The sequence below is a fragment of the Lithobates pipiens genome, unplaced genomic scaffold, assembly GCF_037356315.1.
Source record: "Lithobates pipiens isolate NorthernLeopardFrog02 unplaced genomic scaffold, aLitPip1_a1.2 Scaffold_3, whole genome shotgun sequence".
Classification (NCBI taxonomy): domain Eukaryota; kingdom Metazoa; phylum Chordata; class Amphibia; order Anura; family Ranidae; genus Lithobates; species Lithobates pipiens.
Window position 1 is genome coordinate 14791086 of NW_027507790.1, and position 72089 is coordinate 14863174.

The 72089-nt window shown below is 43.8% G+C and overlaps 3 protein-coding genes across 6 annotated transcripts in view; 2 read left to right on the forward strand and 1 right to left on the reverse strand.

The window, feature by feature from the left end:
• Window positions 1-426: 426 nt before the first annotated feature.
• On the reverse strand, window positions 427-28047 carry ALKBH2 (alkB homolog 2, alpha-ketoglutarate dependent dioxygenase). 2 transcript variants are annotated; one of them, XM_077461306.1, is made up of 4 exons: window positions 27923-28047; window positions 21538-21863; window positions 3387-3585; window positions 427-877 (listed from the first exon to the last, which is right to left on the reverse strand). In XM_077461306.1, the coding sequence occupies exons 2-4, from the start codon at window positions 21794-21796 to the stop codon at window positions 568-570; spliced, it is 768 nt and encodes a 255-aa protein (XP_077317432.1). In that variant the 5' UTR covers window positions 21797-21863; window positions 27923-28047; the 3' UTR covers window positions 427-567. The 2 variants fall into 2 exon arrangements, with proteins under 2 accessions (XP_077317432.1, XP_077317433.1); XM_077461307.1 differs by having other exon boundaries at window positions 27916-28014.
• On the forward strand, window positions 27576-46397 carry UNG (uracil DNA glycosylase). The gene is made up of 7 exons (XM_077461309.1): window positions 27576-27775; window positions 28311-28520; window positions 31010-31105; window positions 31762-31859; window positions 32809-32897; window positions 34827-35005; window positions 43563-46397. The coding sequence occupies exons 1-7, from the start codon at window positions 27653-27655 to the stop codon at window positions 43701-43703; spliced, it is 936 nt and encodes a 311-aa protein (XP_077317435.1). The 5' UTR covers window positions 27576-27652; the 3' UTR covers window positions 43704-46397.
• An 18657-nt stretch (window positions 46398-65054) lies between these two features.
• The window catches only part of ACACB (acetyl-CoA carboxylase beta), a 165551-nt gene continuing 158516 nt past the window's right edge, over window positions 65055-72089 (forward strand). For 2 of the 3 annotated variants that reach the window (XM_077461310.1, XM_077461312.1), the window contains exon 1: window positions 65055-65204. The gene's annotated coding sequence lies outside the window, so the exon portion shown is untranslated. The remainder of the gene's footprint in view (window positions 65205-72089) is intronic. The other variant, XM_077461311.1, reaches the window with a different exon arrangement.

Below are 72089 nucleotides of genomic sequence, written 5' to 3' on the forward strand. Positions count from 1 at the left end.
TGTATTCATTTTTTTAATTATTTTCACCACTCTGATCATGCTTATGGTACTGCTTGCTACAATTGGAGGCATATTGAGTAGAGGAGGTGTTATACTCTGCTGGCTTACAGATTGTTTTATTTGGTCAGCATCCAGTCCTCCTGTAGGCAGCAGTATAACCTGATAGTATATGAATTGCTGTGTTCCACAATGGACTCCAAAAAAATAAAAAAGTAAATAAGGATCTCAGCAAGTACAAAAATGCTTTTTAGTAACCAAGCTCTGGGGGGGGGGGGGGGGGGCAACCGAATACCTGCCAAAAAAAGGGTATCAATTGTGGCACCAAATGGGGGGGGGGGGGGGGAATCGACAAATGAGCAGAAGTTCCACTTTTGGGTGGAACTCTGCTTTAAGTTTGGCAGAAATCCACTGGAATCATTTACTACATGCAGTCAAAACTGATATTTATTTTGAGGTCATCTGTTGCAGCTTTGAATCCCATAAAAAGCCTGTTTGTTTTGATGATATGCATCACAGAGAAAAACATTACAGTACGATCTAAATGATCTCCAATTTTCCAATTTCTGTTTATTTCTGGCTCTGCGACATAAGTTGACGGAAAGTTAAATTAACTCTAGGAGTGATCACCCTCTTCCTTACAGGAAGGCTGTGATACCAATAAACATTGGTTGGAAAATTCATCATAAGCAAGCTTCCATGTTCTAGTTCTAGCTTCACAGGCTGAATTTGACATATAGAATTTTTGCTGCGGGAATCTCTGTGGCGGAAGACAAAATCCCTGCATGCTCCAAAAGACACAGAAGCAATAGGACTCTGTGGGACAAGCTCCTTCTCATCATCTCTGTGGTCACCTATGTGATCGTTCCCATCTTTATACCTTCCGAAAATGAAAAGAAAAAAAATTATTACCCTCCTAGATAAAGATACTTTTCTATGCATTTTAATCCATTCTCTTAAAAAAAAAAAAAAAAAAAAATAAATATGTGACAAGCTGAACTTACAGTTTTAGGTTATTTGACAATGAGTATTAGTATAATGGTAGGAGTGATTTACAAAATATATTAAAGTCTATACAACATCTCTTTAGCAATCTTCTTTTGCTTATACAACCGATCCAAAGGGAATGAACATTAACTTTGCAAAAAGTAATACTCTAGAAAGTTGCACAAAGGGCTGTCCCCCACCTTACTGATTCCCCTATTTAAATTAACATCCATCTGGGCAGTTTCCGAAGCACTTTAAAGTGATTGTAAATATGTTAGGCCACCCTGGGGTCCTCCTCTTCACTGTGTGCCACCATAGGAAGCTGCTTCCTATGGTAGCATGCATGTGGTCTCAATTCTGAGCCGGGCTCTGGGCTGTGTGTGCCTATTGACACACATAGCATGGCTCGGCCCCACCCCCTAGTTACTAGATTTGATTGACAACCAATGGCTCCTGTTGCTCTCACTGAGTCAAGTCGGGACTTTAAAATCTTTCTCCTGCACATCAGCACCCACTGAAGAACTTGCTGATCTCCAGGGTTACACGGTGCTCTGGGGGAACCCAGAGACTTTATCCATAATCCATTCTGGATTGTTTATATCAGACAGCGCAGTGCTATAGAATAGAACACCAGTTCAGGGGAGCGATGTTTAAAAACTGCCTCTTTCTCCCACTGGGCCATAAACGGGAGCAAAACGGGCCCCCATCGCAACATAAACATATGAAATGTTTTTTTGAGTATATGTGGTGTTACATATTTAACATGGTTTTTTGCCTATGGGATGTCTTTATATTCCAGTTAAGTGCTGTGTGTATTGATTCATGGTATTTGATTATATGGCACTGCGTGTACTAGCGTAAGATGACACGCTGTTACCATGGCAAGCTTTGTAAACATGGTGGGGTGGTTATCAGCGTCATTTACGCCTCCTGGCGTAATTGTGTCATGCTGAGCGGCATGATTGGATGAGCCGTCGCCATGACAATCATTTACTTCTTACTTATATAGAGGGTGCTGCATAATTTCCGTGTCTGCTGATGACGTCACCACTGCTGATTTTACTCAATGCTTGTAAGAAGCTTCGTTATTGTAAGTGTTCATTTATGTGTATATATCATTAAATATTTTCTATGGAGAGCACTATGGCTTGTCTTTCTGCTTATATGACATAGGATATGTGACCATTGCCATACACTGTCCATTGGGAGTATGCTCCGCAGATTTGCCAGCCATTAGACTATGAATAGGAGGAGGTACGGTCATCTTTTGCGAACCAGTTGGATATGTGCTGTGAGGAGGAATCCATTGATTGATCAGCTGATAAGCATCTTTGGTAACAAAGCGTGTTTGACCCTCTGTAATCCAAGGGTCCACTCAGTGAGGCGAGCAGCCATTCTTACCATTGGTGGAGGTTCTATCCAGCACTAAGTCACTTTATGCATGGTCTGATTGTTCATCACTGAAGATTTTCACGCGGATCACTCCACACAAAATTTATTTGGACTTTTATATTTATGATATAATATCTCTTAATAATAAATAAAAAATTTAAATCATTTTAAAATTATCTATAGCCCTGTACTGTCTGATATACTCTGATTTTGGGGATTTGGTTATTGACCCTTGGTGTTCAGCAGCTCTTTCTTTAAAAGGGGTTTGTTTAACTGTGGTGATTTTTTTGTTTTTTATTGATTCTGGATTGTTACTGATCAAATTATCAGAATTTTTAAACATTTCAAGGCTTCCACTATAACTCTTTCTGAATATTTATTTTAGCTGTAATCAAAAAGACACTTCATTTCCACAAGACATGCATAAATGAGCAAAACTGTTAAAAATCATTGACCTACATTGGTGAGTGGCATACTCTGCTTTCATGAGGTTCATGAAGTATAGGGATCATGAAGGGATCCCTACAATGTTTTTTTTCCCCTTAATGCACAGAATGTATTAAGGTAAAAAAACTCTCAGCTTTTATAACCACTTTAAATGTTGTGGGTGCATAGAGTTTTGAGACCTGACACATTTGGCATCTATTTCCACAAGGCAACCCCCCTTTTTTTTTTCTTCTTTTTTTTTTTTTTAAACACAAAAATTGGGAATTCAATTTTGTTTGTGTTCACTAAAACTACTGTACAACAAAAAAAGTTCTGAACGCCGTGTTTTTATCCTACAGGTAATGTGCTTTTAGAAAATATAAATGCGTTCTAGGGGTTTTAAGTAATTTTCAAGGCAAAAATGCAGATCTTAACATGTGTGTTAAAATGAATACATTGCTCTAGGCAAGTATTATCCATAGCCCTAAAAGACTTTGAATAATATGAAGGTCCTATATTTTGCTCATGTGAACTGATAATGTAATACAAGGAGAAGTGTCCATGCCTTTATCCACTTATAATACCTGTTAATAAGAACAAAGTTGAAGGAGTGTCCTGTAGCCAATTTCACCCTGTCTCTTATACGGTTCAGGACAGGAATCCAAGGCTTTGGAGACAACGTGATCCCAGAAAATGTATAGGTTAATCCCTCATCTCCATAAGTTACTTGTTTTCTGGGTACAGTATGCCATTTTCCAAATACATGAACTTTACTAAGAGTCCCTGTGAATTAAAAAAAAAATATATATATTATATATATAATCAAATTTATTGTAATATTATTCTATTTGTGCTTTTTATAGTTTATATAGTATAAATGCTGCCTAAACCCAAAGTGATTGTAATTGACCCCCTTGTAAAACAAGCCATTCAGTTTAATATAGAAATAAAAAGGCAAAACATTTTTGTATAGATATAAAAAAAAGAAAAGCCATTAGAAATACCCCCCCCCCCCCCTTCTTTTTTTTTTTTCCCCTTCTTTTTTTTTTATAAGTGATCACATTCCCTCTGTTCTCAGCTGCATTAGAGCTGGGGGGGTGGTGTGAAGCAGCAGACTGAGCTTCCCAGTGAATGGTTGGGGGCGCGACCACGGTGTGTTTTCTTGCTTAGTGTGGTCAGCTTTTGATACGAAACCAGAGGGACTGGCAGGAACACCAGGGATTTCACACAAAGGAAGCAATACAAGGAGAAGAGGACCCTTTTCATACAAGTACATGGTACAGCAGACACATATCAGGAATATAAAATGCTGGGGTAACACTTTAAACTTGCTGCAAGCCATCAAAACAGCACTCTCTACATTAGTGTTTTTTCAACTGCTGGGTCATGACCCAACTCCTGTTCCTGTCACTTCTGTGGAGTGATCATGTACTGTATAGACACTGTACACACTGGCCACCACAGGCCCATGTCCACATTCCCTGTCTGGCCACCAAGTGTGCTTTTTGGAGGAAACGAGTAAATACTGCCCCTTGCCTTCAATGCAGAGGGGTTAAATGGCACTGCCACTAGTGCAAAAGGGAGTTAACAGCACTAAGGCCTGGTTCACACTAGTGCCATTTCTGAACCAACTTGAGTCACACAGGATCAAATGACAAGGGAAATCACATTGTTTTCAATGGTGCTCATTCACATCAATGTGACTCAGCATGGACCCATTTTGGAAAAGGTTCCAGCACTACTTTGGTGCTATTCCATTGCAAATTTGGCCCCACGCTTTTTTCAATCCAAACTCACCTTCTAGGAAAGTCCCTGGTCCCTTAATGAGTACTAGCAGCAGCAGTAGACAGCACCCAAACCATAAAAATTTTATGAAAAAAATGCACAGGTGCAAAATCACAAACAACTTTAAAGAGGAAGTAAACTCTCCCACTCTGATGCTTCTTTTCATTTAGTCCATTATAATAAGTAATTATCAGACTATAGCCACTGTAATCCAGCCCAAATCGCATATTACTTACTGTTTAAAGAAACTTTGTTTCCAGGGGTTAGGCAGCACCATGTTAAGTATTGTTTTCTGAGTCCACAGTGGAGTGTATTTCTGCCCTTACATTGAGCACTTGCTGTACTGTTAACCAAGCCTCCTTCTCAATCCAACGTTTCTATGGCAACCCTGCTTCCCCGTTCATAGCTTACTTGTTTATTTCATAGTATTTATTTGTGCCGATGTCTAATGTTTGCCTTTGTCAGACTTATCAGCTTCAGCTGATAAGACTGCAGTAATGGCCAAGTTTAGACTGTATGTGAGGTCACATGGTGTGTAGGAGGAAGCTCTGAGTGATTAGCAGAGTTCAGTGTTGTGCCGTAGGAAGTCCTGATAACAGATAGATAAGCACATAGAGAGTGTGCCGTAAATCAGGGGAGATCTGGGCATGCTCAGTGACTTCATTCTACAGAACAACAAGGATTACAACAATACTAAGCAAGTAAGGAGATATTTACAAGCAGTGTTCATTAGGGTTTTTTATGCTGATTTACATGGGACAAAGTTGTGGAGACCTTTCATTTATGTCTTCTGGCAGATTTTTACGATGGACATCAGTCTATCAGGCTGGGGAGGAGTCCTAGCACTTTGTTAGTGCAGTGCGCTTAGTCATTGGAGAAATCTAGTCTCCCAATAAACAGCTTCGAGCTTCAAGCCGTTTACCTGTCAATTCAGTATTGGACAATAATCCTGCTGCAAGGCGGTTCAATGGAGCGCATCATCCATGTGCAGTAATTGGTAATCCTGCTGCAGCAAGAGATGTATATTGGATCCTTTCCTGAACAGAACCTCTTATTCTAACCTTGTCAGCCATGTACATTCCAGGTGTGGAAAATTTGCAGAATTTCCTTAGCTGAAAGCACCTAGACCCAGGGGAGTGGTCTTTCTAACCAGAGGTGTTCAAGGACATGTATTGTAGGTGGAGAACACCGCATGTGGCCCTCCCAGTTTTAAAAGGTGTATCATCAGACATAGAAGGAATACTTCACTTGGTGTGAGTCTTGGGGCTTCCACCCCATGAGCTGCTCCATGGGACAAATCCTCTCATTCCTGCTAGCTGGGCTTGGACCAACATTTGTCTCTCTGATCTATCAAGGGTCTGCCATTTCCAATCTGTTTCAGAGACCATTGGCACTTTTTCATCAAGACCTTTTTGCTTCAGAAACCACTGTTTAAACCCATTAGAGACATTCCTCTCTGTACAATACAACACAGGTCAGTAGGATTGCTTTCCTTATCCATCTGGATTTGAAACCTTGGAGATGTTGAGTCCCTTATTCGGCCACCAAAGAGAATTAGAAGATGACTATATCTTTTTAACCCTTTAATGAGTTCCTAATCTGTCAAAAGACACCTTTTCGATCTAAAAAACAAAACAAAAGGATAATACGGCGCACTCTGAATATAACTAGTAAACAAACTCAATGTTGAATGGGAATAAACAGAGTATAAATAGTATTAATGACCACAATGGGCTGTTACAGTCAGTAATGTCCATGAAGTATAAGGTAAAATAATTAAAAAGAAACTGTCCATAGGGGGCTGCCAGTTCCGAGTAGAAATGTAAAGGTGCTCTGAAAAAGACAAATGGAAGAGGAGCACCGCCTAAAACTGTAAATTTTAATAAAATTTTAAAAATCAATACACTCACAAAAGTGGTTCATAGATGGGCATTGTAATAATTTCAGCATCCGCTAGTCATTGTCAGAGAGGCCATCAGCTGTAGATCTGGCAGAGGGATAGATGATGTGGATGGTCCCAGGCCCGGAAACACCACTGGATACAATGTTTCTGGTGGTCGGGGAGTGCAACCACTAGGCACCAGCACTGGTGGTGATCGGTGTTACTTCCGGGCAACACTTCAAGGTTAGCGGGGAGGAGCTCGACTTTGGGACATGCATGTCCCCTCTTCAGGCTTTATGGCGGCCATTTTAGATAAGATCCTCTTATAGCCCCTAGGTCACGTGATTGTTACCATAGCAGCATAAGAAACAGGAAGTAACAGGAAGGGTTCTATGTAAAAAATAAAAAATAAATGACAACGCTAATGGTAATGATGAGTATAGAGCAATGGGGGAAAGAGTATACATACATGGGAATAAACTTAGCTAAGATATGGATTGTTGGAATGGTAAAGCAGAGGGGAATAGCAAGTGAGATAAAAGTAATAATGATAATAAATGAAAATAAATGTAAAAATGAGAATAAATGAGAAAACCATAAGAGAAATGTGCATGTGATGGAATATAGATATTACTTATGTTTAATGCAAATGATGACTAAGACACATCTAGTTTAATTTTAATTTGATTGTGAGGAAATTTTTATGGGGAAGTTTTTGAATATGGATATAATTATAAGGGATAAATTATATAAATAAATGGTTGTATTTCAAAACAGTTGAACACAACAAAAAAAGAAAAGAAAAGGAAACTATAAATAATTGGCGCATGGAATATGAATTATATTAGTATTCTGAATGTGTATACTTTAGCATTTATAATTTATAACAGAGTATTTATTTCAATAGTTTCATTCAACCCTCCAGGGGATAAAGTGTCCAAAAAATAAATCCAATAATTATCCCTCTCACAGAGTTTTTTGTAGCGTTCAGATGGAGGGAGGGTTTTGGGTATGGATTCCAACACCCACACTCGAAGACCTGTAGTGGATTGTTCATGAACACTGAGGAAATGTCGGGGCACACTGTGTTTGTCCCTGCCTAATTCAATCAAGTTTCGGTGTTCCCCCAAAACTCTTGCGTAAAGTCCGGATAGTGCAGCCGACATATAGAAGGCCACAAGGACAAGTGAGGCAATAAATCTCAAATTCGGAGGAACAGGTAAAAAAAATAAAAATAAAATTCAGGTATTTGATGTAGTTTGCCGTTGTGCAAGAAGTCTGTCTGTGCGTTACGCAAGGACATGTAAGGCATAGAGGCTTCTTACACTGGTACATTCCTCTAATATTGAAAAAGGATGTGAGAGCAGTACCAGCGGTAGAACAAGGGGGTTTCAGCTTGCTGGGTGCTAGTTGAGCCTTAACCACTTAAGGACCGCTGCATGCCACTGTACGTCATCAGAATGGCATGTACAGGCACAAGCACGTACATGTACGTGCTTGCCTTCCAGCTGGTGGGGGTCCGATCGGACCCCCTCCCGCTGGATGCGATGGTCCGTTTCGCTTCAGGAGTGATCCGGGATGAGGGGATGGCCGTTGGTTTCTGGCCATCCCCTCTCGATCGCTCCTGGCGAATGAGAAGCTTCCTCACGCTGTGTATAGTAAACACAGGCAGGGAGGAAGTGATGTCATTCTCCTCGGGGCAGTCTTTTTGACCGGACTACGAGGAGAAGAGTGAAAGTAAGTGTGCACCAACACTACATTCAGTGTCAGTTGTAAAAGTAAAAACTGTCAGGGCAGTTAGTGTTAGGTCCAGAGTAGCCCCCTACCACCCCCCATTAAAGGTTTAACCCCCTGATTGCCCCTAGAGTTAACCCTTTCACCCCCTTTTGCCAGTGTCACTAAGCGATCATTTTTCTGATCGCTGCATTAGTGTCACTGGTGTCGCTAGGTAGCTAGTTATTTTTTTAGGTTCACCGCCAGGTTTTTATAGCGCTAGGTACCCCGATATACTACCCAATAATGGTTTTAACCCCCTGATTGCCCCTAGTTAACCCTTTCACCCCCTTTTGCCAGTGTCACTAAGCGATAATTTTTCTGATCGCTGCATTAGTGTCACTAGTGCTGCTAGGTAGCTAGTTATTTTCTTAGGTTCACCGCCTGGTTTTTTATAGCGCTAGGTACCCCCATATACTACCCAATAATGGTTTTAACTCCTCCCCGATTGCCCCTTGTTAACCCTTTCACCAGCGATCACCGTATAAGTGCCACTGGTGACGCTGGTTAGCCAGTTAGTTATTTAGGTTCCCCGTCAGGTTTTTATATAGCGCCAGGGACCCCCATTCACTATCTAATAAAGATTGTAACCCCCTGATTGCCCCTAGTTAACCCTTTCACCAGTGATCACCGTATAAGTGTTACGGGTGACTCTGGTTAGTTTGCTTTTTATAGCATCAGGGCACCCACCATTTATTACCCAATAAAGGTTTAACCCCCTGATCACCCGGCGGGTGATATCAATTAGGTTTTAGGGTCAGGGTCTGCGTCGCCCCAGGCAGCGCTAGGTTAGTGCCAGTACCGCTAACATCCACGCGCAAAGCATACACCTCCCGTAGTGGTATAGAATCTGAACAGATCAATATCTGATCTGATCAGATCTATACTAGCGTCCCCAGCAGTTTAGGGTTCCAAAAAAACGCATTGTTAGCGGGATCAGCCCAGATACCTGCTGGCACCTGCGTTTTGCCCCTCCGCCCAGCCCACCCAAGTGCAGTATCGATCGATCACCGTCACTTACAAAACACTAAACACATAACTGCAGCGTTCGCAGAGTCAGGCCTGATCCCTGCGATCGCTAACAGTTTTTTTTGGTAGCGTTTTATATTTAAATCCGGAGGGCAGTGCTTGGTTTTCGGGGTCCCGTACGTGGCTAGACTCCCAAAAAGTCCCCCACATGTGGTATCCCCGTACTCGGGAGAAGCAGCAGAATTTATTTTGGGGTGTAATTTCACTTATGCCCTTAGCATGTGTGAGCAATATATCATTTAGTGACAACTTTGTGCAAAAAATAAAAAACATTTTAATATTCCTGCAACTTGTGGCAAAATATAAAATATTTCATGGACTCAACATGCCTCTCAGTAAATAGCTTGTGGTGTTTACTTTCCAAAATGGGGTCATTTGGGGGGGGGTTTGTGTTATTTTGGCATTTTATGGCCTTCGAAACTGTGATAGGTAGTGAGGAGTGAAATCAAAAATTTGCACCCTTAGAAATCCTGAAGGCAGTGATTGGTTTTCGGGGGGGCTGTACGCGGCTAGACTCCCAAAAAGTCCCACATATGTGGTATCCCCGTACTCAGGAGAAGCAGAATATATTTTGGAGTGCAATTCCACATATAACTATGGCATGCGTGAGCAATATATCATTTAGTGACAACTTTTTGTAAACTTTTTTTTTTTGTGTCATTATTCAATCACTTGGGACAAAAAAAAAATATTCAATGGGCTCAATATGCCCCTCAGCAATTTCCTTGGGGTGTCTACTTTCCAAAATGGGGTCATTTGGGGGTGGGGGGGGTTTGTACTGCCCTGCCATTTTAGCACCTCAAGAAATGAGATAGGCAGTCATAAATTAAAAGCTCTGTAAATTCCAGAAAATGTACTCTAGTTTGTAGACGATATAACTTTTGCGCAAACCAATAAATATACGCTTGTTGACATTTTTTTTTACTAAAGACATGTGGCTGAATAAATTTTGCCCTAAATGTATGACTAAAATTGAGTTTATTGGATTTTTCTTATAACAAAAAGTAGAAAATATTTTTTCCTCTAAATTTTCGATCTTTTTCCATTTATATCGCAAAAAGTAAAAATCGCAGAGGCAATCAAATACCATCAAAAGACAGCTCTATTTGTGGGAATAAAAGGACGCAAATTTTGTTTGGATCCAACATTGCATGACCGCTCAATTACCAGTTAAAGCAGTGCAGTGCGAAATTGTAAAACGACCTCTGGTCCTTAGGCTGTTAATTGGTCCGAGGCTGAAGTGGTTAATGTAGGTGATAAGGGGGCGATCAGTAACAACAGTTTAGAGATAAGCATCTTCTTTCAAAATTGGCCAGTGTCTGTGAAAGATACTTTCCATGTTTTTGAATTTACTGTGGAACTGTGTGATAAACCTAATGGAACGGGGATTGTCGGAGGTTGGTGGCTCTTAATTGACGCTATTATCTTTGTGGAGATGGTGCTTAAAGGCTTCATCTATGGTGTCTTCTGGGTATCCCTTTTCTTTAAACTTAGTTTTGAGTAGCTGACTGTGGGTGATGTAGTCTTGTTCGCGGGTGCAATTATGTTTCAATCTACAGAACTGGCTTTTAGGGATGTTGATCCAACGGGGGTGGTGACAACTCGTGAAATGTAAATAGGAATTTACAGCAGAAGGATTGATATAATTCTGCGCACAGATGGTAGTGCCCTGATGGAACAGTTCAAGATCTAGAAAGGAGAGCTTGTCGCTATCGGTAACTAAGGTGAAGGACAATACCATGGTATTGCAGGAACTCTGGGATGAGGGTGTCAGGGCCATCCCAGATGATCACCACGTCATCAATATAATGGAAAAAAAGACCACATGGGAAGCATAGGGGTTGTTGGAATGGATGAATTTATCCTCCCACAACCCCATCATTAGGTTGGCATAACTAGGGGCAAAATTTGCCCCCATCGCCATGCCTTTGGTTTGGATATAGAACTGGCCGTTAAACTCAAAATAGTTGTGTGTAAGACAGAATTCCAGTATCTCTAATAGGAATTCTGCCTGACGTGGATTTAGCTGGGGATCAGAGTCAAGGTAATGTTTTATTGCGTATAAACCCACTGTTTGGGGGATGGAGGTATAAAGCGATACCACATCAAGTGATAGCTGGTTCCCAAGTATAATGTTGTAGCATCTCAAGTAGATGTATGCTGTCTTTGATATATGAGGAAAGATTCCCAACGAGGGGTTAAAGAAAATGATCCAAGTAGATGGAGAAATAACTGGCGATACTCTCCATGGCAGTCACAATTGGTCTGCCTGGGGGGTTGAGGGGATCCTTGTGCACCTTGGGTAGGTGATAAAAGTAGAGTCTCTTATAAAAGTCATGTATTAAAAAGGATGCCTCGGATTTGGTGATGATGCCTTCTTTAGAGGCCCTATTAACCAAATCATGCGCTTCTGATAGAAAATTAGACAAGGGATCCGAGGAGAGTTTAGTGTATGTAGAGGTGTCAGACAGTAATCTATTCGTTTCCATAAGGTAATCATCACGATTTAAAACAACTATGCCTCCTTTGTCGGCTGGCCTGATGACTACCTATCGGTTGTCAGAGATCTTTAACCACTTCCCACCCAAGGTACGTCCAGGGACGTCCTTGACTTTCCGGGGGTATATCTGAATGATGCCTGAGGCCACAGACATCATTCAGATATCGGCGTTTTCAGCTGGCGATTCCCTGCACCATAAGAACGATCATAGCGGCTGTTCCGCCTCTTGATCGTGCTTACGGGAGGCGGGAGGGGACGTCCCGCCCTCCGGTGCTTCTACAGACTCACCGCTTCCATCAGTGAGTTGGTCACAGGATCCGCCAGCCCCCGGATAATACCATAGAGATTTCCGGCGGACCAGATCATCCCCGGAGTCTCTATGATCGTTCGGAGGCCGGGCGAGATGTTACGACGTCACGCCCGGCCTCTGCATTCAAAATAACGGCGCCGCTTTGGCTAGGAAGCCAGGATCGGTTTTGTTTGTTTTTTTATTTTAGGCTTTCCAGCCTAGGGGTGAGATATGGGATAAGTGTTGCCTATGGGGATTTTTAAATACCAAAGTTTGGCGCCATTCCACGAGCGCGTGCAATTTTGAAGCGTGACATGTTGGCTATCTACTCGGCGTATCTTCATCTATCACATTATGCAAAAAAAATTGGGCTAACTTTACTGTTTTTTTTTAAGCATGAAAGTTTTTTTTCTGTGCAAATACCGTGGGAGATAAAAAGTTGCAACAATCGCCATTGTATTCTCTAGGGTCTTTGCTAAAACATATATAATGTTTGGGGGTTCTATGTAATTTTCTAGCAAAAAAATTATGAATTTTACATGTAGGAGAGAAATGTCAGAATTGGCCTGGATGCGAAGTGGTTAAAAGCTTTACGTTCCGACATAGATAAATTGGAGAAAGTATTGGTGGTAGGTTGTTCACACGAGCGTAATATATCCGCATATACTACCTGATAGAAACTGAGGATGTAGGGGCCTTTAGCAAAGGTGGGATTGAAAATGTATTTGGGCTTAAAAGCAGTATGTTGGATGGGATGAAGAGTTGAAGAATATTGAGCTAGTGTTTCAACAAAATTGTCCAGATCCCCTGTGTAGAGATCTTCCAGATCCGCTAGTGCATTCAACTCCAACGGTTTCATCATTGATGAACTGGATGTAGTAGTGTTATTGGGGGGGTCTGTGTCTTCAAAACTTGTATTATTATTGTCGCTGCAGTTCTTACTAGGGTTATTCTTAGCAGATTGGATTTGAAAGTAACGTGTCACAGTAAGATTTCTGACAAACCTGTGAAGAGGTTTAGAGCTGCAGTGGGTGCAAAAGCGAGACCCCTCGCTAAAAGGGACTGTTCAGCTGAAGATGGTAGATGAGAAAATAAATTAAAGATCTTCACAGTCTGCGTATTTTCCCCTTTCTTGGTCTTATTTTATTAGTCTTCCCCCTCTTCTGCCTCTGGTGTGAGCTTTCTTTTTGGGCAGGAGTGGGGGGTTGACCCCCAAAAAAGGAGAAGACAAGTTGTATGTGGCAGAAGAAGATGCCTCAATGTGAGGGATCAGGGACGTGGGGAATATAGTAATGGATCTAATACCAATAGGCAGTGGGGGTATGGAATCCTGGCTGATCTTAAGACATTTAGTAGAGGGTATAGGGGTGTGTGTACCTGGAGGTGATCCTATACCTGCCTGAACAGGGTTGTGTGAGAGAGAGGGAGATAGGTCAGGTACACGATGTACTGTGTTATCAGTTAATGTCTGATTTAGATGGTTAACTGAGGTCACATGTACCTTATGGTGCTTGCGGTGGTTCTGACAGAACCTAGAGGGCACCAAATTGGGATGGAGACTATGTTTAGGATTATGTTGTGTAGTAAGAGGTGGATATACAGGCATAAACATCGTAGGTCTGGGTTTGCATTCCATGAGAGGAATAGGAATGGGGTCTGTGTGGGTGGAGAGGTCCTGACCCCAAGTATGGTTCTGTCTGGGTTTCTTCCAGCAGAAAACTTAGTTGGTATTATAGTCCTGAAAATCCCTATGTATTTTATGTATTTTTTTCTTTAGAAGGCAATCTTCGTGATATTTGGTGTTTAGTTTGATCTTCCTCAACCATGAAGGAAGAGAGGGGATGTCACATTTGAGGGCATCAATTAGTTGTGATATTTTTGGGATAAGACTATGATATTGGATATTGCGTTGTTTTTTCTTTCAATAGTTTTTTTGATTTTGAATAAAAGGAAATACAGACATTGTATACAATGTACATCGATAGAACTTCAATGTAAATGCTGAAACATGTTGACCTTAACGTAGATTAAAGTACTAACAGAAAATATAACATATTCATTTTTGACTATAGCTATGAGCCATTAAGTAGTATTAATGGCCTTCTCCCCAGGCAACCCCAGTGGGATCTCTTTTGTTGACCAGGGGAGGCCCGTGACGTGTCATCTTGAGATAGCTCAGACTCTCTTACGGAGTAAATAATGATCTAACCTGTTGCTGACTCACGACTGGACTATTATTACAATTTATGCAAGAAACTTCGTAGCTCCTGACCATAGTTCCCATAGTGACCACCTCTTCTTGATTTTTTTCAAGGGAACCATCGCTGGATGCCATTATTAGTTCATAACTACTATGTAGGCCCACTAATTCGAGTGTTTGTTCAATGGTTGGCATCTTGGTTGTTTTCCACAGCCTTGTAATTGACAGTCTAGCTGCCAACAAAATGTGTGTTGTTACAAACCTTAAATGATACGGCAAATGGTCTAAGATTTAGAAGTGCCAGTTCAGGTGTCAGGGTAACTGGCTGAGAGGTTATATCTGAAAATATTCGAGATATGTGGCGCCAGTATGCATGAACAGGTGGGCAGTTCCCAAAGTGCGGAACATTTGGTGGGCGTGTAGACTGATTGCAGAGCCTTTTGCCATTGGTGCTCAGTGTAGGTGCATCCAAGGTCCCTTTCCCAGTGCAAGTGTGATGATACTTTACTAAAGATGCCCTTTTGATGGAGAGTATTGTACATAAGGGAGATCCCTTTTTTTAATCGGGGTCGTGGAGTTGAGATAATCCCAAATTTGGGTGTGTACTGTGTATAGAGGAAGTTTGAATTTAGTAATGCAATGACACACTCTGGAGTAGGAGAAGAGATCAGTGGGTTTGAGGTGGTACTCTTTGGAGGGAGAGGAAGGATTTTATTTTACTATTCTGAAATAAGTCTTGGATATAGTGCAAACCTTTATTAGCCCAAGCTTGTAGATCTAGATCAGGGGACAAGTGATGGAGGAATTTGATCGGTAGTGGTACCAAAGGCACGTCAGAACGTTTTTCAGTTTCTCTGGCCAATCTTTTCCGAGCATTGACCGACGCTATCATAGTAGGAGACAGGGTCACCTGTGGTTTGGAGCCTAACGGAATGCTCAGTAACCATTCCTTCAAGTTAGGGAGTATTAAACAGTGGTTTTCAATAATGCTCCATAACTTGGTTAAGTGAGGTTGGAACCACTCACGCAGTTGGTCCACTATTGCTGCTGTATAGTAATCTTCAAAATCTATGGATCCTGAACCACACGCGAGTTTGTGTTTTATGAGTTTTTTGTGTGTACTTCTAGGTTTAGTTCCTTTCCATACGCATTGGTTGAGTAAGGTCTGAAGGGACTTGAGAAAATATTTGGGTATGGGAACAGGGAGAGATCTAAACATATATAGAATTTGCGGCAGGTGTAACATTTTAAAGGCTGCTAGCCTCCCTAACCAGGAAAGTTCCTGTTTGGTTAGCTTTTGAATATCAATGCGTAGTTAGGCAAGGAGTGGTAATTAGCTGAAAAAAGGTGCTTTACCGATCTTGTGCGATGAATGCCCAGGTATGGAATAATTTTGTCTGCCCATGTGAAGGGATATTGGAGTTGAAGTAGGAGTTTACTAGTGGTGTCTAATTTCAGGTCAAGGATTTCAGATTTAGAAATATTCAATTTGTAATATGAGACTTTGCCAAACCATTCTAATAATTTTTGGGCTTCGGCTAAGGAGGAAGTAGGGTTTATCAGAATCACGTCATCCTTGAAGAGGCTTATCTTATGGTTAATGTTACCTATTTGCAGGCCAGTAATCTGGGGATTGAAGTGTACGTGTGCTGCCAAATGTTCCATCAGGAGATTGAAGATGACCGGTGACAGAGGACAACCTTGGCGTGTGCCATTTGTTATGGGAAATGGTTGAGATAGCATGTCTGCTGAGTATACTCGAGCAGAAGGTGTGGAATACAATGCCATTATGGCCCTATCTATAACGTTTTTGAAGCCAAATTTCGTTAACACTTTCTGAAGATATAACCAGTGGCCCCTATCGAACGCCTTCTCTGCATCTAATGAAAGCAGCAGAGAAGGCATTCCACTGGCTCCGGCCTGATAAATAACATTCACCTGTCTCCCTCTGGTGAAACCAGATTGATCTGGCTGTATGAGATCAGGCATACAATCTATCAAGCGCATCTGGCGATGGTTTTAGCATCGATTTTCACGTCTAAATTAGAAGGTATATAGGACGGAAATTTTTAGGGGATGTGGTTTCTTTTCCTGGTTTTGGGAGTGTAATAATAAGAGCCCCTAACGATTCAGTTTCAAATTTAGAAGAAGAAACAGCATTATTAAAGATTTGGGTGAAATGTGGTGCCAGTATACTGGAAAATTGCCTATAATATTCCCCAGATGGGATGGTAAAGTTAATACTGTTTTAAGGATTTCTTGTTCTGTGAAGGGTTCATTTAGGGACTGAAGTTGAACATCAGAAAGCGGAGGTAGAGATACTTTTTGTAAGAATTTGTCAATCTCTTCAATAGTGGCGTGGTGTGTAGTCATGTCTTGGTCAATGCTATAGAGGGAACTGTAATAATCACCAAATGTGTTAGCAATATCTTGTGGATTAGTTCATTTTTGGTTGGTGTCAGCATGATATAGATGTGTTGTTCTGTTTTTTTTTGTCGGTAGCCTTTTATACGTTGCGCCAATTTCTTCCCTGGCTTATTAGATGTGGAATATGATTTGGCTTTGAACTTAGGTTGCATGCGTTCGAATGAATGTAGGAGCAGTTTTTAGTTCCTGTCTCAGTGATAATAATTTTGCCAAGTGTGTTGGATTGGGTTTGGATTTGTGAATGCTCTCCCGAGGAAAGGAGAGAATCTCTTGAAAGCTTGTCCTCCTGTGCAAGCTGAAAGAGGAGTAAAGCCGCGTACACACGTAGCGGTATGTCCGACGTACTTAGTCTGGCGGACTTCCCGCCAGACTGTCCGTCGGACTTTCCGAACGGGCTACTTGCCCACACACGGCACTTTTTGAGTGGACTAATACGGCGTACTAAGTCCGCCGTACTATCCCCCCTACTTTTGAAATGAACGGACTCGCCCACACACGCAGAGAAAAGTCCGCTCATTTCGAGCGTGTCTCCAGGTAGGCGGGGCCCGCGAAGGAGACGTCGCTGGCCCCGCCGCCTGGTATAGACTTAAAGGGGAACCCCAACACCGAAAAAAAATCGGCGTGGGGGTCCCCCCCCCCCCCAAGTCCACAACAGACCCTTGTCCGAGCACGCTACCCGGCCGGCCAGGAAAGGTGGGGCGAGCGAGCGCCCCCACCTCCTGAGCCGTACCAGGCCGCGTGCCCTCAACATGGGGGGTGCCTTGGGGAAGGGGGGGCCTCGTGGCCCCCCCACCCCAAAGCACCTTGTCCCCATGTTGATGAGGACAAGGGCCTCTTCCCGACAACCCTGGCCGTTGGTTGTCGGGGTCTGCGGGCGGGGGGCTTATCGGAATCCGGGAGCCCCCTTTAATAAGGGGGCCCCCGGATACCGCCCCCCCACCCTATGTGAATGAGTATGGGGTACAATGTACCCCTACCCATTCACCTGTAAAATAAAAGTACAAAAAAACACAACACACAAGATAAAATACTTTATTGCACAGCTCCGGGGGTCTTCCGTCTTCGGGGGTCTTCTCGCCGGACTCCTCCGCTATATTCTTGTAGCTCTTTTGCTAGCGGAGGAGTCCGGCTTTCTTCCTCGCCGCCGGCCTCTTCTTCCGACTTCCGGGGTCTTGTCCCCCTCTTCGGTTCTTCTGCCGGGCCACCGCGCCTTCTTATAGCTCTTTTACAGGCGGTGGCCCGGTCTTCTGTCGCCGCCGCCGCCTTCCGTTCTTCTTCTTCGTGTTGAGGGCACGCGGCCTGGTACGGCTCAGGAGGTGGGGGCGCTCGCTCCCCCTTTCCTGGCTGGCCGGGTAGCATGCTCGGACAAGGGTCTGTTGTGGACTTGGGGGGGGGACCCCCACGCCGATTTTTTTCGGCGTTGGGGTTCCCCTTTAAGTCCAGACCAGGCGGCGGGGCCAGCGACGTCTCCTTCGCGGGCCCCGCCTACCTGGAGACCCGCTCAAAATGAGCGGACTTTTCTCCGCACGGGAAAAGTCCGCTCATTTCAAAAGTACGGCGGACTGGCATACACACGGCCGGATTGTCCGCCGAAATGCGAGTCCGGCGGGAAGATTGGAGTGCAACACGCCATTCTAAGTCCGCCGTACTTTCGGGTCAAAAAAGTATGCCGGAGGCTACACACGGGGGGATTGTTTGGCGGACTTGAGTTTGCCGGACTTTTCCACCGGATTGTTTGATCGTGTGTACGCGGCATAACATCCAGGATTTACATCACATACAGATAGGTGCTGGATGTTACTCCTTTTTCAGCTTGCACAGGAGGACAAGCTTTCAAGAGATTCTCTACTTTCCTCGGGTACAAGTAGCGTACAAGTACGGGTACAAGTAGCGCTGTTAAATCTACCAAACAATTTGAAGAAAGAGAATCAATTTTGCACTACTGCAATCAGCCATCGAAAGCATGATTTGGGAGTTCCAGTGAGCCAGCCAAATCAAACGGAGCAGGAGAGGAGGTCACTGTGGAGCTATACATGTGTGATACCATTGGATGGCAGTGAGTGCAACCTTTGTATGGTATATATTTGAACTTTTAATTAAACAATAACACATTGTAATTAACGGCAGTCTGAAAATGTGGACCTGGAACTACGTCAGCAGTGGAAAACAACAACAAGTCAAATCAATTATAAAAGACAATTATCCTATATAGAATTTCCTGTTAGAAACTTAAGGTAAGGTAAATTCAGGTATGGCAGCGGGCTGTACCAAACAAAGCTACAACAATTAAACCGCTATGGGGGAAAACAGTTAATAGTAGAGTGACAGAACTTAGTTATGATCAAAGACCATATAACAGCGTGGGAGAGAAATGAGACATTGATATGCCCATATCTTCATGTATTGGGGACAGATTGGCGTTTCTTAGCCTCTTGGTTTCTACGGTGCTGCATATTTCTCTGTTGGGTGGAAGGAGATGTCATCTCTTTAGCGGTCTCTACAATGATGCCCCATTCTTGTAAGAGACGTATGCCTTTCTTCAGATCTGCGACACCTTGCGTGGTGCAATTTTTAGATATGAGAAGGGTTGCAGGGTAACGCCATTTATATTAAATTTGTGGTTGTGAAGGCTATTCGTTACCGTGCGCAGATTTCTCCTAAGTTGAAGCGTATATTTGGACAGATTCTGGTAAAGCTGCAGCCCCTCCTATGGATGAGGTAATGGCATTTTGGCCCTGGCTTCTGTCATCAGTCTTTCCTTGATGTGAAAATAGTGTATCCGCATTAGGACATCTCTGGGAACAGATGCACATTTAGGAAGGTCCGCTGGTGGAATATTTTCAGGGACCCCCTTAAGGTTAACGTTATTCCGTCGAGAGCAGTCCTCCAAATCTGATAACTTGTCTCTGACCCATTCCTGTTCAGTCTTGACATCCTCATATGCATCAATCAGCTCATTCACCGTGCCAGTGCATTCTGTCATGTCTTGCTCAATATAAGTGACCCTATGGTTTAGAGATTGCATGTCTGAGGTGAATTGATTAAACAATGAGGATAGATCTGTAACCAGGGATGTCTGCAGAGAGGAGCATTTCTTTTAAAGTAGTGTCCATGACTGGCTGTCATGTAGTGGGAAAGGATGCCATTGATGAATGCAGGGTCTGGTTTGATTGCAGCGGATTAAAGGTCTGGGACTCAATTAATTGCTGAGGCGGAGCATCCATCCGCATTTTATCTTTGGAGGGGCTGTTAGTAAGGGGGTCATCACCTGGATCTTGTGTGGTGGATGTGGGATGAGCAGTGGTGTCCATTGTCCCCTGGTTCTCACCTGGTGGATCTGAGGTAATTGAGCAGTGTATCGCAGTACCGCCACCGCCGCCATCTTGGAATCCCCTCAGCTCTGTCTCCGGAGGAAACATGAAAGAAATCAGCTTCTTCGGGTTATATTAATTCAGCCATTTGCGGGACATGTTCGGCAGATGTTCTGCTTGTCCCCGGTGGTATGTGGAAGTTAATGTACCATCTGTGGCAGGCTATAATCATTTATAATGTCTCTCTCACGGCGGAGCTGCCTCACTAAGCGTCCATCACTCTTGGCGGTTAGCCACACCCCCGATATTGCGTTGTTTTTTGACGATTTCAATCCATTTTTGGGTGCAGAACTCAGAAATAGATGACCATTCTTTGGTCAGTTCTGGACCCAAAAAGGAGCAGGTTTTGGAGGTTTCTCAGACCTCTAAGGGTGATTTTATAGGCAAGATAAATGTCAAGAATAAATAAATAAATAAATAAAAAAAAAAACTTATCCCACCATTGTTCATTGGCTGCATTAACAATATCTTCAATCTGCCTAAATTTAGCACATATGAGTTTATATGTGGCTCTAGGAACAGAAGGATGAAAGAATTTGTCAAAAAAGAGTGTATATAATTCATCCAATATGGTATATTTAGCTGATTTGATCTTATGTATAATATCCATGATGGGGAGAAAAAAAAAGGAAATATTATGGGAACAAGTCATACAATAATTAGTTCAATATTCAATGGCTGCACGTATAAGGTACATTTCAAGCAGACATAAAAAAAACCAAAAAAAACAAAGGCTAATTACGGCGTACTCTGAATATAGTAAACTCAAATAATGTTGAATGGGAATAAACAGAGTATAAATAGTATTAATGACCACAATGAGGCCTGGGACCATCCACATCATCTATCCCTCTGCCGGATCTACAGCCGATGGCCTATCCTCTCTGACGGCGACTAGCGGATGCTGAAATTACTACAATGCCCATCTATGAACCCCTTTTGTGAGTGTATTGATTTTTTTAAAAAATTTAAAATTTACCATCTTACTGCACTTAGAAGGCGTCGTTCCTCTTCCATTTACTTTTTCAATCTAAAACTGAACTGCTCTACCTTCTGATTCATACTGCAGAAAGTCAGGACAACTACTACTTGTACTCTACAAAAAGACCAAGATACCTTGGGGAGATGCCTAGGGATTGGTTTAAGGATTACCCCATCTTTTACACTGATCAAGTAGGGGTACTGAGTGACAGGGTTTGCATGTCCCCTATCTCCTTAACACATGCAATAGCTAAAAAGAACATCTTTTAACATTGAGAATTTTAGCAAAAAACATGGATTAACTGCTTGTTTTGCCCCCCATATGAGCCTAGCCTTGTAACACTCAGTTCTGAATACAAAATGGAAAACAAAGCCTTCCCAAACCAAGTAGAGGTGTAACAACGAAGTATATTTTAAATCTTTACAAAGAATGCATTTTACACATTCACAAGTTTGGTTTTAGATGTGCCCATAGAAATATTCACTGTAAGTACGTACCTGAAAAATATACTATTTCTTGTTCCAGCTGCTGAAAGATCTCATTTGCTTCCATCTTAGTGAAGAAAATAGTATAATCACAGCTCAGGTTAGCTGCTCTTATCCTTTTCCAAACATAGCATTGCTCCAGTAAAGAATCAGACACTTCATTTTTATTCTTCTTTACCAGGCCTTTCTCAGAAGAACCAGGATCTGAAGATTCTTCCATATGATCCCTTTTTCTAGAAGATGGATATTTTTTAACTACGAATTTATCCATAAAAAAAAAAGTCACAAAGCATCCACTTAAAAGAACAACGGCATTTTGTGTTTCAGTTTAGATAGGCCTAAAATAAAAAACGAAAATCTGATAAATCACTGTTTATAAATACAAAAGGAAATAATCTTATACTACACAGAGGAAAAATAATAATTTTGCCATATAGAAATTCTTTACATTGGGTTTATAAAATTAATAAAGATTGACAGATAGTCAAAAAACATGGTTTACTGGAACTGTGTTACTGGGAATCATCCAGGACAACTACCTGAGAGGCGAGCGGCTCCACCTTTTAAAGGTCTATGCACATTGGGCTAAAAAAACAAAACAAAACAAAAAACACCAGTTCTTTTAGCAGAATTTGAACACTCATATAAGGCATTTTCGTACAGGCGTTTAGCATTTTTCTGCATGAGAAAACTCATCTCAAAAAAGCAAGCCATAAGGATTTTTTTTCTGCATCTAAACATCCTATGCGCATGAACACACAGGATAAAATTGAGCTGCTTCGACAGGCAAACAAAAATGTAACGTACCTGGAGATGGAGCCTAAAATGTAGAGATAGGACTCTTACAGCTCTGGCTCAGAAGTCCTGGTAAGGCAACAGGGGATTGCCAAAGTGCAGAGTAACACGAGTGCCCGTAAAGTCTTCTGCTAGCAGATGCATAAGTGCATTGTAACGTGCAGAGGAGACTGGTGAGAAGCACACAGGTGGAGGGACCAGGCCGGAAGCAGGCATGGATCAGTGGGTGCAGATGCAGGCCAAGACAAGGTCATATAGTCCAGGTTGGCAATGTTCAAGCAGATCAAGACACAGATGGCAGGCAGCGGAATAGTCAGGTGGCTAGCCAGGGTTGGTAAGATCCAGGCGATAAGGCAGAATATAAGAATAGTCCAAAGGCAAGCCAGGGGTCAGTGTGGGCAGCGTTTAGGCAGAGTCAGGTTCAGCAAAGTCAGTAACAGGATCAGATGCAGGAACAGATGTGCAGATGAGACCAAATGGCACTGACACAATGCAGTTTAAATTGTGCGCCTGGCGCCAATGTTCCAGAGTGAGCACCAGGGAGGAGTACTGCGCACACGAGAATGCCAACATCTTTCCTGACCACAAAAGCCTGTAGAAACCCCATGTGCATGGACCTTTACAAAAAATATGATACCAAAAGCAGTTAAAAGACTTCTCTCACCCCCTTGACCTCAGTCATCAAAAAAGAAAGAATGCTACCTCGCCGCTGACCCCTGTAATTGGAAATCCGGATTTCTCCTGGGGCTCCGTGACCCCAGATTCCAAGAACTTAAAGGCAGTGAAAGAAGCCAACTCTGCCATTTCGTCAGAGGGGGACAATGGATGTCCTGGGAAAACCATCATGGAAGATCAGCTCCTAGCACATCTCTCCTTTTGGCAAAAACTCTAACTAGCCCATTTTATTAAAGCACAGTCTTCCCCGGAGCCCTTCGCGAAGGACCTGACACCATTTGAGCTCCTCTGCCAGGAAGGGGAACCAGTACGACACACAATTTCAATAGCATATCAAATCCTTGTCACACCCCCAAGGGGATACAGACCTCCCTACATTGCCAAGTGGGAACGTGACCTGGGAGTACAATTTTCCAATAGACAGGTGGAGAGTTATTCTCTTCCTGTACAAAGCCTCAGTGAGCGCCAACCAACATGAGACAGGGTTCAAAGTTTTATCGCAGTGGTACTACACCCCAGTTCGGCTACACAGGACGTTCCCCCAGAGCTCTGACTTATGCTGGAGATGTGGAGAGGAGGTGGGCACCCTCCTGCACATATTTTGGTCGTGCAGGAGTCTGACCCCCTTCTGGACAGAGGTTCATCGTATCATGCAAAGGTTCACGGATCGGGAGTTGCCCAGGACCCCCCAGTTCTTTCTACTACATCATCACGACCTTTTATGTAGAGCGTATAGGAAATCAATCCTGCCCCTACTGGTCACGGTCGCAAAGAGTTGCATACCACTGTTTTGGAAGCGGAGGGAGCCTCCGGGGGTGGCGGTTTGGTTGAGGAAAGTGGCTGAGATCAACAAAATGGAGGACCCGATTGCATCAGACAGGGGACTCGGCGAAGAGTTCCGTAAGAGGTGGTTCTATTGGCTCGAATTCTACAATTCGGAATACTATGCTAGATTGACGGTCTGAGTGCCAGGTGACCGGAGATTCCTGGGTTGACTGCTGTGATGCCGGGGGGAGAGGAGGAGTACCCTCCTACTTATGGTGACCCACCTTCCCCCACCCCCCCTTTTTTTTTCTCTCTCTTACTTTCCTCTTTCCCTTGCGTCTTCTTCCAACCAGTCTTTCTCACTACTATTCTATCATTCAGCTGAATGTTTTTTTCCAATTATTCTGCAGGGTTCTTGACCCACGAGTAATACCCTTAATACACTTTGTTCAATGAAAAATAAATTTTCCTTTCACGAGACACAGCGGGCTTCTCAACTACAAGACTACCCAACCAGATTGCACGTTAGGGGGTATATGCAAAGGTCGTTACATAGAGAGGACAGTAGTGTCCAGTTATTTTGTACTTATCACATACGCAAAATCTAATTGGTTCCTTGTACTCAGAGATAAGTGTATGCCTATCAGTTGCAATGTACCTATCACATATGTTTGGCTAATGTGATCCCTGTACGTGTATATATTTGCTGTTTCATCTTGTACTTTTGAAAATAAAGAATAAAAAAAAAGAAAAAAAGAAAGAATGACCACCAATGTGCAAAGGGAAACCCTATAAAAATCCCCCAAAACACACTCCAAACAGACTAAACCCTGGGTGGGAATATAGACAATGTCCTTGAAGATTTGTGGAAACAATGTTACTGGTAAGGCAACATTGAGAGTAGAGCTGCACAATTAATTAATCGTTAAAAAATCATGATCTCAATTCAACCCCCTGCCGATTCTTTCATATAAATAGTGGACAGACTTATCTGCTCACTCAGCTGTCAAAAGAAAACATCCGGGCGGTCTCCCAAGTTTTTAACATGAAACATTGTAACTAATTCTTCCTTATTAGATCAAAGGGAAACTTCTGTGTGTAAAGAAAAAAATCCAGGCAGTCTGCCAAGTTTTTAACATGTAAATGCAGGAAATTTAACCACTTAAAGTCTAAATCGTTTTCTGACACTTGTTTCTTAAGTTAAAAGTATGGGGGGGGCAACAGCCTTTTTGGCAAATTTGGCTGGAAAGAAGTTCCACGCAGTATGCCCTTGTACACACGGTCGGAGATTCTGTCGGAATGTGTCCGATCGGAGCGTTTTGTCGGATATATTCCGACTGTGTGTGGTATGCATCGGACTATTTATCCGTCTGAATATCCGTCGGACCAAATTTTCCAACTTGCTGGAAATATTTTCCGACAAACTGCTCCGATCAGACATACTCTGATCATGTGTAGAGAATTCCGATCGGACAAAGTGCCACGCATGCTCAGATCAAATTCCAACATCAAAGCTATTGGCTACTAGCCTGAACGTAGTCCCATCGTAACGAAATTACGTCATCACGTTCTGAAAGATCGGATTTTCCGACAACTTTGTCCGACCGTGTGTATGCAACAGTTTCGGACAAGATCCGTTGGACAAAATCCGACGGATTTGGTTGTCGGAATGTCCGACCGTGTGTACAAGGGCTAATGCTTCACAGCGAGGTGAAAATTGGGTCCGGTTATATTTTATATGCTTGCTTGTAAACCACATTCTAATGTGAAAATAACAAAATGTTTAAGGATTTGGTATCCATGCTCTAATTTATATGCATTTAGCTGAATCAATGACTAGGCCCACCCTGCATGGCTCACTCTTTGAATTGTGACAGCGAGAGCAGGGAAAAAATCCCAGACTCACAGCCACAAGGAGGCAGGGGAATGGGGTCTGAGGAGGGGGTCTAAATATTGGTGAAACATGTAACACTTTCAGAAAGGGGAACTTATTCTTTAAAGCAGGGATATACAATTAGTGGACCTCCAGCTGTTGCAGAACTACAAATCCCATGAGGCATAGCAAGACTGACAGCCACAAGCATGACACCCAAAGGCAGAGGCATGATGGGACCTGTAGTTTTGCAACAGCTGGAGGTCTGCTAATTGCAGATCCCTGCTTTAAAGCCTAACTCAGGGCAAATCTGTTACTGTTCTCCTGAGCATAAATGAGCAATTGACCCTTGCAATGTGAGCACAGCCCCACTGCAAGGGATGATTTTTATTTTTTTTTGCCTGGAGTTGGTCATTAACTACTTCCTGCCCAAAATATAGCCAAAAGACGGCTACAGTGCGGGCTTAGTTTTCCAGGAGGGCGTCCATGGACATCTTCCGTGATCACACTGCCTGCACGCTTTGAGATCACAGACCCCTTCAGACTCAGCTGATCACAGATTGAGGTAAAAGGTGAATCACAGTGGCCCTTTACCACGTGATCTGCTGTCAGCCAATGACAGTCGATCAAAGGATGAAAACTTAAGCTGGCTATCTGCTTTTCTTTCCTCGCACTGACAGCTGACATGTTTAAATTATTATTTTTTTGGGGGGGAGCGGATACCGTTTTTATGGGCACCCAACTCCCACTTCTTGTGTGGTCTCTGCAGTGTCATAAGGAAGTTCACCTCTCCCATCCTCCCTGCAGTCTTCTGGGACTTGTCACAGGTCCCAGAAAAATTGCCCAACCAGTCACAGCATGCAGGGCGGCTCAAGTATACACAGTGCGCGCCCGGCTGTGAAGCCACAGCTGGGTGCCCCCAGTTAGAATGTCGGCACCTCAGAGAGGACCAGGGCTTTGTTCTCACCCATCGCTGGACTGTGGGACAGGTGAGTGTCTGATTATTAAAAGCCAGCAGCTACACTTTTTGTAGCTGCTGACTTTTAAATGGGTGGAACTCCGCTTTAAGTTAAAGGGATATTGGCACTGATAATCAGGGCATGGATTATCAGTGCAGTACCACCAGTGCTGCCAACCAGTGCTCATTGGTGCCATCTCATCAGCAAAGGAGAAAAAATACCCGTTTCCAAAAAAATTTTTTAAAAAAGTTATTTTTGTTTTTGTAGCAAAATATAGGAAACCCAGTGGTGATTAAATGCCACCAAAAGAAAGGTCTATTTGTGTAAAAAAAAAAAAAAAAACCCCAAAAAAAACGTAATAAGTACAATGTTGCATTGCCATGCAATTATCATTCAAAGTGTGAGAGCGTTGAAAATTGGCCTGGGCAGAAAGGGGGTAAAAGTGCCCAGCAGGCAAGTGATTAAATCAGATAAGTATATTCCAAGTGCAAAAAAAGGGACCAATCCCAACTTGTATGCAGAGCCACTGGCAGACACATGTGCTTCCATCTTGGATCTGTGAGCAGGCAGCCTATAGAAGCGGATGCGGTGGCTGCATGGACACAAAATGTGACGTGTGTGGAGTGGGTGTATGGATCCCAACATAGGCACTGTCATGTGCAGCTCCAAAGTGGATGCAGACCTAGCAAAAAAAAAAAGACAGGGCTCAGCGCCTGTGTGAACAAGCCCCTAGCGCAGTACACTTCCCTTCAATGCCCTTACATAAACTGGAGCAGTACAGGTAACCTTATTGCTACCAAAGATAAAAGCTGTTGCCATGGGCAATACTTTAAATCCAGAGAGCTGTGTCCCAGGTTCCATGGTCCACTCACTTTGGGTCTCCCCCCTCTTAGGATTGCACAGTGCTGTCTGTCAGCGACTGGGGAAGGTTAGATTAGGCGGTAACTATGGTAACCCGTCCAGGCGGATCCTCCTCTTAGAAGGCAGGTCAGAGGCAGCGAATTTTGGCGCCAAATCCCCGAGCCTGCGAGGAGCACACCGAATCCCGGCAGGAGCGGCAATGCCCGGGCAGAAAACCATCAACTCCTTCTTCACCCCGGTGTCTAAGAAGCGCTCTTCCTCCGAGGCCTGGCCAGGAGAGGATGCTGACCGGGTAGACATCAAAGAACTACAGAGCGGCGAGGTATGGTACTGTAGACTACGTCCTGCTTTGCAGGGGTGACTAGACCCCACACAGACGTTCATAGTATACGTAGGAGCTGTATGAGGAGAGGAAGCGGTATGCCTCATAATAGTAGTTAGGTTGAATGTAGAGAATTAGACCTCTTACTACTACTGGAAGACCTCAGCGTGCTCTCCTCACAGGTCTTCTGTGCGCCTCACGCCTCGTTCCAGTGGCTAAGCAGCCAATTGGGATGCAGGAGTCTGAGAGGGGCGAGGCCAGTGCAGATCTTGTTTAGCGCGAAAATCCAGCATGTAACTCTGAGACCCGGAACTGAGAGACCACGTGACGTAGGGGGGCGTAGCTTGCTACAGTCTGAGTTACGTCTACTAATGCTAACATGAGATAGCAGTGTAGGCAGCTGAGTTGTATGAATCCTGTTAAAGCTACATTTGATTTAAGCACGATGATTTTATGTGGTTCTAGGGGAGTCAGACATCATCTGTATAAATTCAAGTTCTGCATTGCTCAACCGTTTTCTGATTATTCTCCTCAGACCACTCCTGTTAAAAAGACAAGGCAAGAAGATGAGGAAAACCAGCCAAAAGTAACCTCTCCTCCCTTGAGCCCTGAACAGCTAGACAGAATTCAGAAGAATAAAGCGGCCGCGCTCCAGAAACTCGCAGCCCGCCATGTGCCGGAAGGATTCGGGGAGAGCTGGAAGCAAGAGCTGCTTTTAGAGTTCTCCAAACCTTACTTTATAAAGGTAAAAGTCGTCACTCGCATCTGACAGAAGTGAGTAGAGGAGAGCTGGTCAACGGCTCCCCTGATGGGGGGAGGAGAGCTCTGTGCTGATTATCAGGCGCAGCCCCCTGTGGATGGCCACCATGACCTCCAGGCATGCTGATCATAGATGACCACCAGGTATGCCACCCTGTACCACTAGGGATGCAAGTCAGTGCCACCTATGAGTGCCCATTAGTGAAGAAGAAAACGTACTTCTTTACAAAATTTTATAACAATTTTTTAATTTTTTTTGAGAGTTTTCGGTATCTTTTTGTTTATCAAAAAAAAAAATGCAGAGGTGATCAAATGCCACCAAAAAGATTGATTTGTGGGAACAAAATTCCCCAAAAAATGTTTCGGTACAGTGTAGCATGACCACACAATTGTCATTTAAAAAGTGACAGCATTGAAAATTGGCTTGGGCAAGAATGGTGGAAAGTGCCTGGTATTGACGTGGTTAATTCAGTCAAGTAATTGCCAGACCATTGTTCCTAATTTTTACAAACAGTCTCACTGGAATGGTACCAGCAGATTTGTGAAAAGCCAATGTAGCACCAATTATTTAAAAAAGGGCCAAGATACATTCCTGGGAATTACAGACCAGTTAGCCTAACATCAATAGTATGCAAGCACTTGGAGGGGGTGATAAGGGGCTATATACAAGATTTTAGTAGTGAAAACTGTATCATTAGCAGTGATCGGCATGGATTCATGAAGAATCCTACTTGCCAAACCATTCTATTAACCTTCTATGAGGAGGTGAGCTGCCATCTAGATAAAGGAAGGCCCGTAGACACTGTGTATCTGGATTTTGCAAAGCCATTTGATACAGTTCCCCATAAACTTTTTTACTATACAAACTAAGGCTTGTTAGCATGCCCAAAGGATGAGTACATGGATTGAAAACTGGCTACAGGGGCGAGTTCAGAGGGTAGTTTATATATGGGGAGCACTCAGAATGGTCCGGCATGGAAAGCGGGATCCCCCAGGGTTCTTTCCTGGGACCAATCCTATTTAATTTTATTTATAACCTGGAGGATGGGATAAATAGCTCAATCTCAGTATTTGCGGACAATGCTAAGCTGGGCAATAAATTCTCAGCAGGATGTGGAAACCTTTCAAGATCTGAACAAATTAATGTGGGCAACTACATGGCAAATGAGGTTCAAAGTAGAAAAACGTAAAATGATGCAATCTACTCAATAGGGGGAGAACCTCTGGGGGGGAATCTAGGATGGAAAAGGACCTGGGGGTCCTAGTGGATCATGGGCTCAGCAGCGGCATGCAATGCCAAGCTGCTGCAAGCAAAGCCAACAGATAATTGGCATGCATTAAAAAGGGGATTAACTCCAGAGATGAAACAATAATTCTCCCGCTCTACAAGACTCTGGTCCAGCCGTATCTGTAGTATGCTATCCAGTTCTGAGCACCAGTCTTCAGGACAGATGTGCTGGGACGAAAGAGTCTAGAGAAGGGCAACAAAGCTAATAAGGGTACTGGAGGGCCTTAGTTAGGAGGAAAGGTTACGAGCATTGAACTTATTCTCTCTAGCGAAGACGCTTGAGAGGGGATATAATTTCAATGTACAAATACCATACTGGTGACCACACAATAGAGAGAGAACTTTTCCACGAATGGGGATTTAAAAAGACACAGCGATTCACTAAAATTAGAAGAGAAGCAGTTTAACCTTAAACTGTGTAGAGCGTTCTTTACTATAAGAGAGGTAAGGGTGTGCAATTCTCTTCCACAGGCAGTGGTTTCAGCAGGGAGTATTGATAATTTCAAAAACTATTAGATAAGCACCTGACCGACCACAACATACAAGGATATACAATGTAATACACATACACACACACACACACGTTGGACTTTATGGACTTTATGGACTTGTCTTTTTTTTCAACCTCACCAACTATGTAACATACATGTCCTACGTGCTCCACTCTGAGTACTAGCATGCCTCTATACATCAGGTCAGAGCTGGTCTTAATTATCACCAGTTTCCTAATTTACGAATTGGCAGTAGTTCTTTAAGAATCTGTTGCTGCCTTAGTGACAGGCTCTTAATGTTGCAGTAGTAAGACCTTTGGAATTTAAATTTTAAAATTTCACTGTTCTTTTGTTATTGAAACTGGCACAAATGCTTGCCTGAATTGGGTGCAGGTAGTTCCAAAGAAAACTACCACCAGAAAAGTACATGTCTTATTAAATTCACATGGTTGTCCCTTTTTATAGCGAATTATGATTTGGCTGTAACATCTCTTAAAGAGATGCACATGCAAACCACATAGTGCCATTACCAATGATGTACAGCTCCTTAAAGTGGAAGTAACTTGCCTTTATTGTTCCCTCTTACATGGAAGCTAAAAAAACTATGGAATTATTCTATTTGCAAACTACTTCTAGTTGTTTGTTAGGAGCTGTACATGCAATATATTTAATATAATACCCTTTCTTCTTTTTTAGTTGACAAATTTTATCTCAGGAGAACGTAAGCGATACACCGTGTATCCCCCTCCGCACCAAGTCTTTACCTGGACTCAGATGTGTGACATTAGAGATGTAAGTATATATTGTGAGCCAAATTAACCATTTCAGCTCTGGAAGGTTTTACCCCCTTCATGGTCAGGCCATTTTTTCTGTTCGGCACCACACTACTTTAACTGGCAATTGCACAATCTAGCTGCTGTATTTCTTTGAGAAAATTGATTGAGCTTTCCACACCTGTAGTTTTCACAAACTTGCCAGTAGTAATTGTATCCTTTTGTGTTGATCCCCACATCTGTCACCACCCATACATGCCCATTTACTCTTTTCTGGGCAGCACATGCAAATCAGTCAGAATAAGCCCAAACATATCAGGGGGAATTTAACAGATTGCATAAAAAATGCATGAAATGTGATCTTCCCAGCGGTCACCTTCAGGGAAGAGGAGAGAGCACTGACAACAGGTGGAATGCCCCATAGGCTTACTATGGGGCACACGTTGTCAGCTGCCCGATTCGCAGTTGTCAGCTGCCCGATGCGCATGGGTAAGTGAAAGTAGCTTCCTAACTAAGGGTAGTTAGTATAAGTGTTAGAAGCAAGGTGGGAGCAGTTCTATCCTTAGTTGTAACCTGGACTCCTACATTAACTCGTATATTAATGGTTTTTTGAATGCCTATCACATACTGTTAACAATTCTTTTTTTTTTTTTTTTCTTTTTTTTTTTCCTCTAGGTGAAGGTTGTCATTTTGGGACAGGATCCTTACCATGGACCCAACCAGGCTCATGGATTGTGCTTTAGCGTTCAGAAGCCTGTACCCCCTCCACCAAGGTTTCCAGATTTAGTTTTATACGAGTGTCTGCCCTGCATTTGTGGTTCAAACCAATGTAGTGGATCCATATTATATATATATATTTTTTTTTTCTTGGCTAGTCTGCAGAAGTTAGATCAGGTTTTCATTGCTATCTGTTCTCCTTAGTACTTTTTGTGTCACCAGGATAAGAAGGAAAACCAGCAATGATGTGTATTGTGCAGGGTTTTCTTTTAATTATAGTGGGGAAAGGTTTCCATCTGTCAAGGTTTTTTGCTTTATAGCGTACCCAGCTACATTTATAATGGGGACAAGAAGTGAGGGGATAGCTACACAACAGGGATATAGATAGGATCTCTAGAATGGTTTTACCTCTGAACACTTCGTTCAAACTGATGTTCTAAACGACTATCAAATAAAAAAAGCTCAATTTGTGCAGCTATCTTTCCTGAGGGTTAAGGGGCTCTAGGAGGTTGGAGGGCATATGGGACACTACTGGAGGCAGTACGCGGGAGTGGAGCCTCTGCAGCAAGGGCTACAGTGGGAGGTTAGCAAGCACTGTGGGGACTGAGGGTCCTGGGGAATCATGAGGGGCACTTCTGGGCACTATGGGAGTGTGGAGGCACTGTGGGAAGTTGGGGAATTTTCAGCTAGCTCGAGGCCTGAGATGAGTGAGGCTGTGGTCCAGAGGTTGAGAGTTGTAACAGTAGTTCACACTTGGGTTTATTTAGTATGCCAGCAGTACTGCAAAATGTTACATATTCTTTCCATTCCCACCAGAACTTGACCTAGATTCATTTTTGAAACCGGAAATCTTTTTGCAATTTTTTCCTGTGCAAGTTTGCATCTCTGATCTCTTTTGGCAGCTTGTTGCATTTTGTGAAGTCTTCGTTGCAGGCAGGCGTGTTTAGAATCAGCTTTTTTTCCTAGGTGTAATATACAGTTAAACTTAATATGTTTTCTTTTTAGTTTGGAAAACATGTACAAGGAGCTTCAAGTCGATATTGACGGTTTTGAGCACCCTGGACATGGTGATCTATCTGGGTGGGCCAAACAAGGTAAAGACGACTAAAGTTTAGTTTTGATAGTTATCCATTACATAAGACTACTTTCCGACCAGCCGCCGCAGTTTTACTGTGGCAGAATGGAACGGCTGGGCGAAATAACGTTACCTTAAGTCGCTTTGCCTTTTGGCCACTAGGGGTAAGTGCGTGCCCAGAGCTGATGCGAGTGCCTCGACGGGTGCGATGACAGATGGGCACCCGTGAATGCTCGTGACAGAGTGAGAAGTGAGATCTGTGTCTGTGTAAACACACAAATCCTGGGTTCTTTCAGGGGAGTAGAGACAGACCAGTGTTCATAATTAGTATGAACACACAATCTCCCTCACTCGCACAGTTAGAACACACCTTGAGAACACAATTAACCCCTTCCCTGCCAGTGATATTTATACAGTAATCAGTGCATTTTTTTTAAAGCACTGATCACTGTATAATTGTCAGTGGTCCCAACAATGTGTCAAGTGTCCAATTTGTCCGCTGCAATATCGCAGTACTACTAAAAATAACATAAATCCATCCCCTGTTTTGTAGACAACTTGCACAAACCCATCAATATACGCTTATTGTGATTTTACTTTTTAGACGAATACACATTTGGCCTAAACTGGGGAAAAAAATTGTTTAAAAAAAAAAAAAAAAGTGGGATACTTATTATAGCAAAAAGTAAAAGCTATCAAATATATCATTAAAAATAATATAATTTTTTTATTTTTTTTTAATTGTCACTCTTCTTTTGTTTATAGCGCAAAAAATAAAAACCTGAGGTGACCAGATTCCACCAAAAGAAAGTGATATTTGTGGTTAAAAAAAGGACGTAAATTTTGTTTGGGTACAGCATGGCAGGACCATGCAATTGTCAAGTAAAGCAACGCGGTGCCGTATCTCAAAAAATGGCCTGGTCATTGAGCAGCCAAATGTTTCGGGGCTTAGAAGTAATATATATATTTAAGTCCAGTTGTCACATTGTGATTGCACATATGTATTGCCTTATTATCATAGGAATTGTGTGTATGTAGTGTTTATAATGCTGACAATGATTCAAATGTTTTTATTTTTCATTTGCAGAAATCTAAAATAACTATCAGAGCTATTTCACTGTACACAGCAGCATAATTTGCTACTGTGCACTCGTCAACATATACAAAATAGTATACCATTTGCACATCTAGATCTTTGATCTAGCACACATACAAAGAACAGAAAGTGAGAATTTCCTTAGGCAAAACAGTCCTCGCAGGTTGGAAATGAGTCTTCAATTTGACTATCTATAAAGGATTGAAGATGCCAAACTGATTTCATTTCAGTAAAATGGCTAAACAAACAGCTTCTCTGTCACATTGAAGAAGACAGAAGTGTGTCTAGGTATCAGCCAATGGCCATGGGATGTATATCTTCCCAAGCCTCCCCTCACATGTCTGAGTTGAGGAGGAGCTTAGAGAAAGGCTTACCCCAGGTTTGACTTTTAAGAGGCAGCCAGCAAGAGAGATGTCAGTTGCTGCAGCAGGGTCATAGGACCGAGGTATCAGTAACACCACTGGCTGTCAGATTGGGGCTTTGTAGGGTTTGCTTACCCTCCCCCCTACCCACATACTTTGCTCCCGGGACAAGAGCGAGGAGATACGGCAAGGGGCAGGTAAGCAAACGCATCCGTTTTAATCCAGGAAAGCTGAAATGGCAGAAGGGAGGAGCTGGGGGGCAGGGCACAGCTAAAAATGGCTCACACAGAAGCTGGTGTAGCTGTGCATAGTAATCAAATTGGCTTCTTAATTCAGTTTGTTGAATTTAGCTTTGACAACAAAACCTAGAAGCTGACTGGTTACTACTCACAGCTGCACCAGATTCTGCCTCATTGCATTAAATATGTAAAATTGTAACTTACGGTATTACATTTTTTTTTTTTTTTTTTTTTTTTTTTTTTTATGTCAGGAGTTCTCCTTTTAAATGCTGTGCTGACTGTGAAAGCGCACAATGCTAATTCACATAAAGACAGAGGCTGGGAGCAGTTTACAGACTCAGTGGTTTCTTGGCTGAACAAGAACCTTAGTGGCTTGGTCTTCATGCTTTGGGGAGCTTATGCCCAGAAGAAAGGAATCGGTATTGACAGAGTAAGTGTCCGTGAAGCAAGTAGCATATTTCGGATGGTTTTGAATTTAAATATGAAAAAGGCTGGACATTCAACAAGTTTTGATATATTGCAGTGGTTAGAATCTTTAAAGAAAAAGTTCATTCTGTGCATCTTAATTGTGCTAGAAACCACAAAGAAATCCTAGTGGGAGGGAATGGTGAGTGACACCATGGGGGCTTAGTGTTGCTGGGCACAAGTGTTGGGCTTAGGGCTTAGTGTTGCTGGCAACTTCAAAGGCTGATAGCACAGGAAGAGTAACTTGGACAGCATTCAAATTTGCTGGGATGCATTTGGGACAGTATTAGGATTTCTTTGCTGTTTTCAACTTGATTAACCACTTGCCGACCGCCTCACGCCGATGTACGTCGGCAGAATGGCACGGGCAGGCATAAGCACGTACATGTACGTGATTTGCCTCCCGCGGGTCGGGGGCCCGATCGGGCCCCCGCCCGGTGCCTGCGGCGGTCGGTTTTCGTTCGGGAGCGATCCCGGACGAGGGGACGGCCATTCATTCATGGCCACCCCCTCGCGATCGCTCCCGACGAATGGAAATCCCCGGTGACATCACTTCCTCTCCTGTAATGTAAACACAGGAGAGGAAGTGATGTATTCTCTCCTCCGTGTCGGTATTTTTCGTTCCGACACGGAGGAGAGCGGATCAGTGAGTTGCACCAACACATCCCACACACAGTAGAACATGCCAGGCACACTCACACCCCCCCTTTACCCCCCGATCACCCCCCCAATTACCCCTGCCCCCCCAGTCACAGTGACACCAATGTCATTTTTTTTTTTTTTTTTTTTTTTTTTTGCATTGGTGTCATTTGTGACTGTAATAACTGTTAGGGCAGTTAGGGTTAGCCCCCTTTAGTTCTAATGTACCCCCCTAACCCCCCCAATAAAGGTTTAACCCCGTGATCACCCCCCGTCGCCAGTGTCACTAAGGCTGGGTTCACATTGCAGCGGTTTATGAGAACGAATGTGATTCGCACCGCACTGCAGTGCAAATCACATCCGATCTCTGTGCGATTCGAGTTCAGCCATTCGCCGCACCCGCCGCACCCGCCGCACCCGCCGCAAATTCGCACGGGACCCTTTTTTTGGCCCGCAGCAGAATCGGATCGCATGGGTGTTCACACCATGCGATCCGAGTTTGCAGATCGCACTGCGATATGCGAACTGATCTGGGGGTGTCAGTAACATTTCACTGACACTCCCAGCAGTTCGCATAGGGCAGTGTGAACTGCCGCCGGGAGGCATGCGATGCGGGAACCCGCCGCGGATTCGCGGCGTTTCCGCATCGCTCCAGTGTGAACCCAGCCTAATAAGCGATCATTTTTCTGATCGCCGTATTAGTGTCACAGGTGACGCTAGTTAGGCAGGTAGGTATTTAGGTTCGCCGCAGCTTTTTATAGCGCTAGGGACCCCCATATACTACCGCATAAAGCCCCCTGATTGCCCCCTAGTTAACCCTTTCACCAGTGATCACCATATAACTGTTACAGGTGACGCTGGTTGGTTAGTTATTTTTTTATAGTTTCAGGGCACCCGCCATTTATTACCTAATAAAGGTTTAACCCCCTGATCACCCGGCAGGTGTCATTTGTGACTAATAACTGTTAGGGCAGTTAGGGTTAGCCCCCTTTAGTTCTAAGGTACCCCCCTAACCCCCCCAATAAAGGTTTAACCCCGTGATCACCCCCCGTCGCCAGTGTCACTAAGGCTGGGTTCACATTGCAGCGGTTTATGAGAACGGATGTGATTCGCACCGCACTGCAGTGCAAATCACATCCGATCTCTGTGCGATTCGAGTTCAGCTATACAGATAGTATGGCTGAATTCGTGTCGCACCCGCCGCACCCGCCGCAAACTCGCACGGGACCCTTTTTTTGGTCCGCAGCAGAATCGGATCGCATGGGTGTTCACACCATGCGATCCAAGTTTGCAGATCGCACTGCGATATGCGAACTGATCTGGGGGTGTCATTAACATTTCACTGACACTCCCAGCAGTTCGCATAGGGCAGTGTGAACTGCCGCCGGGAGGCATGCGATGCGGGAACCCGCCGCGCATTCGTGGCGTTCCCGCATCGCTCCAGTGTGAACCCAGCCTAATAAGCGATCGTTTTTCTGATCGCTGTATTAGTGTCACAGGTGACGCTAGTTAGGCAGGTAGGTATTTAGGTTCGCCGCAGCTTTTTATAGCGCCAGGGACCCCCATATACTACCGCATAAAGCCCCCTGATTGCCCCCTAGTTAACCCTTTCACCAGTGATCACCATATAACTGTTACAGGTGACGCTGGTTGGTTAGTTATTTTTTTATAGTTTCAGGGCACCCGCCATTTATTACCTAGTCTCACTAGTGTACCCCTAAATTTAGGGGTGTCTACTTTCTAAAATGGGGTCATTTGGGGGGGGGGGTTTGTGCCATCTTGGCATTTTATGGCCTTCAAAACTGTAACGCCCTTAGAAAGCCTGAAGGCGGTGCTTGGTTTTTGGGGCCCCGTACGCGGCTAGGCTCCCAAAAAGTCCCACATATGTGGTATCCCCGTACTCAGGAGAAGCAGCAGAATTTATTTTGGGGTGTCATTTCACATATGCCCATGGCATGCGTGAGCAATATATCATTTAGTGACAACTTTGTGAAAAAAAAAAAAGTTTGTAATTTTCCCGCAACTTGTGGCAAAATATAAAATATTCCATGGACTCAACATGCCTCTCAGCAAATAGCTTGGGGTGTCTACTTTCTAAAATGGGGTCATTTGTGGGGGTTTTGTGCCATCTTGGCATTTTATGGCCTTCAAAACTGTAATAGGTAGTGAGAAGTGAACTCAAAAAATTACGCCCTTAGAAAGCCTGAAGGCGGTGCTTGGTTTTCGGGGCCCCGTACGCGGCTAGGCTCCCAAAAAGTCCCACATATGTGGTATCCCCGTACTCAGGAGAAGCAGCAGAATTTATTTTGGGGTGTCATTTCACATATGCCCATGGCATGCATGAGCAATATATCATTTAGTGACAACTTTGTGAAAAAAAAAAAAAAAAATTTTTTTTTTGTCATTATTCAATCGCTTGAGGCAAAAAAATAAAATATTCAATGGGCTCAACATGCCTCTTATCAATTTCCTTAGGGGGTCTACTTTCCAAAATGGGGTCATTTGGGGGGGTTTTGTACTGCCCTGTCATTTTAGCACCTCAAGAAATGAGATAGGCAGTCGTAAACTAAAAGCTGCGTAAATTCCAGAAAACGTACCTTAGTTTGTAGATGTGACAACTTTTGCGCAAACCAATAAATATACAATTATTGACTTTTTTTTTACCAAAGACATGTGGCTGAATACATTTTGGCCTAAATGTATGACTAAAATTGAGTTTATTGGATTTTTCTAATAACAAAAAGTAGAAAATATCATTTTTTTTCAAAATTTGCGGTCTTTTTACGTTTATATCGCAAAAAATAAAAATCGCAGAGGCAATCAAATACCATCAAAAGAAAGCTCTATTTGTGGGAAGAAAAGGACGCAAATTTTGTTTGGGTACAACATTGCATGACCGCGCAATTACCAGTTAAAGCAGCGCAGTGCCAAAGTGTAAAAAGACCTCTGGTCATTTACCAGCAAAATGGTCCGGTCTGAAAGTGGTTAACATGCAGAGGGTGAACTTCCTCTCATATCAGGTAAAATGGCAAAGTACACTAAAGATTTATCTGCAAAATTGAAAGATCCTATAATAAAGCAAATAATATATCTACATACTCTCACGCCTGGACCGATAAGTTGGATTCACAGCTTACCACTGTACCTTGGGGAGAGGAAAGTACCAGTGGCATTTTATTTAATTAATCTGTGTAAACTTGTATCTAGTGGGAGGCAAATTGTATAAAGGACGATGCAATAGTGAGTTTTCAGAGCGGTTTAGGAACACCTTTTCTGCTGTAACCTGCTCACATAGATAGCTCTTTGACTAAAATATATATTTAAGTCCTAATGTACACCAACGTTTACATGCTAATCTTGCAGCGGGGCATGCTCTATACAGCCACAGTATGGTAAAACTATTATTTTAACAGCGGATATGTATATCCTTGAAAATATGCATAAAGACTGTTTGAGAAAATGTTTGTACTTGAAATACACATGTACACAAAGCATGTGTGAGACATTTATTATAGCAGTTAATATTGTCCTATAGCTATACTGACGTAACCAGACTTCTCAATCCCTTTTTCAATTGCAACCCCAATTCCAAAAAAATGGCATGTTGTGTAAAATCTACATAAAAACAGAATGCACCAATTTGCAAATCTCAAGAACTCATATTTTATTCACAATAGAAAATTGCACAGTGGCAAAGTGGTTAGCACTTCTGCCTATCAGCACTAGGGTTGATTGTTCAAATCCCAGCCATGATGATGCCTGCCTGGAGTTTGCATGTTCTCTGTGTGCCTGCGTGGGTTTCCTCGGGGTACTCCGATTTTCTCCCACACTCAAGACATGCTGGTAGGTTAATTGGATAATGTCAACGCCCTAGTATGTGCATGAATGTGATTTAGGGACCTTAGATTGTAAGCTCCTAGAGGGCAGGGACTGATCTGAAAGTACAATATATATGTAAAGGGCTGTGGAAATTGATGGCGCTATATAAGCAATAAGTAATAAAATATTTAAACTGAGACTGTGCATCATTTTAAGGAGAAAAAAAATAAGGTAATTCTTAAACTGATGGCAGCAACACATCTAAAGTTGGGACAGGGCAACAAAAAGCTGGCAAAGTAATGCCGCGTACACACGGGCGGACTGTATGGCCTACTTAGTCCGCCGAAACACATTTCAGCGGACAGTCCGCTCGTGTGTGGGCTTCAGCGGACTTTTTCAGCGTGCAGTCCGGCGTACTAAGTATTTCGGATTTTTCGAAATACTGTCCGTCGTACTCGCATTTCGGCGGACAATCCGCCCGTGTGTATGCCAGTCCGCCGTACTTTTGAAATGAGCGGACTTTTCCCGCCCGGAGAAAAGTCCGCTCATTTCGAGCGGGTATCCAGGTAGGCGGGGCCCGCGAAGGAGACATCGCTGGCCCCGCCGCCTGGTATGGACTTAAAGGGGAACCCCAACGCCGAAAAAAATCGGCGTGGGGGTCCCCCCCAAGTCCACAACAGACCCTTGTCCGAGCACGCTACCCGACCGGCCAGGAAAGGGGGGCGAGCGAGCGCCCCCCCTCCTGAGCCGTACCAGGTCGCATGCTCTCAACATGGGGGGGGTGCCTTGTCCCCATGTTGATGAGGACAAGGGCCTCTTCCCGACAACCCTGGCCGTTGGGTGTCGGGGTCTGCGGGCGGGGGGCTTATCGGAATCCGGGAGCCCCCTTTAATAAGGGGGCCCCCGGATACTGGCCCCCCCACCCTATGTGAATGAGTATGGGGTACAATGTGCCCCTACCCATTCACCTGTAAAATAAAAGTACAAAAAAAAACACAACACACGAGATAAAATACTTTATTGCACAACTCCGGGGGTCTTCCGTCTTCGGGGGTCTTCTCGCCGGACTCCTCCGCTATCTTCTTGTAGCTCTTTTGCTAGCGGAGGAGTCCGGCTTTCTTCCTCGCCGCCGGCCTCTTCTCCCGACTTCGGGGGTCTTGTCCCCCTCTTCGGTTCTTCTGCCGGGCCACCGCGCCTTCTTATAGCTCTTTTACAGGCGGTGGCCTCCTCGTCCTCCTCCTCCTCCTCATCCTCCCCCCCTATATAAGTGGCCGCGCAGTGCGTCCCTGGCATTCCGGCCGGAGAGATCGTCGAGGCAACATCTCCTGGAGAAGGCGCGGTGGCCCGGCAGAAGAACCGAAGAGGGGGACAAGACCCCCGAAGTCGGGAGAAGAGGCCGGCGGCGAGGAAGAAAGCCGGACTCCTCCGCTAGCAAAAGAGCTACAAGAAGATAGCGGAGGAGTCCGGCGAGAAGACCCCCGGAGCTGTGCAATAAAGTATTTTATCTCGTGTGTTGTGTTTTTTTTTTTTTTTGTACTTTTATTTTACAGGTGAATGGGTAGGGGCACATTGTACCCCATACTCATTCACATAGGGTGGGGGGGCCAGTATCCGGGGGCCCCCTTATTAAAGGGGGCTCCCGGATTCCGATAAGCCCCCCGCCCGCAGACCCCGACAACCAACGGCCAGGGTTGTCGGGAAGAGGCCCTTGTCCTCATCAACATGGGGACAAGGTGCTTTGGGGTGGGGGGGCCGCGCGGCCCCCCTTCCCCAAGGCACCCCCCCATGTTGAGGGCACGTGGCCTGGTATGGTTTAGGAGGGGGGGGGGGGCGCTCGCTCGCCCCCCTTTCCTGGCCGGCCGGGTAGCGTGCTCGGACAAGGGTCTGTTGTGGACTTGGGGGGGACCCCCACGCCGATTTTTTTTCGGCGTTGGGGTTCCCCTTTAAGTCCATACCAGGCGGCGGGGTCAGCGACGTCTCCTTCGCGGGCCCCGCCTACCTGGAGACGCGCTCGAAATGAGCGGACTTTCCTCCGCGTGTGTGGGCGAGTGCGTTCATTTCAAAAGTAGGGCGGATAGTATGGCGGACTTAGTACGCTCAAAAAGTGGTGTGTGTGGTCAAGTCCGTTCATTCGAAAGTATGACGGACTGTCCGTCGGATTGTATGACGGACTAAGTAGGCCATACAGTCCGCCCGTGTGTACACGGCTTAAGTGTTACTAACCAGGAAGTGCTCAGAACATTTTGCAACTAATTTAGGTTAATTGGCAAAGGTCGGTAAAATGACTGGGTGTAAAAAAGGGCATTTTAAAGAGTCAGAATGTCTCAGAAGTAAAGATGGGCAGAGGTCACCAATCTGTGAAAAAATGCATCTAAAATTTTGTCTAACAACTTCAGAATTTTGTTCCTGAACATAAAATTACAAAGACTAAGTATATCACCCAACATAAATTTTATCAAGATTCCACAAATCTGGAGAAATCTCTGTATGCAAGGGACAAGGCAAAAAAACGCAAAGTCTGGCACTGAATTAAAAACAGACATGGTTCTGTGATAAATATCGCTGCATGGGCTTGGTAATACTTTCAAAAATCACTGCCTGTGAACACAATTTGCCATGCCATCCAAAAATGTAAGTTAAAGCTCTATCGTGTAAGGAATTTGCCATATCTGATCCAGAAATGCTGTCTTCTCTGGGCCAAAGCTTCATTTAAAATGGTCTGTTGCAAAGTGGAAAATTGTTTTTACGGTCAGATGAATCAAAATGATCTCATTGTATTTGTCAACTATAGGCACCATGTCCTCCAGACTAAAAAGGATAGGGTAAAAGCCTGCATCTGACGCTTGAGGATGCATTCGTGCGTATGGAATGGGCAGCTTGCACATCTGGAAAGGCACCATCAGTGCAGAAAACTATATCCAGGTTTTAGAGCAGCCAGGGCTGGTGCAAGGATTTTTGCCGCCGACCGCTATACGGGGGAGGTGGAGATTTTTGTGGAGCCTTCCAATGGCACCCCCCCTTGTAGTGGAGGTGTGGTGTACTGGGATAGTAGTGATGTCCAGGTTGGCATAGCTGACAGGTAGGGGGGAGTGGGCTGGTGTGTGGAAGTCCTGTGGATCCGATCTCATCGTTCATAGAACACACAGTAAGTGCCCATGCCTCCACCCGCGTTACTCTCTTGTCCCTGTGTGTGTTGAAATTTACACAGCACAGACCCGCTTCACGATTGCCGATTGCTCCTCCAGCCCTCCGCTGATGGAAGATCTCTACTATGCCACTGCTGTCATCCATCCCTGCCACCAGGACCGGCCAGCTTGTCTTGTCGTTTTCCTTCTATCACTGGCTTGTTCGTTTTGCTGGATGCTTCCCCAAAATTCTTCCTCCCAGGTGCCGTGGCTGTGCCTTAGGTGGCAGTGCACCCTAGGCGGCTGCCTAGTCTGCTTAGTGGTAGCACCAGCCCTGAGAGCAGCATATGCTCCCATCCAGACCTCTTTTTCAGGGAAGGCCTTGCATATTTTAGCAGGACAATGCTATACTGCATCTATGACAACAACATGGCTTGGTAGTAGAAGAGTTTGGGTGTTTAACTGACCTGCCTGCAGTCCAGACCTTTCACTAATTTCAAATATTTGGTGCATCTTGATATGAAAAATACAACAAGAAAGACCCAGAACTGTTGAGCAGTTAGACTCCTTTATCAGGCTAGAGTGGGACAACATTCCTTTCCAGAGTGTTAAGAGGGGATGCTACACTGTGGTAAATATGGCCCTGTCCCAACTTTTTTGAGACCTGATGCTGCCATCAATTTCAAAATTACCTTTTATTTTATTCATAAAATGGTAAGTTTTCTCAGTTTAAACATTCGACACATGTTCTATTGTTAATAAATATGGGTTTCTGAGATTTGCAAATCATTACATTCTGTTTTTTATGTAGATTTTACACATTTTCACTTTTTTTTTTTTTTTGGAAATGAGGTTGTAAGATGAATGAACATTTATAAAATACTAATGAGAATATAAGCTCATTCCCTTTTATAAAGATAACAGATTTTTGTTTTACAGAAGCGCCATCTTGTGTTGCAAACGGTCCATCCATCTCCTCTGTCAGCACACCGTGGATACTTTGGTTGTCGTCACTTCTCTAAAACAAATGCTTACCTCCAGAGTGTGGGTAAAAAAACGATTGACTGGAAGGATCTATGATAATATTAATATTCTAGTGTTAGACCATATCACACAGGCATTAGTCTCGATATCATTAGCAATGTGATAAACACTGCTGCTACTTGCTAATGTATCGGGTTTGGTTTAAGCTTTACTATATGTTGCATATTTCCAAAAATATTTTGAGTTCCTGTTAATAAGGATACAGTATTCCATTTCCTTAGCTGGAAAAAAGGTGACCCATAACTGCCACACCTTATGTAAAGGTATGTAAATGGTAAAGTTTGTTGTTGGCATTCTTCTATGTTCTAGAGGAGTCTTGTTCTACAGGCATCACAACTGTACCTACAAAATATGATCTATATCAAAATACAAGTCTTAAAGTTTTATTTAGAAAACAACCGCAGCCGGAGCAGAAAAGCTTGACCTCTACTATCAGGCTGCTGAGAAGAAATCCCTGTCTGAAATCAGTGATCTGTCTGCAGAGGTATGGCATGTCTCCTGAGTGAAAGCTCATGCTCGCCTTTTTATTTTATCTTGTGATTTGTATGTCCTTTCTCCCCCTTCAGGGCACGTGGATGCCACTCTGTACTGCGGTTTTTAATTTCTGTAATGTAGCCTACTCCTTTTTATATTGACTCCATTGTGCCTGAACTACACACTTTAATTTTTGGTTCTTTTTGTTGAATTTTTTTTTTTTCTTTCTGTCATCTATTATTCGTTTTACATTTTTGGAGAGCAGCCCCTATTCTAAGTCTGAATAAGCAGGGATCATTGTGTACCTCTGCAGAGAAACCAATGCTTCCATATAAAGAGCAAGCATCCTTCTCTGCAGTATGCTGTCAGTGGGCAGGAATTTCAGGCTGTGGCTGCTTTGTAAAGAAAACCAACCAACCTTTTGCACATCTTTTTATTTTAATGCATCTGGACTGTAATTTAGCTGATTAAGGCTACATTCACATGGTGATTTAGGCCAGTGCGAATTATAGCAGCAGGAATCTTCTGATTCTTGCTGTGGCTATGAGTGGCAAGTTGTTGCTGGTATTCAGAGCTATCTGCTGCCAGCCATAGCAGGAATCCGAAAATGTATTCCTTTTTCCTCACCAATTGAGCTTTTCTTTTAAATAAACAAAAAAAAAAGTGGAGAATGGAGCAAGCTCTATCACTGGTCTCCTAGGAACCACACTGTGTGTGCATACAAAAACTGGCTTTTGTGGTTTTGAGCCTCCAGAAAATACGTTAAAATGCTGCCAGAACATTGGGCGTTTACTGTTGAAGTGAGCCTTTAATGCAGAACACTAGTCTATGCACCTTATTTACTGGCTTCTGTGAGTCCCTAAACTGTTGGTGTTTGTGTTGTGAACTGCAGGCAGAGGGCCTTTTCTCCATATATGTTGTAGTACTGAAGTTTAGCCAGGTACGGATAGCTGCTTTTTACATACTTTTTGTTTATGCCAGACAATGCAGTTTTTGCTGTACTCCTGCCCCACTGCAGCAATGAGAGCTGTGGTCATGCTAGTGTCTTTCTATATGCACCCCCTCTTCCCTTCTCTGTTCACAGAACATCTTGTATTTTGGAAATGGTTCACAAAAACAAGGCGTTCTGTGACTGGACCAGGGGGAGAAGGGGTGGGTCTATAAACTACTCTAGCAGGGGCTGTGGAAGTACAGCACAAGCTGTATTCTCCAGTATGAACAAAAGTGTGATTTTTACAGTTGGGCACAGTGATCCAGACACAGGATAAACCTCAGCAGAATTTCTTTTTTTTTTGGGGGGGGGGGGGGGGCACATTAAAGACTCACTTTAACAATCAGTACTGGCAATGTTATGTGCTTTTTGTGATTTGCCATACTAATTTCCTTAATAAACTCCTTACAACAGTCTGGAACTAATATTACCTCCATCTACTGCTACTTTTTGCACATATAGTGTGAGACTACATAGACTATTCTTATATCCTTCTATTAAATAAATATTTTTTGTAAATACTAGTAACCTGGCTGTGTATAGTCTATATACTCAATTGCTGATCTGGAACATGTAGCAAGTGAAGTCAGAGCATCTGTTCTGTATACTTGTGGGCCGTTACTAAATGCAGATGAGCAGTACAACAATCAAGCCGCTACTATTTTAATAAGTTTAAAGTAGCTAATGTCTGCAGGAGTAACACGTATTTAAGCACGTTTCCTTCAAAACTGGTAGATAAACCTCTTAAATCCACATCCCATAAAAGAAGGCCCTTCGTAGTACACCTGGAACCCTAGTTGAACCAATATTTGCAATCTGTGGCGAACCCACCCATATTGCCCCATATGTAGGGGGGAGTAGCCTTTTGGATGGAGATGTGTAGGTTATAGGACCAAAAAGTAACTTGGAAAAGGCTTTTTAGTTGGTGAATCCTCAGAAAAAGGTGAGTGTGATGGAAACACTATAAATCAGCTGGCAGAAACTATGACTATAGCAATTGTTTTGTAACTAAAACGTTAAGCCTAGATGTTTGAGGTGGTATTTCCCATTTTATAGACTTGAGTGACTTAAGTGGTCTTTTCTTTTATACTTTAAAATGCCAAAAATGTTTGTACGTGTATTGTAAATGTGGAAATGTTTGTATTTTTTTCTTGTGTTATACAAGCTAAAATAGTAGTGTGACTAAATAAGCTAACTTTCGAAAGGCACTAAATGTATTTCAATTTTGTATTTTTAGTTTTGTAATAAACACAATTATTAAAACATTTTGTGAAGAGATTTATTTTTAAACAGAACTCAGATTTTCATGTGAACTAATCTTTAGGCTGGCATCACAATGGAACATATCCACATGCTTTGGTTACACAAGTTGTATGTGTGTTTTGTGGGTCATCCCATTGATTGTAATGGGTCCCCAATGCACAATGCATGCACCATGTTGCAGTACATTAGGGGGAAAAAAAATTAGTTGGGTATGTGAACATTTGTTTAAAACTGATGGGAAACGAATTGGCTGACCAAATGTCAACATATCAAATGTGAATGTGTAGCTGTTAATGGGCTCTAAAACAATCGCAGGAAATTTGTCAAAAAAAATGCATGACTGATAAACCATTAACGCATGTGCATATAATAGTGCAAATAAGGCCTCATGCACACAAGGCTGATTCACTCAGCAGTCTGGCAGCTCAGTCAGTGCCGCTGATGCCTATGGAGGGATCGGATGAAAACCGCATATCCGTTCCGCCCAAACGGATGGTGAGCGTATCGCCATGCATCTGATTTTAGCTGATCGGATGGTAGACGGTTGCCAGCGGACACGTCTCCGCCGACATCCATCTCCCCATAGGAGTCAATGGATGGGCTGCTCGGATCCGCCCGAAAAACAGACAGGCGGATCTGAGCAGGCTTGCTGTGTGAAAGGGGCTCAAGTGTTCAAACGGGTGACAGATGTTTAAAATGTCCAAAGCAAATGGTTATCTTTGAAACAAAATTTAACAAAAGAACCTTCACTGTGTTGCATCCTCAAAATGGCAAAACGGAACAATTAAATAGACAGACTTTATCAGCACAACAAGAGGAGACATTTATAAAATCATAAAGTTCATTACAAAGCAGGTTAAAAACGTGACCATCCATTAAACACAGAAAAGCAATACCCCAAAGCATTGAATGTGACACACAGTGCTACCCAACCCTGGAATAGAGTAGAGGGTTATGCACTTGGATACAAATATCTTGTGCACATGTCCATTAGGTCAGTGTCCTCAGAGGTCAACACGTTTTTTGGTTTTGTTTTGCTATCATCGGGAAACAATCCAGAAAAAAGTTCCAACTAATTATATGTTCACAGCAAACCATGCACAATCCTTTACTTCATCCAATGTGTGATAAAACGCACCACAGTGCATAAGTGAATGTGCCCTCACCTGAGTTGGACCTCTCTATAAACAGTGCTTTAACTCTCTCCGTCCTGCCCAGTTCAGATCCTTCTTCATAGGGTTAGAGAGTTTCTCATTTAAACAATCTCCATTGTGTAAAACTAAATATTTTATTGTTAAAAAAAGGAAAAAAAATTGCACTCAAACTGTTTCTTGCACCTGTCACCCACTAATTGTGGTTGCAATGCTTTGCAGGCTCATATGCAAAAAAATGCATTTATTTTTTATTTTTTTCCATGGAACTGCATTTCCCAAAAGGGTGATTGCCAGGGGGTGGGAAAAGCTGCATTTTCTCACGCTGTACAGGACACAGCTTCCTCTTGCTGTGAGGGAGTCTAGGGAGTGCACATCGCTGTCCAGCGTGCACCATCACTGCTGCATATTGGTGGTTTGAGAGGGATCTGGAGTGCTGGGGACAGACTGTCACCTTGGTGCAGAGTGGACTAAGTACTGTGTGACTGAATGGTAAACTGCTGCTTTGGGGTTTTACTATCTACTTCTAGAGACGGAGTCTGAACCCTTTAGGAACTGACAATGGTACCATTTGGCCCCAACGCTAGCTGGCTGAAGAATTGGGACTAAAGACTGTCCCCTTTTTTACAGACCTTATTGCTCATGTTAAGAGGTATCTCTCAGGGGACATGGCATATCCTAACCATTCTATAGTGCACTTTAGACTAGATATAGTATAATTATTCACATTGCAGATCATGTTTATATACACTGTTTATTGCTGCCTTTGATGTATGTGTTCTGTCAAGTGGTACAGAATTCTATTTTAACCACTTAAGAACCAGGCCTTTTTTTTTTTGGTGTGTTTACAAGTTAACCACTTCCCGCCCAAGGACGTCATGACGTCCTGGACTTTCAATAGGAATATCTGAAGGATGCCTGCACCTACAGGCATCATTCAGATATCCTTGTTTTCACCCGGCAATTCTGTGCACCATAAGAACGATCATAGCAGCACTTCTGCCATTTGATCATTCTTACAGGCAACGGGAGGGGAAATCCAGATGGTCACCGGTCATCTCTATGACCGTCGGAGGCCCGGGTGCACGTTATGATGTCATGTCCGGGCCGCGGAAGTAAACAAAGCCGCGATCATGGCTGGCAAGCATGAGATTGTGTTTTTGGTTTTTGTTTTTTTCCAATCTCATGCTTTCCAGCCTGGAGGAGAGATGTGGGGTCTTATTGTCCCTGCATCTCTCCATAAAGAGGACCTGTTACAAATGATTCCTATTACAAGGGATGTTTACCTTAATATACCTTGCCATAGTGCTTACACTGTCTAGCGGACTAATACATTGAGTTAATTTACCGCTGAATGATCTTGTGTCTACTTCCTGGTACTAATTCACAGCCAGGTTGAAGGTATCTGTACTTGTGTTCTTATAAGTGCTTGCAGTAATTTTCATTCGACCAGGTGCGTCAGAGGGGCTGAGGTTGTTCTTGGAGTAGAGGGGCAGAACAGGGAAACCAAATTACTACCCTGTTTCCCCGAAAATAAGACCGTGTCTTATATTAATTTTTGCTCCCATGTCTTATTTTTCCATGAAGAAGAATATGGTACGCATTTATTGTTAAACAAAAAAAGAAAATGTATTACCTTTATACGGTACGGTAGTACCAGTAGTTGTCGTCACAAACCAGCATAACCAAACCGTGAATCCTATGGTATCAAGAATTTCTTGTTACTACCATTGTTTCCATGTATAACAATCTATGGTACATTTACCGGTATGAACACAAAGTAAGATTTATTCAATGACTCTCATGTCATCCAGTTCTTGTCAAGGTAACTGGCTCGTAGTGCATTTGCAATGCAACTGTCAGTGATTTTCTCCCATGAATTCTTCACCCAAGTCACAACCTCTTGCAGTTTAGGTTTCACAAAGTTTCCACGCTGATTTCTCTCCATTCTATTTTCAATGTAGTCATTAATTTCCATGCGAAAATTGTCCTTGAATGGCTTCTTTATTGCAATATCAAGAGACTGGTGAAAGGCCGCCATTCCTGCGGGAATCATTATTTGATCTATTTTTCTTTCGTGAAGAAATTTCTTCATGTCTTTAGTGTGGTGAGTGCTGGCTGCATCCCAGACTAGCAGACCTCTCTGGCTCCCTCGCATAACAAGTGGCAGCATTAAATCGACCCACTTTTTCAGTTTCAAGAATAAAAATGCCCGAAACACGTTATCTTTTCCTTCTTGCCCTTAGAAATGATTAAAGGTGGGATTTTAGTGCCATCCACACAAATTGCCAAAATGCAGGTAACACGTACACTGAGGAGGCACCCTGCTGTTCAATTGTTTGAGATGATTGGCCTATAAACACTGCAGTTTCATCCATAGCAATCATGTTGGAAAGATTGTATTTAGAGAAGTCAGCATCATCAATAAAGGACTTGAATGCACTCATGTCTAGGGGTAAAAATATACCAGCACTGTTTACCAGTATTTCTTGTACTTTAGACCCTTCAGCAGAAAAGCAGTCACCCCCTAAAGTGACACACTGGATCAGAGCGGGGGATTGAAATGGCACAGGGGTATCGGGATGGGGGGATCACTTAAAATGGCACAGGGGGATTACGATTTTAGTATCCCCCTTCTGAGCCATTTTGATTCCCCCCTTCTGATCCACCTATGGCATTTTGATTCCCCCCCCCCCCCTCCTTCTGATCCACCTGTGCCATTTTGATTCCCCCCCCCCCTCTTCTGATCGTCCTGTGCCATTTTGACCCCCCCCCCCCCCATTTCAAATCCACCCGTGACAGTAGATTAATTAGTCTCTCCCCTGCAATGTGCCCGACTCCTGCCCCACACGCCTCTGGTCTAATTGTGAGTCAGCCACACTCAGTCAGGGCAGAGTGAGCAGTAGGTGTCAGAATGCGGCAACTTGTCCCGGCGTTACCTATGTGTCAACACTGGGGGCTGTATAGAGCAGTTACCGTCTCTATTCCTTTTGACACATTTACTACTTCATCAGGCTGAGCATTAATAGCAGCAGCAGAGCTGGACTATTGCTCAAGCAGTGGCTGCATTCCTTCTGGTAGTACCGCTGCTTTGTGCATTGGGCTATGGTCGGAAAGGGGGGGTTAAAAACACCTAAAAAAATGGCTCTAGAAGGACTATAGTCACACGGCAGCCTAGAAACATCTCAAAAAAGATGGCATCCTCTCCTGAAAGTAATATGGCTCCATCAGGAGGGGCAAGTGTTGCAGCTGCTCTTAACACTGCAGCCCCTGTGTATATTACTAAGGAGGGTTTTTTTTTCCAACCACTTTAAGTTTGGAGCAAAAAAATGTATGCTTTAATCGCATCTCGGAGTGGAATTAAGCATAGCAAATCCCCATCCGTTGCTCAGGACCCTCATACTGAGGAACAAGGGGTGAGAGATGACAAATTTCTCTCAAATGACCACGAAGAGGCTGATGTCTTCTCTTCCAAAGAACCTAATATGGAAGGATAAGGTTCGCAGGAATGGTTGTTGGTACAATCTCTCACTGAATCGGTCCGCTCCACATTTTTACTGCCAATAACGCAGTCAGTCGATGAGCCCACTACTGGTTTGGGTTCACTCAAAGCTCCATGTTTTCAGGGTGTGCAGCTTTTTCATCTCTCTCATATGTGTCTTTCCTATATTGCACTAAAACCTACACAATCTGTTCATGCTTTTCCTATTCATTCATAGCTAAAAAAAAGTTTATATATTCTGAGTGGGAGCACCCAGATAAAGAGTTTTCTCTTTTGTTCTTTGACGAACACAGCATCTTCATCTTGACGTTAGGGTTATATCGCCCCTTTAGGAGAGGACTGGGCAGAAAGTGTTAAAAACAGCAACACTTGCACAGTACCGCCCAGGGGGCGGTCCAACTGGCTATAGCCCCTCACACTACATCCAGCAGCTCAGTTTTTTTTCTGCCTTTTTTCTGCATTTTGGATTCCTGGGATTTACAATCAACAGCCAAACTGGGTGATAGGCTGGATAATATAGATCCTTGTAGCCTCCCCAGCCTGGCCATCGAGCGTTAGCAGGCCCTAGCTACATGCTGGGTTGGCCATGACATGCCCCGTCTGATCCAGGGGCAGCTGGTGAGCTATATGCTCCGGGGCACACATATGACCGGGCTACTGCTTTCTGTGTTAATGTGCCAAGGCCGGCAGCCACCCTGTACTGCTCGGGTGATGTGTCTGTGGAATATGTCCAGCAGTCCCTGCAGGAGGGGTAAGTATGGTTCCACCTGTCTTGGCAGGATGGAGCAGCTGGGCATTCCCTGGGAGGTCGACTAGGGGGTCTCTCATTCTCCCTTTCTTCTCTCCCTGTCCCTTCCCTCCTTCCCATGCTATGCGCCACTGTGTGACTGGGCACATGGGGATGCAGTGCACGTACCTGGCCGGGGGCTCTGTGTCCTTGCAGGGGGCTGCACTGGGTGTTGGGGGTCCGCCCATCCTTCTCCCTGTTTCTGGGCCACAGTGGAGTGTTTGTGCTGTGTGCGACATGTGGGGAGGCCGCCACGCGCTCAGCAGCCATTTTCCTGGGGCAGCGGACATTTTTTTGTAGCCACATCCAGTTTCTGCCTCTCAGCCATTTTCTGGTAGTTCGGCGGCCATTTTCTCTGCGCCCTCAGATGTTTTTGCTGAGGTGGTTGGCGGACATTTTCTAGTAGCCTCAGGTAGTTTTGCCTCTAGCGCTGGGTACTTGTTTCCTTCTAGAAAAGCACACTTTTCACACAGACACCTCGTGGATGACACAGGGGACAGCAGCAGCACAGCACAGTACCTGGGTCAGGGTGGCGAGTCCTGCGGGGGGCCCCTCAGTCTGTGGCAGCTAGGAGGGTGGACATTTTGTGTGACTTGCCTTAGGTCCCTAATGCCCCCACCGTCTTCTGGGGAAAGCGGCGACAGAAGACCGGGCCACCGCTTGTAAAAGAGCTAGAAGAAGGCGCGGTGGCCCGGCAGAAGAACCGAAGAGGGGGACAAGACCCCTGAAGTCGGAAGAAGAGGGTGGCGGCGAGGAAGAAAGCCGGGCTCCTCTGCTAGTAAAAGAGCTAGAAGAAGATAGCGGAGGAGTCCGGCGAGAAGACCCCCTGAAGACGGAAGACCCCCTGAAGACGGAAGACCCCCGGAGCTGTGCAATAAACTATTTTAACCCTTGTGTGTTGTGTTTTTTTTGTACTTTACAGGTGAATGGGTATAGGGGTACATTGTACCCCATACTCATTCACATAGGGTGGGGGCTGGTATCCGGGGGCCCCCTTATTAAAGGGGGCTCCCGGATTCCGATAAGCCCCCCGCCCGCAGACCCTGACAACCAACGGCCAGGGTTGTCGGGAAGAGGCCCTTGTCCTCATCAACATGGGGACAAGGTGCTTTGGGGTGGGGATGCCGCGCGGCCCCCCCTTCCCCAAGGCGCCCCCCATGTTGAGGGCACGCGGCCTGGTACGGCTCAGGAGGGGGGGGGCGCTCGCTCATCCCCCCTTTCCTGGCCGGCCGGGTAGCGTGCTCGGACAAGGGTCTGATGTGGACCTGGGGGGACCCCCACGCCGATTTTTTCGGCGTTGGGGTTTCCCTTTAAGTCCATACCAGGTGGCGGGGCCATCGACGCATCCTTCACGAGCCCCGCCTACCTGGAGACGCACTCAAAATGAGCGGACTTTCCTCCGCGTGTGGGCAAGTCCGTTCATTTCAAAAGTACAGCGGATAGTCCGGCGGACTTAGTACGCCGTATTTGTGCAGCAATTTTTCAAACATGTTTTTTTCAGAAAAAAAACTGTTTCATGCTTTTAAAAAAAAAAAAACAGTAAAGTTAGCTCAATTTTTTTGCATAATGTGAAAGATGAAGATACGCTGAGTAAATAGATAACCAACATGTCACACTTCAAAATTGCACACGCTCGTGGAATGGCGCCAAACTTTGGTATTTAAAAATCCCCATAGGCGACGCTTTCAATTTTTTTACTGGTTACATGTTTTGAGTTAGAGGTCTAGAGCTAGAATTATTGTTCTCACTCTAACGTTCGCGGCGATACCTCACATGTGTGGTTTGAACACCGATTTCATATGTGGGCGGGACTTACGTATGCATTTGCTTCTGCGTATGAGCTCACAGGGACGCTTTTGAATTTTTTTTTTATTGTTCATTTTACTTTTATTTTTTTAGTTTGACACTTTAAAAAAAAAAATTTGATAACTTTTATTCCTATGACAAGGAATGTAAACATCCCTTGTAATAGGAATATGGCATGATCGGACCTATTTACAGTGAGATATGGGGTCAATAAGACAAAAATAAAACACAATAAAAAAAACAAAAACGATCACGGCTTCCCAGCCAAGGCGGCGCTGTGATTTTGAATGCAGAGGCCGGGCGTGATGTCATAACATCGCGCCCAGCCTCCGAATGATCATAGAGACTCCGGGGACCATCTGGTCCCCCGAAAAACGCTATGATACCATCTGGGGGCCGGCGGATCCTGTGACCGGCTCACCGATGGAAGCGGTGAGTTGGTAGAAGCACTGGAGGGCAGCGAGAGGGGACATAACAATCAAGCAGCGGGAGGGGACGTCCTTATGGTGCAGGGAATCGCCGGCTGAAAATGCCGATATCTGAATGATGTCTGTACCTCAGGCATCATTCAGATATAACACCACAAAGCCCACAACGTCATATGATGTACCTTGGGTGCCAAGTGGTTAAGTAGATGTAAAAGGTCATGAAGATATCGCCTTTGGACGCAGTGTACGGCAGGCTTCAGTATAAGTCCTCTTGTCTCTTGGTGTCCTACTTTTGATGTGTCTCCCTCCCTACAGTTGGCATTGTTATGGGACATCCCACATAGTAACTACTATGGCTCTGTGTCCCGTGATTTACGATAACAAAATAGGATTTTTATAACTGAAAAGATCAGCTAGGCATCATAGGCGACAAAAAATAGCATTTTTATAACAGCTTACCTGTAAAATCTTTTTCTTTGAAGTACATCATGGGACACAGAGGTCCCTCCCTTATTTGGTATACACGTGTATTGCTTTGCTACAAAACTGAGGTACTCCTATTAGTGGGAGGGGTTATATAGGGAGTGCACTTTTTGTCTTGGGTCGTGCCAGTATCCATCACCTGAAGGTGGCCTATAACCCACATAGTAACTACTATGGCTTTGTGTCCCGTGATGTACTTCAAAGAAAAGTATTTTACAGGTAAGCTGTTATAAAAATCATATTTTTTGTCACCTATGATGCCTAGCTGATCTTTTCAGGACACAGCAGTTGTTTAGGTGCTTTCCATTTCATACTCTGGGCCATTTCGATGGAAATAAACCAGGACATAGGAATGTAAACATTGGGAGTAATTCAGCCAGGCTTCATGGGTGACCAAAAAGGCCTACAAGTATGGCATTTGCATTAAGCAATATTTTTGCAAATGACAGTGAGGGGAACTTCAAAAAAGCGTCAAAGGACACTTTTCTGGCAGTATGGCCTCATGGCTAGCTCCTACTTCATGAAATCTATGCACTATTTTGCTTCTATGTCCTTGCTGCTTGTGAGGCCTCAGGTGGTAGACCTGAGGGCCTAGATGCTAAGGCTACTGAAGATCTATTCTGGTATCAATGGAGGAAAGTGTCGCTTGGAAATTGGAAGAAGGCAACCAGCTTTCCCTGGACATTTTGTGAGTAGCTTGTGTCCTGAAGAACCTAATTTATCTAATTCCTTGTGAAGTGACTATGCTCTTGGTGCTCTAAAGAAAGATCTCTATTTATAACTGCAGCCATTACAGTCTACAGTTTTCTATATTCAAGGGCTTCTGCGTCATCTCTACGTTTACCTGTTTCCACAACAATGCCAAAGCCCACAATCTACTTACTATATGCAGAGACATCTGCTTACTAGAAGAAAGTTCACTGTGTTCAACCTGTACGTAATTTGTTTTTGGCGTATCGCACTGAATTCCTTCAACCCTATCCAAGTTTTCTAAAAATAAAAACTTTTATCTTCTAGGCATGTTCTATGTGCATCCATTCCTGAGCAAGTGAGCAGTGACTCATGAAACACGTTGAGTTTTAAGATGCCCTGTCTCAAACATGTACTGTTTATCTGTAACTTTTTACATATGTATTATACAGTTGAACTACCATGAATCGGCTTGGTCTGTTGTATCTACATCTAATGTAACATGATGAAAAGTGTATTTACCTGTAAATAAACCCATTTACTATGTTTAATCTGGCCTTATGTGATTATAAGTCCCAGGGCATAGTTCTGTCTTTGTATGTATGGCCAAATAGAACAGTCCAGGCAATCCAGGCTACTATGGTATATGAGAGTCATGGGCAACTTTCAGAGAGATAAAACATCCAAACCCTCAGTATTAACCCTTGTCCCAGGTAATTTGAGTTCCAGCCTTTTGACCTTCCTGGGTCACATTGGGATAAGAGAAAGGGTCTTGGGACGCACATAAAATTCACTAACAATTAGAATAGCTGATGAGCAGTTCCTCCTGTGGCTCTCAGCAGGTAGATGCGGACGCCGGGCCCATTCACTATAATGCCAGGTTGCTGGTGGCAACACCTATTCGCGGCTCTCTAGATAGCCAGCAATTATCTGCGGTGATCGCCGCTGGAAGCAGACAAAAGTGCATCCAGCAGTAATCACCGCACTTGGGTGCAAAATTGAAGCCCACATGCAACATTCACTTACCTGACACCCCTGCATTCCCTGTTGCCATTGCTACTGCAAACATGGCAGGCCCGACATCCCTCCAGACGTGCATTTGCCAGTCTGGTCAGTGTAGGCTGCCATGACTGCTATGTTTGTACGGCCTCCCCGACGTCCCTACAGATGAACATGGGCCAGGCTCGTCTGTGCCGGCAGCGGTGCTTGCACGGCATCTCTCCAGCCGGGCATGGGCCGCATGCTAAAGTCTATGGGGCCACATGCAGTCCACGGGTTGGACACCCCTGATATAAAGTATGCTGCTTTTTTTCCCCCCCATTGGAGAGTTTAACCACTTGCCGACTTCGCTATAGCAAAATGTCGGCCAGTTCTGGGAGGGCATCGCATGATGTCTTCCTGTGATTGCGCTCACTGCGGAGTGCTCTGTGATTTCTGTGTGTGTCCTTCGTATACAGCTTATCACAGACTGGGGTAAGGAGCCAATCACATCAATTCTTTAGCACATGATCAGCTGCGTCCAATCACAGCTGATCACGATGTAAACGCACAACACGAGGAGAGGAGACAGCCAGTAACCGGCTAGTGTGCAAGGGGAAATCTGCACTGATCATCAGGGCGACTGATCATCAGTGTCCTGATGATCAGTTCTGCCCCAAAAGTGCCTATTGGTGCTGCCTATTTTTGCCCATCAGTGCATGAGAAAAATTACCTGTTTGCAGAATTTTATAACAGAAACTAATAAAACCATTTTTCCCCAAAATGTTTGGTCTTTTTTTGTTTGTTTAGCAAAAGTGGTGATTAACCACTTGCTTACTGGGCACTTAAACACCCTTCCTGCCCAGACCAATTTTCAGCTTTCGGTGCTCTCACATTTTGAATGACAATTACTCGGACATGCAACACTGTACCCAAATGAATTTTTTGTCCTTTTTTTCCCCACAAATAGAGCTTTCTTTTGGTGGTATTTGATCACCTCTGGGGTTTTTATTTTTTGCGCTATAAATGAAAAAAGACCAAAAATTTGGAAAAAAAACGCATATTTCTTTGTTTCTGTGACAGAATTATGCAAATTATTAATTTTTCTTCATACATTTTGGCCACAATTTATACTGCTACATATCTTTGGTAAAAATAACCCAAATTAGTGGATATTATTTGGGCTTTGTGAAAGTTAGAGAGTCTACAAGCTGTGGTGCGAATCGCACAAAATTGATCACATCTGATGTACTGGTGGCCTATCTTGCTTCTTGTGACCCGAACAAGTCAGGAAAGTACAAATACCCCCCAAATGACCCCTTTTTGGAAAGTAGACATTCCAAGGTATTTAGTAAGAGGCATGGGGAGCTGTTTGATGTTGTCATTTTTTCCCACAATTCTTTGCAAAATTAAGATTTTTCATTTTTTTAATTTTTTTCCACAAAATTGTCATTGTAATAGGTTATTTCTCTCACATGGCATGTGTATACCACAAATAACACCCCCCAAAAAATTCTGCTACTCCTCCTGAGTATTACAATACCACATGTGTGGGACTTTTTCACAGCCTGGCCACATAGAGAGGCCCAACATGCAGGGAGCACCATCACGTGTTCTAGGAGCATAAATTACACATCTAACTTGTTGACTACTTATTACACTTTTGAAGGCCCTGGAGTACCAGGACAATGACACGTGACACTGATGACAGATGGCACTGATACGTGGCAATGATGACACTTGGCACTTATACGTGGCACTGATGACACGTGGCACTAATATGTGCCACCGATGACAGATGCCACTAATACGTGGCACTAATATGTGCCACTGATGACAGATGGCACTAATACGTGGCACCGATGACGCGTGACACTGATGACAGATGGCACTGATAAGTGGCATTGTTGACATGTGACACTGACAACAGATGGCACGTGACACTGACAGGTGGCACTGATGACAAATGGCACTGATACGTGGCACTGATGACAAATGGCACTGATACGTGGCACTGATGACAGATGGCACTAATATGTGGCACTGATGACAGATGGCACTATGTGGCACTGATAACAGATGGCACTGGGGACAAGTGGCACTGGGGACAGATAGCACTAACAGGTGGCACTGGGGGCAGGTAGCACTGGGGTGGATGACACTGGGGCAGGATGACACTCTGTCTGTGTGAGGAGGGAGAGCGGCGCTGAGAGATGATCTCATATGTTTACATATGAGATCATCTCCCATTGGGCACGCCGATCGTGCTGTAAACGGCCGCTGTGATTGGCCGTTTACAGCGATCTGTGTTTGCCTGTCTCCGGGGGACACGGCAAACACAGAACTTCCCCGATGCGCACCCGCGGCGGCGCGCATTGCGGAAGTAAACATTAGGACGTCCAGGGACGGCCTCCCGGACAAAAGCGCCTGCTCTACGGCCGTCATTTGGCTATAGGGCGTGCGCGAAGAGGTTAAACACTACCAAAAGAAAGCTCTATTTGTGTGAAAACAATGATAAACATTTCATATGGGTACAGTGCTGCATGACAGTGCAATTATCATTCAAAGTGTGACAGCACTAAAAGTTGAAAATTGGCCTGGGCAGGAAGGGGGTAAAAGTGCCTAATAGGCATATAAAACCTAAATATATTAATATATTACAGCTTAGTAATCACATTTGTTTGAATCACTTATTTGTTAGGCCTTTTTTTCCCCCTGTTTTCACCTGATCTGGCAAGTAACATACCACCTATTTTAGAGTGCCCCCACTCTTGATGAAGGAGCATAGGGTTCGCCTTTGGACAGCAGCATTGTCAGTCAAGGGGAGAGCGTTAGGTACACTAGCACATTTATATACACTAACAAACTGACGCCAGACTCCAGCTAACACTATATAAGCAGTTAATGTAAACAGTTTTTCCCTTTTGGGGTAAAGGTTTTACATAAATAAAAGCTGACCATTGTAAACACCTCTGGCAGTGTTAAATGGTTTGTCTCAACCCTGTAACTGATACATTCTGCTGGAGAGCTTATTCTTTTAAAAAAAGAACAGATTTACTGGCCAGATTACCAGTTGAAAATACAAGAATATCTCAGTATTTGCCGACGACACAAAAATAAGTAGAACAATAACATCACGGCAGGATGTAGAAACCTTTCAAGAAGACCTCCATAAATATATGGGGTGGGCAACTAGATGGCAAATGAAGTTTAACATGGAAAAATGTAAAGTAATGCACTTGGGGGTTAAAAATATAAACGCAGGTTACTTACTAGGCGGAGAAGCTCTGGGGGTTTCCAGGATGGAGAAGAATCTGGATGTCCTAGGAGATGACAGACTGAGCAATAGTATGTAGTGTCAACCTGCGGCAAACAAAGCCAGTAGACTATCAGCATGCATAAAAAAGGGAATTTACGCCAGAGATAAAACGCTAATACTACCACTTTATAAAACTTTGGTGTGGCCACATCTGGAGTATTCCATCCAGTTCTGGTCACCAGACCTCAGAAGGGCTGTGCTGGAACTGGAGAGAGTTCAGAGAAGGGCAACAAAATTAATAACAGGGCAGGAGGAACAACTACAAGTGCTAAATTAATTCTCCCTGCAGAAGAGACGGATGAGAGGAGATATGATAGCGATATACAAATATCTCAATGGTGATCTCAGCATAGGAAGAAAACGATTCAGTCTCAGGGAGTGTTAAGCCCCTTACTCCGCTAGCTCAGTGGGGGATTTCTCTGTTGATCCCCACTAAGTAGGTGGATGACAGGTCTGTCTCTGCTCTGCTCACTGTGCAGGGACGAACCTGTCAGAGCACCGCTGTTCTCTATGGTAAATATATCGCTATCCGTCTTGTTTTGAGCAGATCTTGTCTGATCGGATGTCAGCAGACACATCTCCACTGACATCTGCTTGTCCATAAAGTCAATAGGTAGCCCGCTTGGATCTGCCTGAAAAACGGGCAGGCAGATCTGAGCGGGCCGATCATGTGAAAGGGGCCTAAGAGGATACAGGGCCACACAATGAGATTGGAAGAGAAGCATGGGTTGTTTTTTTATTTTTTTATTCATACTTAACTAGGTGGATGCAGCATCGGTTTGGTCGTGATGACACCGAGCCTGGACCAACTACTGTGACATCAGCAGAGAGCGGACTTCAACCTGCTCTCTGCTGAAAACGGGTCACAGGAGTGCAAAACTAACTGCACTCCTGTACTTCTCCCTTAAGCAGCGTAGAAGGATTTTCATTGTCAGGGTGATAAGGATGTGAAACTCTCTTCCACCATCGGTGGTGTCAGCAGGAAGTATTGATAGCTTCAAAGGACCCTTGGACGCACATCTTATCGAACACAAAATCATACCTCCCAACTTTTTATGAGGGACACCTATCTGCAAAGTATGCAGGCACAGGACACACCCCTGCCACGCCCCTTAAAGGAGAATTGTACAAAAAAGAAAAAACAAGATTGATTAAATCCACAAGTACTTTTTTACCACTACTATTCCTTTATACAAAACTGATGGTCCACAAATGTATTCATCGGATTGTTCATCATAGTTTTTTATGAAGTTTATTTTAACAAGAGACTGGAATATTGTCACTTGCTATTCACAGGGTGTTTTCACTAGTTGTTGATACATTGTATTGTTGATACATTTAATAGGAGTTACTATTCATCATTTTTTATTTATTTTGTTTATATACATTGTTGCTTTTTTCTGCAACATATATGCACACAATTATTTATTGAGGTCTGTTGGAGTAATATCCATCATTTATGTGTATGTAGCACATGATTTATCAGCACGTTTAGCTTAGGCTTGTTTAAAGCAATCACAGTACTTCTAGAGTTTTTGGATATATTATCACTATTTAGCGCCATTATTTCCATTTCACTATTTTTTGATTTAGGAATGGTGTTTATATACTATTCCTTTATACTAGCTTTTGGGATTTACAAATGGAGCAATTTAGAATTCAGATGAAAGGTTTAGCACTGGGAAACATTTTTTCATAGATAAAAAGAAAATGAATACAGGTAGCATACCTAAAGCTGCCCATACATTATATATATTTTCTTATTTCATTTCCTTTAGATTTACCATCAACAATGCATGTTCTCCCTGTGCCTGCATGGGTTTCCTCCGGATACTCCGGTTTCCTCCCACACTCCAAAGACATGCTGGTAGGTTAATTGGATCCTGTCTAAATTGTCCATAGTATATATGAATGTGAGTTAGGGACCCTAGATTGTAAGCTCCTTGAGGGCAGGGACTGATGTGAATATACAATGTATATGTAAAAGCGCTGCGTAAATTGACGGCGCTATACAAGAACCTGAAATAAATAAATAAATAAACAATGTAGGAGGGCCTGCCCGATTGCATACAAATTGAAAGTATTTAGATCTGACCTCAGATTATATGGGTTTGGTAAATATAAAGGAAAATTGTACAAAAAAAGAAATTGCATCATGTATGGCCAGCTAAAGAATTGGTAAGCTGCAATATAATAAATGTTTGCTTTTGGGTTTATGAGGGCTCCAATGACACTATAAATAACCTGTATTACAGAGCAATGGAGAAATCTGAGCAATGAATACAGTTGTCATATGGATGGAACTGTAGTAAATGTTTCGCCATTTTGTCAAAGACCAAGGCATAGGACAGATGTTGATAGTTCCATAAATGGAGACAATACTGGTGTAGTGTCACAGTTTGATGCCTATCACAGGATGGTGCGGAAGTGACGTTGTTGCGTACTGCGCATGCGCGATGCGCTCCAAACGCTCGCGCCGTGCGTTCCAACATAGTTTCGGCAATACAGTTCAGCGAAACCATCACATAATGTTACGGAAGTGATGTTACACACAACACAAACACGGGCCACGTTGTTGCGTACTGCGCATGCGCGATGCGTTCCAAACACTTGCGCCGTGCGTTCCAACATAGTTTCGGCAATACAGTTCAGCGAAACCATCACATAATGTTACGGAAGTGAAGTTACACACAACACAAACACTGGGCCGTTCGTTACAACACTAATACTTCCCTTGTTACCTAGTAGGTTTTGCATTGCTGGGACTTGTAGTGCCTATCCTGAGCTACATGCTTCAATGTTCAGTGTCCTCATCCCTATCCCCATGCTTCAATGTTCAGTGTCCATCCTTATCCCCGTGCTTCAATGTTCAGTGTCCTCATCCTTATCCCCGAGCTTCAATGTTCAGTGTCCATCCTTATCCCCGTGCTTCAATGTTCAGTGTCCTCATCCCTATCCGCGAGCTTCAATGTTCAGTGTCCTCATCCTTATCCCTGTGCTTCAATGTTCAGTGTCCTCATCCCTATCCCCATGCTTCAATGTTCAGTGTCCTCATCCCTATCCGCGAGCTTCAATGTTCAGTGTCCTCATCCTTATCCCTGTGCTTCAATGTTCAGTGTCCTCATCCCTATCCCCATGCTTCAATGTTCAGTGTCCTCATCCCGATCCGCAAGCTTCAATGTTCAGTGTCCTCATCCTTATCCCTGTGCTTCAATGTTCAGTGTCCTCATCCCTATCCGCAAGCTTTAAATGTTCAGTGTCCTCATCCTTATCCCTGTGCTTCAATGTTCAGTGTCCTCATCCTTATACCTGAGCTTCAATGTTCAGTGTCCTCATCCCTATCCCCCTGCTTCAATGTTCAGTGTCCTCATCCCTATCCGCGAGCTTCAATGTTCAGTGTCCTCATCCTTATCCCCCTGCTTCAATGTTCAGGGTCCTCATCCTTATCCCCGAGCTTCAATGTTCAGTGTCCTCATCCCTATCCCCCTGCTTCAATGTTCAGTGTCCTCATCCCTATCCGCGAGCTTCAATGTTCAGTGTCCTCATCCCTATCCGCGAGCTTCAATGTTCAGTGTCCTCATCCTTATCCCCGAGCTTCAATGTTCAGTGTCCTCATCCCTATCCCCCTGCTTCAATGTTCAGTGTCCTCATCCCTATCCGCGAGCTTCAATGTTCAGTGTCCTCATCCTTATCCCCCTGCTTCGATGAGGACACTGAACATCGAAGCATGGGGATAAGGATGAGGACACTGAACATTGAAGCTTGCGGATAGGGATGAGGACACTGAACATTGAAGCACAGGGATAAGGATGGACACTGAACATTGAAGCTCGGGGATAGGGATGAGGACACTGAACATTGAAGCAGGGGGATAGGGATGAGGACACTGAACATTGAAGCTCGGGGATAAGGATGAGGACACTGAACATTGAAGCAGGGGGATAGGGATGAGGACACTGAACATTGAAGCTCGGGGATAAGGATGAGGACACTGAACATTGAAGCTCGGGGATAGGGATGAGGACACTGAACATTGAAGCACAGGGATAAGGATGAGGACACTGAACATTGAAGCTCGCGGATAGGGATGAGGACACTGAACATTGAAGCATGGGGATAAGGATGAGGACCCTGAACATTGAAGCAGGGGGATAAGGATGAGGACACTGAACATTGAAGCTCGCGGATAGGGATGAGGACACTGAACATTGAAGCAGGGGGATAGGGATGAGGACACTGAACATTGAAGCTCGGGGATAAGGATGAGGACACTGAACATTGAAGCTCGCGGATAGGGATGAGGACACTGAACATTGAAGCAGGGGGATAGGGATGAGGACACTGAACATTGAAGCTCAGGGATAAGGATGAGGACACTGAACATTGAAGCACAGGGATAAGGATGAGGACACTGAACATTTAAAGCTTGCGGATAGGGATGAGGACACTGAACATTGAAGCACAGGGATAAGGATGAGGACACTGAACATTGAAGCTCGCGGATAGGGATGAGGACACTGAACATTGAAGCATGGGGATAGGGATGAGGACACTGAACATTGAAGCACGGGGATAAGGATGGACACTGAACATTGAAGCATGGGGATAGGGATGAGGACACTGAACATTGAAGCTCGCGGATAGGGATGAGGACACTGAACATTGAAGCACGGGGATAAGGATGGACACTGAACATTGAAGCTCGGGGATAAGGATGAGGACACTGAACATTGAAGCACGGGGATAAGGATGGACACTGAACATTGAAGCATGGGGATAGGGATGAGGACACTGAACATTGAAGCATGTAGCTCAGGATAGGCACTACAAGTCCCAGCAATGCAAAACCTACTAGGTAACAAGGGAAGTATTAGTGTTGTAACGAACGGCCCAGTGTTTGTGTTGTGTGTAACTTCACTTCCGTAACATTATGTGATGGTTTCGCTGAACTGTATTGCCGAAACTATGTTGGAACGCACGGCGCAAGTGTTTGGAACGCATCGCGCATGCGCAGTACGCAACAACGTGGCCCGTGTTTGTGTTGTGTGTAACATCACTTCCGTAACATTATGTGATGGTTTCGCTGAACTGTATTGCCGAAACTATGTTGGAACGCACGGCGCGAGCGTTTGGAGCGCATCGCGCATGCGCAGTACGCAACAACGTCACTTCCGCACCATCCTGTGATAGGCATCAAACTGTGACACTACACTGGCACACATTTCCAGCTTGCTGTAAACTAGTACTTGATCGTCTGCCCAAGCTTCTTTCGTGCCTTCCTGTTGTCACAATAACGTATTCCTGCTCTCCCTCCTCCACCTTTGCTCCGATTGGTGAGAGCTGTAGTAAGGCGGGGCTATGCTACTATCATCCTGTCTGCTCTTCATCCTCCCCCTTTGCTGCGATTGGTGAGAGCTGCAGTAAGGCGGAGCTATGCTGCTATCATCCTGTCTGCTCTTCCTCCTCCCCCTTTGTTACGATTGGTGAGAGGTGTAGTAAGGCGGAGCTATGCTCCTGTCATCCTGTCGGCTTTTCTTCCTCCCCATTTGCTCCGATTGGTGAAACACGCTGCGAGGCGGAGCTATACTACTGTCATCTTCCTGAGCAGTAACAGCAAATGTTCGCTGAATTGAGAAGAAGATAACAGCAACAGTGGCATGGCCAGGTACGATGTCATCATCTGTATGGATGGGGGAGGGGTGTGTTTATTTACTGGAGAATAATAAACAAGCATTATTTAGTGCTGATAAGACAGGCCACATCACCTAGAATATGACTTTTCCCTAGAAGGAGAAAGGTACACTGATGTGACTCACCAGGGAAGGCTTGATGCTTCATGCCAGCTTTGTGTTAGGTTATGCAGGGTAATATGCAAGTTTTATACTGGCAAATCACCTTATAAATGGAAACCGGTAGCTGTAATCCCATTGTACTCTGAGATGAACATTTACATCTATGACAAAAACAATGGCAGTTCTGTATCATCTGTGCAAGCCATACAAATCCCACAGTGATCATATTGTTAATGATAAATACTGTATACAAAGTAAGCTACTTATTACAAACTGGGTGCAGTATGCATACATCAGCTGTCTATCTAAACCCAAAGACAAGGAATTAATACTTCAGATTACCAGTGCCCCTATGTCCTGTATCAGTGATGGCAAACCTTGGCACCCCCAATGTTTTGGCACTACATTTCCCATGATGCTCCTGCACTCTGCAGTGTATTGGAGCATCATGGGAAATGTAGTTCCAAAACATCTGTTGCCAAGGGTTACCGTAACTGTTCTATATGGTCCCATATAGTCCACATTTGGTGGCTTTATTCGTTTTAGATTTTTAACACTTTATCTTTCTGTTAACCTTGTGACCCTGCTGTCCTAGGGTGACAAACGTACTAAGAGTGTTGTCAACCTTGGACAGGGAGTGTGTTAGGACTACATAATGCTTTGTTAGGACTAAACAACACCTCCCTCTCTTCTCCATAACAGGGAATGCGTTTTGTAGTCCACAGAGATAGCAGGGAACAATGCTAACCGATAACAGTCCAGAGGCAGAGCGTACATGAAGATATCGGCTCATACGATTCTTTCAATGGCACATTTAACAGACCAAAAACTAGCAAATAAGAGAAATGTATTAATTAAAGCAGAGTTTCAATTAACCACTTGAGGTCCGGGCCATAGCCAAATGACGGCTACAGCCTGGACCTCAATTTCCAGGAGGCCATCATAGGATAGCCTCCCCTGTGCATGCTCCCTGTGCGGGCCCTGCGCAAGTGCCACCTATCAATGCTCACCAGTGGTGCCAATCAGTGCCACCTATCAGTGTAAGCAATCAGTGCCCATTATTGCTACCCATCAGTGCCCATCACTGCCGCCTCATCAGCATCCATCAATGAAGGAGAAAAATTACCTGTTTGCAAAATTTTATGACAAAAAAAAAAAAAAAAATTTTTGTTTTTTTTAGATTCGGTCTTTTTGAATTTTTTTAACAAAAAATAAAAACCGCAGAGGTGATGAAATACCACCAAGAAAGCTCTATTTGTGGGGAAAAAATGATAAATTTCATTTGGGTACAGTGTTGTATGACCGCGCAATTGTCATTCAAAGTCCATCAGCGCTGAAAGCTTAAAATTGGTCTGGACAGGAGTAGGGTTTAAGTGCCCAGTAAGCAAGTGGTTAAAAATACAAATACTGCAGCTGCTGATATTTAATAATCAGACACTTACCTGTCCCAGGGTCCAACGATGTGGGGGAACAAAGCCTTGCTCGTCTCCCCCTCATCTCTGCAGCGCTGGCATTGTCACTGTGGGCACCCGGCTGTGGCTTCACAGTCTGGCACACACTGCGCATGCACGATATGACTAGCCGGGCAATCATCTGGGACCTGTGACGTGTCCCAGATGATTTCCGAGAGGGGGGGGGGGGTAGAGGTGAACTAGCTTCCAACGCTGCGGTGCAACGGGAAGGAGTGGGAGCTGGAACTCTCTAAAAAGAGGGTCCCCCCCTCAAAAAAAAAAATGACAGACCAAATGTAGCATGTCTAGGGGTCACGTTCCCTTAAAGCGGAAGTTCCATTTTTGGGTGGAACTCCGCTTTAAGTTCACATACACTTAAGCCCCCATTCACACCCTTGCATCTTGTAATGTGATTTGACAGTTTCAAAACGCATAAGTCGCACCCCATTGCCGGCAACGGAACCGTTCACGTAGTAGCGATTATTAAGAAGGTTGCTGCACTACTTTTTACCGATTTCTTTGCGACTTGCGCTGACTTATGTTAAAGGAAGTCGCAAGCCGCAATAAAATCGGCAGTGCAAATGTTTGAAATCGCATTGGAGTGGGACGATTTCAAAGCTGCACCGGTGTGACCGGGGGCTTAATGCTTGTTTGTTTTATTTGTAGGAACAAAACGACACACAATGATGCCATTTTAGGTTTAATGAAAAGTACACATGGAGAATTCCATATTTTTTGCAAAGTATGGAAGACAGGATCTTGGTTCTATTTAACTACATCCAAATTTTTCGTTACATGATGACATATATAAACATTAAAGTGTAGTTTTCATGCAGTAACGTAAGTGAGTGAGGGTATGTATGCACTTGAGGCAGTGCTTCTGTGTTTTTGGTCTGATCTCAAGTGACCACTTAGCCTATAATAGAAAAGACATTGCTGGAAAGAAGGCAGCAGCAGGCCGGGCCGGCATGACCTTTGTCACACATAATTCCTGCTGCTCAGTAGGGGGGGGGGGGGTCGGGATTTTGGAAACCTTGGCTGGGAGTGCACAGCCTAGAGGTGAATGATTCCTGTCTGGCTTCAGTAAACAAACTGACCTTACCCTACTTGTTTTTTTACATTTACATTGCGCACAACTTGTACCGCCAGCATCTTGCCCAACCTTTCAATTGAAACTGGCCAACTAAACCAAGACAAAAACAAACACTTCATAGATCGTGTTACTTTTGGCATCAGTATTGAAAATGTGACATTGTATGAAATTATAATGTTGGCAAGTTGTATACTTACTAGAGAAAAGAAAAGCAAATGACAGCTCAACTCCAGGCAAATTTAAAGTGTAACTTTAGCCAGAAAATGAAGTCTGGCTAGATCACATCAGGCAGGCCCCTTTTGCAGGTATAGCTATGTAAAACATTACAAATAAATTCCTGTACTGTTTATAATCCAGATTACACTGTCTCACCCTGCTCTGCACATGCTCAGTTGCTCTCAATTTTTAAGCACTGCCAAGTTTGTAAAGGCCGATCTCCTGCCAGCCTTATAGCAGAATTAATTTATTATTATTTATAGCCAATGAAGCTGCTTCTGTTTGATCTGCAACTGCCATGGTGCAGTGATCAGTTTGATAGTTTGACAGGTTGGTTGAGGACACACGCAAATAATAACAGTTAGCAATCCCAGGAATGAAATTCCAGGAATGGAACTGTGTTTTGAAACTATTAAATCGATGGATTTAGTTCCAATTCATGATTTACTGCTGTTCAGGGGCTTCAGCAAAATGACAGCATCCAGCAAGAAGAAACAAGAGCAACGCTGGAGGCAATTTGCAGAACACACTAAGTTTGGGAACATAATTATTAATGTGGAATGTATGTTCCTTGATTAAAAAAAAAATAATTTTTTTAGCAAGATGTTACGGTTAAAGTAAATTATTTTTTTTTTAAATATTGGATTAGAGTGGTTGAACAACTGTCAGTTTTTTTTTTTTTTGCTGTCTGTGCCACATAAGGTAGATTTATCCTTTTTATTTGTACTGGTGATCACAGAGAATGAAACTAAAAGAAAACCCCAAATTTTGAGTTGTCACCGGAACAGGATTAAAGTGGAAATCTTCCAGTGGGGACTCTAGTCCTGGTGACTACCAGGGTCCCCCCCCCCCATTTTGAAGGAATTTCCTCCCACTTCCTGCTGTGGCTATAGGACAGGAAGTGAAGGAAAATCTAACTAATGGGAAAGAGATGACAAAAAAAACTGACAGAAGTTATTACCCTCCTTTAGGCTCTCTTTAACCACTTTAAGACTGGGAATTTTTTTCAGACTGTATGTTTACAAGTTAACCACTTTCAGACTGGACCATTTTACTGGCTTAAGACCAGACCACTTTTTGCGATTCGGCACAGCGTCGCTTTAACTGACAATTGCACGTGCGACGTGGCTCCCAAACAAAATTGACGTCCTTTTTTTCGGCTCAGTTTACATCGGCATCTCCCCGTGAGACGACCGCAGGGGTTCCGACTGGCACGCGCGCACGTGATGGCAGGGAGGAAAATACAAATGGATGACATTTTTTTTTACATCGTGAAAGATAATGTTACAGTAGAGTAAATTGATATCCAACATGTGATGCTTCAAAATTGCGCCCGCTCATGGAATGGCGACAAACTTATCCTTAAAAATCTCCATTGGCGACATTTAAAAAATTCTACCGGTTGAATATTTTGCACTATAGAGGAGGTCTAGGGCTAGAATTATTGCTCTCGCTCTACCGATCTTGAGGATACCTCACGTGTAGTTTGAACATATGTGGGTGTTACTCACGTATGCGTTCACTTCTGCATGCAAGCTTTGCGGGACAGGGCGTGTTTAAAACAAATTTTTTTTTCTTATTTATTTTACCTTTTATTTTTTATTTTTACACGGTGTTAAAAAAAAAAAGTGTCACTTTTATTCCTATTACAAGCAATGTAAACATCCCTTGTAATAGAAAAAAAGCATGACAGGACCTCTTAAATATGAGATCTGGGGTCAAAAAGACCTCAGATCTCATATTTGGACTTAAATGCAAAAAAAAAAAAAAAATTTTCAATTTGAAAAAATTGACAACAAAAAATGTGCCTTTACGAAGTATGGCCGGAAGTGATGTTTTGACGTCGCTTCCGCCCTGTCATGGTATGGAGACAGCTGGGGGCCATCTTCCCCTCACTAGTCTCCATACCTGACAGGAGAACAGACACGATTGCCTCTGCCGACGGCTCCGGTAAGCGGCGGAGGGCACCAGATCGCGGCAGGGGGGCCCTCTCCCGCCACCGATAAAAGTGATATCGCAGAAAATCTGACACAGAGACCACTTTTATCTTGTGGCCGAACACAGTGATACCGAGGTTATGGCATCTAGCTGCTGCTATAACAACGATATCTGTCCCCAAAGTAGGGATGTACATCAGCGTGTGGCAGTCGGGAAGGGGTTAAACATGCAATTGGGTGGTTGAGCTGCATTTTTGCCATCTGCCGCCAACTGCCACCCTTAAAGCAGTTGTAAACCTTCACATATACCCAGTGAAGTGACTGGCCTCAGGTGATACACAGAGAATAAACAAATCCTCCTACATAAGTTATACCTGTTTATCTGCAGCTCTGTCTTCTCTACAGCCATTGAAAGTGAAATGTATTTTCTCAATGTTCAGAAAAAGGGGGAGGAGAGCTGAAATTACACTCTACAGAGCTCACGAGAAGAGCTCTGACAGCTAATTGGAGGAAAGGGACATAACCACCTCCACACAGCACACAGGAACAGAACTGAGGCTGTCAATCAGATGGAGCTCCCTCCCCTATAATCATTCTCTTGATGTCAGGAAAACTTGTCAGAAGTGATTCATTCTGATTGTAGAGGAACGAAGCAGCAGACAAAATTGACACTTAGGGGTTGATTTACTAAAACTAAAGAGTGCAAAATCTGGTGTAGCTGTGCATGTTTGCCAATCAGCTTCTGACTTCAGCTTGTTCAGTTAAGCTTTGACAATAAAACTTGGAAGCGGATTGGTTTCTGTGCAGAGCTGCACCTGATTTTGCACTCTCTAGTTTTAGTAAATCAGGGTTTTAGTGCTCTTAATTGAGACCAATACACACTATAGGGATACGCTTTGTTCATATTTTATGTCTGAGGTTTACACCCACTTTAACCACTTGCTGAACACGCTATAACTAAATGTCGCCATTCCTTTCCTCATGCACTGTCACAGCATGAGGAGTGGAGAGCCGGTAACTGGCAAGTGTGACAGGGAACATCAACAATGATAATCAGTGCCCTGACTATCAGTGCAAACCCAACCGTGCCAATCAGTGCCCACCAATGCTGCCTATCAGTGTTGCCTATTAGTGCCCATCAACGTTGTCTATCAGTGCTGCCTATTAGTGCCCATCAGTGTTGTCTATCAGTGTTGCCTATTAGTGCCCATCAGCGTTGTCTATCAATGCTGCCTATTAGTGCCCATCAGCGTTGTCTATCAGTGCTGCCTATTAGTGCCCATCAGCGTTGTCTATCAGTGCTGCCTATTAGTGCCCATCAGCGTTGTCTATCAGTGCTGCCTATTAGTGCCCATCAGCGTTGTCTATCAGTGCTGCCTATTAGTGCCCTTTAGCGTTGTCTATCAGTGCTGCCTATTAGTGAATTAGAAAAATAATTTATTTGCAAAATTTTATAACGGAAAAACATTTTTTTTTCTCCACAATTTTTGGTCTTTTTTATTTGTTTACCAAAAAATAAAAAACCCAGCAGAGATTAAATACCACCAAAAGAAAGCTCTATTTGTGTGAAAAAAATAACAATAATGTCATATAAGTACAGTGTTGCATGACTGCGCAATTGTCATTCAAATTGCAGCAGTGCTGAAAGCTAAAAATTGGCCTGGGCAGGAAGGGGGCGAAAGGGGCCAGTAGGCAAGTGGTTAAGCTGTAATAGGCAGCAGGCAGGGATGTTTACATGCTGCAGTTCACCCGACATGTAGCGATCAGTAGGCAGCAAGCCTGCCAAATGCTACACAGTCAAGCAAATGGGGAAGTGCAGCAAACACGGTTGTAGTGCTTTTGTGAGCAAAAAATTAGGTTAAAACAGGCGGTGAGGAAACGTCACATTTCTTCCTCACCGTTTGTCAGAAGCCTTTGAAGCGCGATTCGAAAACAGATTGGGCTTCAGAGGTAAGAGAGATTTAGATGCATGACTAAAACTACCCCTACTCTATCCAAAAAGAAAGCAAAGAAATGTTTTGGCTTTAGTCGTAATTTAAATACACAGATATAAAAACGGGT

Coding starts and splice junctions, on each gene's coding strand:
- UNG (XM_077461309.1), top strand. CDS start 27,653: ATGCCCGGGCAGAAAACCATCAACTCCTTCTTCACCCCGGTGTCTAAG. Junction 27,776..28,310: donor AAGAACTACAGAGCGGCGAG/GTATGGTACTGT, acceptor TATTCTCCTCAG/ACCACTCCTGTTAAAAAGAC. Junction 31,860..32,808: donor CCTGTACCCCCTCCACCAAG/GTTTCCAGATTT, acceptor TTTTCTTTTTAG/TTTGGAAAACATGTACAAGG.
- ALKBH2 (XM_077461306.1), bottom strand. CDS start 21,796: ATGGATAAATTCGTAGTTAAAAAATATCCATCTTCTAGAAAAAGGGAT. Junction 3,586..21,537: donor AGAAATAGTATATTTTTCAG/GTACGTACTTAC, acceptor TTTAATTCACAG/GGACTCTTAGTAAAGTTCAT. Junction 878..3,386: donor AACTTTGTTCTTATTAACAG/GTATTATAAGTG, acceptor CATTTTCGGAAG/GTATAAAGATGGGAACGATC.